The following is a 72,089-nucleotide window of genomic DNA, read 5'->3' as shown; positions in this document are numbered from 1 at the left end:
TGGCTGGGCTTGCCGTGTCCTGAGCTGAGCTGGGCTGCACTGGGCTGACCAGGCGCCTCGTGGCCGAGTGCCCATTGCCCAGCCTGTCTGAGCTGCAGCTCGGTGAGTGCCGCCGGGGAAGGGTCTGACAGCCCCAGGCAGCCCCTGCCCTGCAAACAGAACCGGGGCCAGGGCTGCGGGGCAGCTTCACCCCTTCGCTGGCAGCAGGGGGAAGGGGCAGGCTGGGGTAGGCACACAAAAGGAAGCCAAGTGGCTCCTCTGATTGAGGAGGAAGAGGCTCCCAACATAAGCATCAAACTTCTCCCAGCAAAGAAACTGGATGCTAATGATGTGTCATGACACTCCATCATCTCTTCACTGGAGGAAGAGTGGCATCATCAACCTTAGGACCCAGAGGAACACTGGGAAAGTAAGCATGACACCAGAGAAAAGGTGGAGGCATGAGGGAGTGTTTTTGTATAGCAATTATTTTATGTATTATTGAGGCTTTCCTGTATTAATTTGGACTATGAGTGTTAGTATTATTGTTAGTATTATTGTAATATACCTGTTTGGTATATTTTGATTACACTGTTAAGATTTTATTTAGGCTAACAATAAATTCTTGGCATCATGTTTAAGCTGTATTTCAATTTAGCCCTCAACAAGATTTTGAGTGTAGTAAGTCATCAAGTATAACATATATGTCCTTATCATTATTTATGATTCCAGCAATGTTTCTGATATTTGCAGGGCTTTCTCTCTTGCAATTACTTCTAACTTTCTTCCAGATCGTGTATCTGACACCTCCAAGAACAGATCTCTAAGAGTTCCAGTACAGACACCTTAACTGTATGACATTTTCCCATTTTAAGGTTCTTTCCATGATCAGTTTGATCAATGATCAACTGTTTATCAATTTAACATAACTACCTTGATTTAGAACAGTGAATATATATTTCAATTAGAATGTCATCTGAGACTAAGTGAAATGCCATACCTAATACTAATATATAACACTTTTTATATATAACACCTAATATATAACACTTTTTCCAAGAAGCGAATGATCAGTACAAGTCATACCAAAGCCCATTAGCAGAGATCAAAAGTGGCTTGCATCCCCTTACCTCCCAGTAAAATCATTTATTATAAAGATTCTATTCCTGCTAAAATAGTCAGCAAATATAGTGCTGGAGTTTTTTTCTTAGGGACACAGGTGAGGCAATCCACAACAAATGTATAGGATGGCTTCCTGTATAGAATTGCCATACAAATATAGCATCCTAAAGCTGTGTGCCTTGGGTTTCTTTGCTAAGATCAGGCATTCACCACACAGAAAAAAGTGAAGCTAAGCATACGTCCTTTCTGACACATCATTAAAGTGTGCAATTCTTCCCTAAGACAAAGGTGATCCTGTCAGAAATCTCTTCCAAGGAACCTGAATGTGACCCATTTCTTATTCTAAAGTGATGGTTTGAGGTTACAATAATTTGGAAGGCTCTATAGCTTCAGAATGAGTCATTTTGAAAATGGAAGGAAAGCAGAGAATGATTCAGCTTTGTTTGTATAGCTAAAGTGCTCCTGAATATCACAAGCTACTTGCAAATTTTTCAGGTCTCAACGCCAGGCTGGCAACACAAACATTTCTTTTTAACAGGTCCCATTGCAATAGAACAAATAAAAATCATTTAAATAACAACCATGATAATGAGAAAGCTTGGATCTAGAACCAGAGTACAAGTCCTTCAAGGTAGGCTATTTATATCACAAAATTAATAGTAAAGCAAGGAAGATAACTAGATCCTGAAGAACCATGTTTTGTTTACCTCAGGAATTTGTGTACAAAAGAAGACGGATCTCTTGCTTAATTTTAATCATCTTAAAGTTTGCTGACTACAGTTAATAACCAAAGAGGCAACTTCAGAGGACAAATTATTCCCTCTAGCATAGACACTTATTTTAGAATGGGATGATCCATCTTTTCTTCTGTAATAACCAGAGAGGGGACCTAGTCAACCAGCTGAGATCACGTGTAGGAGGCCTACAATACCTGAAATGAAGTCCTCTCAAACTACTATAAACAAGCTTATCTATGGCAAACAGAGTCTTACGTAACCCTGGTCTCTTGTTGCAGATAAAGAGGAGGATGCTGTCACATCATGTTAGATTTTCCTAGCAGACTGCATGAACTCAAATAATGTTCAAGAACAGGGAATGAAAATAAAAGGGGTATGCCACCTTTCTATATCTCCCGCTGTGTTAATCTGGCTATGATTTGATGCATGCACAATTGACTTAGGATACGTGGGATATTGGGATCCAGAGTTTTTACTACAGCACAACTTTTAAAAAGATTCCAGTAATTCATAAACAAATATATGAATTATTTAGAGGCTATTTTCTTTTTCTGTATTACCATATGGTGACTAAAAATAAAGCTCAAGTGTGGCATTATGAATGTATAGTTTTGCATTAGCGAATTTGATTAATATAGTCTGACAACAGCATTCTTTAAGGTAGATTTTCAATCTTATGAATTTTAGAACCATCAGTGACTGGAGAAAAAAGAGAAAAACAAAACTTCAACATAAAAAAGTACCTTTAATTTCCACATTCATTATACAGAATATACATATGCAAATGTTTAGAAGTTACTAATTCAAATGCATTTTCTAGCAGAAAAGGTTATATTTAAGACTTACTGAATACAGGCTTTTTCTTTCACAGCAGAATGGTACATTTCTGATCTTGACATGCAGGTAGGTTAATATATTATAGAAAAATCATTCTCGGCTATTTTGATTTCATAAATAATTAAAAGTGCTGATTCAAAATTCCATCTTTTTACTTATAAACTGCAACTGACAGATATTTTTCTGTAATGCAACCCCCCCACACACACTTTTGACTTGCTTGTTAATATTGCTTTAATTTACAAATATCAAGAAGAAAAAAAAAAACAACTTCAGGTGGTTTCAACTGGTTGGATGCTGTTACTGTCGCGTGAAGGGAGGGAAAGGGGTAATCAACATTTGCCTGCCAGGGCCCTCCTCAAAAGGACTTGCACTGAGTTAGTTTCGCAAAGTTGATCAAAATAGACAATTTATTAAAGCGACAGATCAACAGGTTCAGGATTGCCGGTGATAAATGTACTTACTGCCACAAATTCTACTTTTTCTGAGCTCAAACTGATAATTAAGCGCTTTCAGCAATGGTATTTTTCCCAGGGTAACATCTGACATTGTCGGAGGCGCAAACCTTACCAAAAAGGCGTCCCTGTTTTGGGGAGGAGAGAGGTCCAGGCCCGTCGACCCGTCCGTAGGTTGGTGTTCTCGTCCTCGAAATGGAGGATCGTTTATGCACTGAATTTATACTCTGGGTGAGGTGGGGCTGAGTCAAACACTGTGGGATGTCTGGTCCTTGTGGAGCTCAGCAGAGGGTGTCAATGGCTGCTGGCCTGTTTTTCTTTTGCCCCTGTCAACAACACCAGGCTGCAAAACTCCCGCCTCGCCCCAGGTGTCGTTTTGCGTAGAGCAATGTCGAGTGGTGGGACCTCCGCCTCGCCCTGGGCGTTGTCTCACCTCTCACCGGCATGGGCATCAGACTGCAAATCACCCTGTATCCACTGTTTACCCCACGGCAGGGAGGATCACAGATAATCACAGACCATTATCCCACAGATGCAACTTTCAGCCATGCATAGTTGGCCATCTCCTATGCAAGTCTTTGTGAATTTCATGAGGTTTCTTATCAGTCCTTGTCAGATCAGTGGCTTTCGGATATCATCTGTGCTGTAGAGCAGAGAAATGCTGGTACGTAGGCTGCTGGGGCAGCCAAAATTTCCAGTTCTTTGGTTTTCACATTGACCAGTAAACACTTAGGGAGTTCTGTGTATTCCATTTAAAAATCACAAGGCTAGGATTTATATTTAAGTTATGATGATAAGATAATTCATCATTTATATGTACAGCAAGGTCCACAGAAATATCCACATGATAATATTTTGTCAAAATACTTTCTGATCCTTCATTCAGAACTAAACTGGTTAACTACAAGTAGATGAGGTCACTAGTATGACCCTTACCCCATCTGTTACATACGTGTCTAGGATCAATAAGTATGTCAAAATAACCATGGCAACAGAAATGATTCTGGATGCTGAATCTAAGCCTTGACATTACTACATACTCCTGAATTTGAAACAAAAAAGATGATGCAATTAAGATAAAGTCTAAAATCCTGGGGAAAATTAATGTTAGCAATATAAAATACATGTTAGTGTATGTATTTTGATAATAACAAGAAGGAACTTTTTGCTCATTACGTTAGGGCACTTGTAAAAAACACACAAAAAATTTCTTGTCGATTTAATTAGCAAGGATTTTTTCAAAAAGCTATTTCCTGCTTAATAAGTGAAGTACCATCATCATTTAAACTATGAATAGCATAATCTCTTTCTAGCTTGCTGAATTTCTCTGTCATCTGCTTTGAAAGGTGACTCCAAAGGCTACCATCTACACATGCGTGGAACTACGAGTCTGGCTGAAAATTTCCTTGAAAATGCATCTTGCAGGTTTTCTGCCCCTGTCCTCATGCCTGTCCATGTGGTAGAAAGACAGGATACAGTATTTTTTGTAAATGGGAAGTCCAATGGAAAGTACCTGCTTTTTTTTTTTTTTTTTTCACTAAAAGTCTGAGGCTTTAGTTGAAAACCTACAAGATGGAAATGTTGCACAAAACAAAACCTGAAACATTGCAGGTGGTTGTTGGTAGGTTTTGCACAACAGAAAATTTGAGCAGTCTGTTATTGGCTCACTGAATTGTAGAAAGCAAGTTGGTTGTTGACAGACCCTAAAGTAACAGGAAAGGTCTTGTCTTCATGAATTTACTTTGCAGGAAAACATTTCTTTCCAAGACAGCTCCAATCAGGAATGATACCTGCGCACTCTTCTGGGCCCTCTGGGCTTGCCAAAGCAGAGAAGTGAGAACATGCAATGGTCTTCTACCACAGGATATGCCCCTGACACTACTCAGAGAAGTGTGAATTGGTATCTTTATGATTAAACTGTTGACTGATTCTCTTTTTGCTTGCAGCTCTGTAAAATAAGAAATCCCCCAAGACTAATAGAAATACAAGACTATAACACTGAAAAAAGGGGCATTTTTATTGTGTAAACACTGAAAGATGCATGTATATCATTTCCTGTCGTTGCCTGCCTTCTGTCATGATGTAAATAATATCAATTCAGGCTTATTAACTCTATCACAATGAAAGATCCGATGAAATAAATACAGGTAAAGCCTCCAGATCTTAATGGGTGCATGTTGAATGTATAGTATTCTTTCTGTGAGTCAATCCACACCATTCTTAAGGAAGTATTTATCTCCAGAAAAGAATATTTGAAAACATGGCTGAAACTGATGTTAGCTCATCAGCGAGCTGCTTCAAATATTTCCAGATTAAGTTGCTGTGAAAATTCCCATCTCATTTGAATGGAGCACAATTTAATGGAACTGCAAAATTTTCTTTTCTGAATGGGGCCCAGGCTGTAAATATTTAGAGACTGGTGCATGAGTACATAGATGGAATCCAACCTGTTAACAAAAGTGTCTCATTCAGGACACTAAAAATACTTGATGATACCACAGAAATAAGCTGTGAGAAGAGAGAGAGAAGATAAAAGAGAAATAGACCAGAGTAGAAGATTTATGCAAGTCAAAGACAATGAATAATTAAAGCCTGAAAATTTCCTGTTTTCATATATAAAAACAAAAGACTTTGAAATTTTTTACAAAATTAACCATAGAAAATTAAATTTTTATATAGATTGATAGAAGCAAAACAAATATTAGTTTTCTACAAAACTTTCCTGAAGACAAATATATAGCAGCCATCAGCTGAGACATAAAATATAACCGAATCTTAAATAAAGTCTGAGGAGAGGAACATACCTGTCTCCAGCGTTAATGCTGTAGAGAGAAAGGGAAAAATCTCCGGTTGTAAAAAAACTCCCTTACTGGTTCTGCTACATATTTCCCTGTATAAATCTTTTTGAATTAGTATACCACAAAACTTCTAAGAACCAAAATATGATATTAGAGTGGTCAGAAAACATTTATCCAGGCAACATCAGAGTCTTTGATATTCAACATGGATGTATAAAATCAATAGGTAATTCTATTGTTCTACTTCAAGAGTTCTATTTCTTACATCTAGTGATGTTCTAGGATAACAATCCTTTGTTATTACCAAAATGCCTTGAAATTTACAGATAGAACTAGCACTATAGGAATATAGTCTACCATTATTCCTAGCACGGTTAATATTACGAAATATTTTTAAGTTGCAGATCTAAACACACATGTATGAATACATAACAATCTTGGTAAAGTAGCTGAAATGTTATCCTTGGGTTTTGGAGGAATTTTTTTACTCTTTTCAGCCATTGACAAGAGGAGATGACAACAAATATTCATTAAAGATACCTACCATAACTCTAATATTGCTACGATGCAAGGAAGTTTAGTTATCTTTTGAAATAACATGGAGAAGATAAGTTATTTTCACACATTTATAATTCTGTTAAAATCAGAAACTATCAGAAACTGTCAAAACAGAATTGAAGTCTTCCTTTAGATGAGGAAGGGATGAGGTGGTGTTGAAAGGTGATACCTTCCAGGTCTTCCTTTGCCGATGCTATGAAGAGGTCTCCAAATACTCCTTCATCATTGCCACAGAAAAACACTCTAGATCCTCCTGACTCTGGATGTCAGACATGGATATCATGGGAGCCGCGGGTTTTGTTCTTCTTACTGCAGGGATCAAGCACCAGGGTGACAAACAGGGACTCCTGATCAGCCTCGAGCCCATGATTTGCTACCTTCTTCCCTCCCCAATTCTTCCCTTTTACTACCCTCATCCCCTCCCAAATAAACAGCCCGCCCCTCTTTATTCTCACCCCTTTGACCTCAGTTTTGCTGTTTTTACACCCTTATTCAGTATTTGTGACATGGATGTCCTGGTAATTGCTATGTTGGGTCAGCAAATCTATGAAGCTACCACCCCACTTTGTTATCTATAATATTTCCCATTTCTGCCTTTTCTCGTGCTGCTGCCTTGTTAGTGCAGTCACTGGTCAAGGTTGGCCAGCTGCTGCACAGGCGTTGCTCCCCTTTGCTCTCTGTAATGCCTTGTAATTCCTCATGTTGTTATCTTGTTAGGGCAGCTACAGAAGAAGTCTTGGCCTTCTGCGCTCATTCCCTAACACTTCCAAACGTCACCATAATATGAGAAGGAGCTGTGCTGCCCCACTTCTCTGCCACAGAGCCTGCATGCACCTCCTGTGGTACATGCGATACCTCCCCCATGCTTGCTGCCCTCATAGGCGGGGAGGTGGTTCTATTGGGCATTACCTGTGGAGGTATGAGTAGCTGCAAAGTGATTTCTCTCCATCTCTGGCACCTCTGTGACCCTTAAAGACCATACAACCTGCCCACAACAAAGCACTTAAAATCAGTAACACCTCTATAGGGTATATAGTACCTGTAGAAAAGTCAGGTTCTTTGATAGCACACACAACAATTTTAGCATATCAATATTTTTTTCATTAGACATTTACTATTCTCTCCTATCCAAATCCACACAAGTGCACTACATGTGAGTCTAACAATTATTTGTGCTGAATAGGACTTAGCAAAAATCAAAGCCTAGGGCCTCATTGTGCTGTCCTGCACATATGTGGGATGAAAAGATTGCCTCTTTACCAGAGAGCTTATCATATAAATTGTTAGAAAGTATGTGCTGTTACAGAGATGATTCAGGCTATTTGATCAAAAAGCTAGGATTTTCAAATGCAGATAAGAATTTCCTGTCTGTGTTCAACAGCATAAAGCATTCATGAGATTTCTTGCATTGCTCTTATTTCATCACTCTCATAAAACACTGCCATGCAATCATATCAGACAGACTGAAAATTATACTCTTGAATAATTAATAAGTATTAAAGAAAACTTTGAAAGAACTGTCTTCATTCAACCAGGCTTCTGACTATAAATTAATACTAAAACTGAAAAACAATTTTCTGCTTCTGCAAGGCACATTACATTAGGGGATAATAAAACAAACTAGGGCCCTTTCCAAAATACCTTGTCCCTCAAAGTCATTTCCCGACTCCATAGAGACCAATGAGAAGTCTGCCATTAACTCAGTTCTGGAATTGTGTTTAAATTCGATTTACAACTACTGTAACTAGGCCAGTTTCTAACACATTTCCTGCTAAAGCACTATCTGAAATGGCTTTCGTGTTGCATGCATCTGGGGAATAGACGAAGCATGGCTGCTATTGCTGAGATATGCCATGACATCAGCACCGAAGCCATGCCTGCATACCCAAATTTCTGTCTGTGGAAGGAAATGAAGCTGGTAAAGCTCACTTTAGCAGGTTTTACTGGCAAACTGCCTTATGACTAATCAAGTCCTATCTTGGATGGGACAAATGGAACCTGTGAGGTGTCTGCGTTATCTCCAGTGTATTCTGCCCTCCACATGTTGGGCTATAGGATGTTATATGCAGGGGACAACAGATACAGAACTAACGGCATTTGGCCTGAAGTTCAGCAGAGTCAAGGCGAATAATCTGCTGTAAATGTATCTTGAATTGAACTCACTTTTGTAATCTGAATCTATCTCCAAACTTCAGCCCTGGTTCTAAAAAGACACATAAATACAATGAGGTTTGAATTAGTCAGTAAAGTTAAGGATAACTATTGTTTATCTTATTTGGGTCTGTGTACAAACCATGCTTTAAAAGTATTGTTAAAAATACATAATAAAACAACACTTATTGGTCCTTTTTGACATCTATAGTTAAAAAGAACATAAAGAAACAGCTACGTGATAAATTATTTAGGCAAAACAAAAAGTACTTACATTTTATGGCACTTCTTCAATATACTTTGAAAGTTCCAAGATACAAAAGCTTAAATCCAGGACACTATTGATTTTCAGCTGATAAGCTTCTTTCGAACTCCAGTAAATTAAAACTGTAAATTGTGGCTGCATAGATACATAGTATATTTTACTTTCTGGAATACTCTAGAGGACTTCTCTATTCTAAAAATAAAAAACTCAAGAGGAAGAGGGGAGAAAAAGAAACAGTTCTTCCAAATAAATTTTCTTCAGAGTGCCTACATGTACAGTTTTTTTCTTCATTCACTTGAAAGCAATATCTAGATTTTATTAATCAAACGGATTTTATTATTTTTTAAAAAATTTCAAGCCCCAAATATCTTTTCTTTTGTAATGCTCTCCTTTCCTTGAAGACCACTGTGAATGCAAACATTTTCTGTATATGGGTAAGTAAGTGTAATTTGACTCTAAGGGATTATTATATATGCCAAACTGTCAGACACTAAAATTGAACAATAACATCCAGAAAGAGGCCACACAGGATTTCTAAGGCAAACATAAATCGAGTCTCACATGAATACAGACATATCCTGCAGTCACTACTAGAGGGCCTATCTATACTAAAAATAGATTTATTTTAGCATGTAGGGCCTTGAATGTCAAGACAAAAGCTAAGAGTGAAGGTGAGAAAAATGTTTGCACATAGGATTTGTTTTAAGAAACTCAGAATGTTCTGAAATGTTAGTGAGAAAAGAGTCAGGTAAAATAAGGTGATTGTTCTAGAGTTAAGCACTTCTGGAGATCCTGGTCCCCTTTTCTGCAGTGACTCCCTCTACATTTCACAACACACAGCACACAGAAGTAAGCGTCCCTGCTCAACGAGAGTTTGCAACGAAGCAGGAGAGGCGCTGCCCCAGACTGAAGGAGGGAGCTGCTCAGCTGTGAACACTTTATCGGACACGTATCACATTGATCGTAATACATATGATAAGTAATAAAGAAACGCAACTGAGGCTCTCCTCCTCCTCCCAGTCGCACCGCTGAAGCAATGTCGCTGCAAAAGTGCAAATGGGCACTCGGCACTTTGCAGCACCCAGCAGGGTGGGCGTGCAGGAGCAGTGTGTCCCGCGGCTGCACACCGCTGTATTACCTGGCAGCCTGGAGGACTGCAGAAAAAGAGCGAGGTGCCTTGCTTTGGCACTGTCTGAGGTCATTATAATGACCTTGGATGATTTGGAAATACATGATTTTCTGGAACTTCCTATGGCAATAGGACTGATGGAAAAATCTGCATGGGGATTTCCCAGAGGGGCCTTGTTGAGACGACTGTATGATATCCAAAATATGAGTATGTTTGTACAACAGTGAAGAATCTGCATACTTAAGCTCTCCGTTCATGCTATAAATAAATAATAATTTTATACCTGAGTGGTATATCTTGTACTCAAGAGTGTTGTAACCTATAAAGCTCAAATGTGAATTGGCATGAAAATGTGAATCATGCTGTTTATTACATTATCTAGACATGTACATTTGCTGCAACAATCATTTAGCAGTTAATCATCTTGCCATGATTTTAATCTGTTGCTTGCTACTGACTGAGATCACTTATAAATGGATTTTCTCCCTTGTTATGCTATTAATGGATCTTTTTCCTCTTAAATTTGAAATTAAAGTTACATAGTAGAAACATTTATAAGCATCTGAAAATAAAATGCAAACTAAAAATGCAAATAAAATAAAAACAAAATAAAATGCAAACATCAACACAATACATATACTGAAGTCAGCATTAAAATGTCTTGATTTCCTCATCCTGTGTTTACTGACACTGTAGGGCTTTGGTTAATTGTGAAAAAATAATTAATAATATGTAAAAGGTTTAATAGCATAGTATAGAAGGCCAGGATATAGATGTCTTTCAGATTAACTGAAGTTTTTTCTGAACTACTTACTGTGCTATAAAATGTTACTTCAAACCATCTGCCAGCAATCCCTTCAAAGAAACCATTAAATTTATTCAAATTTATTCTAGGATACACACTGAATAACAGACAAATAAATATGGGATTTGGAATTCTGAGAACAAAACTGTGAGGAGAAGAAAGCAGAAATGATCCAAACAAATAAAAAGACAACTATCGATTAGAAAGCCAAAGCTTACGAGGTATGTGAGAGGAGAATTACTTGATATAGTCTGAAAAAATAGGGAATATGTGCTCTACTTAAAAAAAAAAAGAAAGAAAAGAAGAGAAGAGCAAAGCTAAGACAAAACAGGGCCATAATGAGAGGAAAGAAGTTAATCTATCTTCAGACAATAAAGAAGAAAAGAAATTAAGAATTTGGGAACAGCTTATGTTTGTGTTTGGAATACAGTCACAGAATTCAGCTCTGATTTGTGTTTGGAGATGACCTACAAACCATCCTTATAAATTTCATTATTGTTTGCAATTTATTATTCCATTTCAGCAACAATCATAACCATGCGTTCAGTTTTAAACACATCAGTAGACCTGTAGTTATTATTACAAGCAAACTGCTGCAATGGAACTTCTTTTGTACAGCTTGCTTTAAGTATTTTTTTATAGAATTACTGAAGAATGTACTATTTAAACTGCTAAAGATGACAGATTAGGAATTTGTAGTATTCCAGTTTATATTTTGCTCCAGTGTCTATGACATAGTATTGGATAACATATATTTAAAATGTGACACATCATATATTGTTAGAATTCAATAGTCCTTTCTGAGGTTTCAAGAAGTTCTCCAACATGCCTCTTCTCTCTGCTGTAGTTAAATTGAAAAATGTGTATTGAAAATATGCATTTTGCTCAAACTTTGAATTAATTCAATTTCCTGCAGCATCTTGTTTTATAGCTAACTGTATTTGACTGAAAAACACCCCTAGCTTACATGCACTCAGCCAAGGTTTACCTTGTTTTACTGCTCTATGCAAACACAACTGCAAACATTGGACAAGGCCTTCAAAATCTTCTTTAACAAATTTAGCTGTGTTATACTGGTTATTCACTTGACCCATCAAGTTTAAACATCTGTGGTTCCTCTGCTTGCTCTTTCTAAATTTAAGCAATCAGTGAAATCACCCTTCACAGCTACCTCTGCATTGCCTCTGCTTTAGTCTCACCGTATAGAAGGTTCATACTCCTTTGATATTCTATTATCAAGTACTTTTAGGGGTTAGCCAATACTGCAGCTGATGTGAACAAATCTTCTCTTTCGAAGCAGGACTTAAACACATCTGTTGAATCTTGGTGAACTTAGAGTGTATCAAAAATGAGAAGATGAAGGTCAGGGTGAGACCTTCTCTGATGCAAATGTATCTGCACGAGGGGTGGACATCTGCATTCTGAGTGAGAGACACTAGCACTGCTAGGAACATTCACAGTGGACTTTCTGTGGATTATCTGGAGACATTGCTATCTTTTTTTTCTTCCTCAGTGTTTATTTCTTGGAAATGAAAGACCTGTCCTGGAACTGGATCTTAAAAATGATCTTTTCCAAGGAAATTTGGGGGAAAATTTATTCTTTTTAGAATTACATGGGAAACAAGTGTTGGTCTTCAGCTTAAGACTGTATTTTATCTATCTTTTCCCATGAACTGAAATGTTTGTCTTCACCACATTAACCTTCCAAAAGAGAAAAGGACTCCAAAAAAGAGTTAGATGCTTCAAAAAGCCCATTGGGGCATTTCTTAATGATTTTACTAAGAAAAGGCTTTGAAACTTTGGCAGAGGTGACAGAAAATCGGTGGATGGATGGACAGAGGGGCAGACAGAATCCTATTATAGTCTTCATTTCTTTAACTTCAGAAAAGCTACAAACAATTTATATAATCTGAAGCTGTATCCCTGGGTCTTTTCTAGAATTATATCCTAATATATTAGATCTGTACATATTTAACATAAATAAATAGAAAATGAGAGAGAGAAATGAGAACGACTTCAGCAAAAGCAGATAAAACAAGGGACTTGTAATTCCTGCTTCTGCTGTGGCAGAAATGTTGACTGAGAGTTGATGCTGGGGCCAATACCCAAAATATATCACTGAGAACATACTGAGAGCCAATTTAAAACATTTCAGTACTATTTTTGACTCATATCTCCTCAACAGTGTCATTAGCTTTAAAGTTTCAGCCTCAGCCCTCAGCAGTGGTATCATTTACAACTGCTGCTTCTGCTATTGACTGAGGAAATTAAAATGCACTTAAATAACACTACAGAGAACAGATTTGTACAATGTTGATTGTGGATTGACATTACCAGGGCAAACAGTATTGATAGGTCATATTAATTTATGGACCTATTTCCATGACAAATAATATACTATTACTTGAGGGGAGGAGGAAGGTGAGAAGGAGAAAACCAAAGCATGATTCAGTGCAAAGACCTGGGCATGGATTTCCTATATTCTCAGCTGAGTCCAGGAAGCACAGGGCTTTCTTTTTTTTTCTTTTCTTTTTTTTTTTTTTGGATGCGTGTGTTTGGGGAAGAGTGGGAAAATCTTTTACCCTGTCTAGAAGTATAAACCTCAAATTTACGTAGAGAAATCTCCTTTTGCAAATAGCTGAGAGTAGGAGAATGCTTATTTCCTAACCTTTCTGGACATATGGAGATTAAGCATTCATTCACCTTTGCCTTACATTCAACTGTCCCTGCTTTGAGCAGACCTTTCTTTTATATTCTCCCACTACTTTCTCATCTAGTGCATAGAATGGCGAATGGAGCTAAATGATCTTGCAGCACAAACTCACTATTATGTCATTAATGTTTAAACTCCCATTAACTTTCAAGATAAAAGGTTTGGTGTGAAATTACTCAAAGTGGGCTGTCAAAAATGTCATTTTAAAAACACACTTTTCGCATAATTCTAGTATATAGCATTATTATTGCTATTATTAGACATGCAGGTAAATACAGCTTAAAGGCTGTTTAGATGTTAGTATTATAGCTTATTGTTTTAGTAGTATGGTAGCACTGAAAACCATATATACATGTTTATAAATAGCAACCATTAACTCACTTGCAATGCAGACAGTATTACCATGATGTTAAATAGGATCTTTATTAGTTCAGCCTCATTATCTTAACAATTTTGGAGAGAACAAGAATATTGATGAGACAGGATAAGCCTCCTTGTCACTTAAAGTTGAAATAGTGAAGATTTTAATTTCATCAGTAAAATAATGTTTCTAACTATGTCTCATGCAATAAAGAACTTTATTTGGGAATAGTGTTACAGGGAAACATATTCTACAGTCATCACTGCACATAAGAATTGTACATCTTAGATGTAAATGTGGGATATTTTTGGAAGTTAAGCTGATCTCACTAATTGAAGTCATGACTCCAAGCATTCCTACCAAAAAGAGCTTAAGTCTTACATCACATTTCTGCCAAATACCAGGCAGAAGAGATGAATAGCATAAAAAATTAAGATAGCTTTTTCAAAAAAATGAAAGATCTCTTTTTAGCAAGAAGAAAAGAGGCATAAAATTTCTTTATCAAATATGCCATTGCACATTAACAAAACCACTAAAAGATGTATGCAAATAAGTAACAGCATAACAGTTTTTATCTGTTATTTATTGTCCTTGGAAGTGTGGATATTCCATGACTTTTTTTTCAGGAAATATATAATTTATATTAGTTAGTGTTATAGAACAGCATTCAGAGTAAAATCTTTTCATAGAATGCTCACAGATTATTAAAAAAAAATCTTTTCAAATGTCAAAGCTTAATGTTGTCAGTGTATTTCATTTGTCTAAATCTTTTCCTTTGTAAATCAGGCTTTGGCACAACAGAATACATTTCTATTGAAGGCAATTTAGATTTGGCATATTACTTGGCTTATCTGTCTACTATATCTTCTTCATGCTTCTTCCTATGTCCTACTGAACAAAATCATCTGAGCTTGTCTTATTAGTATTTGGAAAGTTTCAAAACTTAGAGTCTGCATTGTAACATTAGCTTTATTTTTGTATATCATCAGGAGTTCTGTTGATCAGTTAAGTTGCAAAAGAAAACTGCACACAAAAATGCAACCTAAAAAAATCCATGAAATTCAATCAGCTTATATATTTGAATGTTCTTTCTTTTTCTTTTATGTTTTAAGAATTAGCACCTAAGTTTATAAAATGCTGTAAATAGCTGATGTATGAAAGAAAGTTTTAAAATAAAGACAGGATAGACTGGGAATGAATAAATTGCAAAATATTATTTTAAAAAGATGAATCTTTCTGTGTTATTGAAGAACATATTTGTGTATGTTATCTCTTGACACTCTAGAAGAATTTCAAAGAGTGTTCTTGCCAAAGATTTAAACGTATCTTATTTCATTACAGACTTTGGAATGTGACCACATGTATTTAGCACCACTTTGAATAAACACAATATCTATGGAAGCTTTTCAGTGAACAAATAGATATTTTGGTATATTAAACGAATACACTGTGAATGGATATTATTATATCTATCTTGATAAGAGGATTAAATTCACATGCCTTAAACCAAGGCAAAATGTGCCACAAAAATGTTGATCTCATAGGTGGATTTTATGTTTCGGACAAGAAATTAAAGTCAGAAGAAAGAGAAAAAGAAAATATATTCAACTGGAAATGGGTAGTAAACCACAAAATTCATGTGGCCAACTCTCTAGTCATTTCTTCCCTTTGCAGTCATAAATCTTAAAGTTACAAAAATGTTACTTGTGCTGTCCTTTACACAGCTCATTATTACAAAAAAGTTGGATAAAAAAGATTACTAGGAAAAAAAAGCACATATCTGAAGAAGTGTCTATTCTTTGATAACTATGCCATACCTCGGGTTGTTTGAGAAGTAGTTGATGATCACATTAATAAAGACTTTAATTTTATAAAGACCCAGACGGGGAGGAGAAGGCTCATTAAGATAGTGTGAGCAGATTTAGCTGACATACTTTCTTTTGCATACTTACCCTTTTACTCTTATACAATTAAGTTATGCTTTTGTGTCAAATTTTATTTTGTATGTATGAAACACATGCAAACATCTGCAACTACCTATACCCATCACTTCATAGTTTTGTGTCACAATTTTAACACGTTTGCATATAAAAGCATCACGTGGCAGCATCGATCCATTGCCTGTTGACTTCAGGCAGGTCTCATTTAATTTGTGCGATCAGCTATCAACTGAACTGGAGAGCAGCTGGAGAGCAGCTCTGCAGAGAAGGACCTGGGGGTCCTGGTGGATACCAGGTTGGCCATGAGCCAGCCATGTGCCCTTGTGGCCAAGAAGGCCAATGGTAACCTGGGGTGCATGAGGAAGAGCATTGCAGGCAGGTCGAGGGAGGCGATCCTCCCCCTCCACTCAGCCCTGGTGAGGCTGCATCTGGAGTACTGCGTCCAGTTCTGGGCTCCCCAGTACAAGAGGGATGTGGCACTACTGGAGCAAGTCCAGCGAAGGGCTACTAAGATGATTAGGGGACTGGAGCATCTCTCTTATGAGGAAAGGCTGAGAGAGTTTGGCCTGTTTAGCTTGGAGAAGAGAAGACTGAGGGGGGATCTTATCAATGTGTGTAAGTATCTGAAGGGAGGGTGTCAAGAGGATGGGACCAGACTCTTTTCAGTGGTGCCAAATGACAGGACAAGAGGCAACGGGCACAAACTGAAACACAGACAGTTCCATCTGAATGTGAGGAAAAACTTCTTCACTGTGAGGGTGACCGAGCACTGGAACAGGTTGCCCAGAGAGGTTGTGGAGTCTCCATCCTTGGAGATATTCAGAAGTGGTCTGGACACAATCCTGTGCAATGTGCTGTAGGTGACCCTGCTTGAGCAGGGGGGTTGGACTAGATGATCTCCAGAGGTCCCTTCCAACCTCAACCATTGTGTGATTCTGTCATTGCCTGTAAATTAATTTTTCTCTTGCTGGGGTCTGTTTGGTTTCCTGTCTAAAAGTAATCCATGTAAAATGCTCCTTACTTTGATAAAGAAGAGGTGTGTTTTGCTGGTTTACTTGCTTTTAATTTTGAATATTGGATGTCATATACTAGAAGAGTTTTTCTTTCTTTGGAGAGAGAAATCTGTTTGCAAGTATAACTCACATTTGTAGTAGATGTATGCCTAGAATACTACTCTAACAGGACAATTGATAATATATATATTTGTCAGCTACAAATTATTACTGGAATATAGTCCAAGTATTTCACACTAAGAAACAAACAAACAAAAAAGAATGAGAAGAATTCAACCACATAAGGATGCAATAGCCAGAAAATCAAATCAGCAAAAACAAACTGCTAGCAAATTCATACTGAGTTTCCACAGTGCGAATCCAGAGAATAGGACTTCTTAAGCTGTGTGGAATATCTCAAACTTAATATGAGTACAAACAGATATTTTGACACATGTTTAGAGGTGTTCAGGATTTGTGGGGGGAGAGGAGAATGAAAAATGTCAATTTTACATACAAGTATTCTTTTGTAGTGTTCCTAGTTTTAAAAGACAATTCACAGGGAAGCATTTCATGAGTAAATGATGAAATTACTGATCAAAAAGGCCAGACTGGCCTAGTACTAGGGTACGCATCCAATAATCTGAACTTTCTGTTTTCTGATGGCATTATGTAACCACGGAAATGCCTGCTAGGCCAGAAAAAGAACAACTCCATAAACCGAGTGGTTAGAGAACTCAGAAGTGACAGGAAGATGCAGCTCTAGTTCCTGTTTTCAAATGAGGTTTAATTATAAAAAGTGGAAAACTCTTGGCCAGGTGGTTTGGCCATGCACCTGGGATGTGAGAAAATGGCAGCATCCAGGTTTAAGTGTGCCACTACACATCATGGGGAAGGCATGTCCCCTTTAAGCTAAATAACACTATGCAAAAAAGAAGCCTGACTAATTGACTGTCCCTCACTAAACTTGCCAAAATAGAAAGAGCTGCTGTAAACAACAACTTTAAACAGTTTTGGTTTCACACCAATGCACGAAAAGGGGGAAAGCTAAAATATGAAAAAAGAGATGGATTGGGAAAAATTGCTTCCTACCTAATGTTCTAAGATCTATAACCATTCCAGCTGCAGTAAGTAGCTAGGGCAAGTTCACTTTTGGCATGCCGCCAACAGTGGCTAAAATAAGCTAGTTCAGTGCATGGATTAGGAGTGGATCAGTTACCCGTGTCAGACAAGACCGAAATCTCATCGCCTCAGGGATCCTATTTATTTTGAAAGACAGAGGCATTTTCATTGTTGTGGTTTAAACTCCAGCATGTTTTAAAGATATCAAGATACAATACAAGCTAAATGGGAGAACTGTGAACTTTCAATAGTTATTAAATATTGTGTTTAATCTTCTAAATCAAGTCATTCTTTTTGGAAAAAAAGTTATATAAAGTCTCAAATTAAAAGCAATCAAAGAAGGTATTACAGATATTACAGACTGAAAGGGAATTTCTAGCCTTTTCTCTGTGGAACCAGCTACTACTGATTCATAAATATTATGACTATAATGTATTGTTTACTTTGTTCACAAATGCAGGGCACATTTTATGTCAGTCTAGTGTTCGTTCTGTCCCTATATCTGTCAGTATAATTTTTGTCAAACATTGCTTAAGTCTTGACAATTCCTTCTCTTGAATACAACAACAGTCTTTCCCCTTCTCCTCTCTGGAGTTCCATCACAGTCCTCCATTCAGAGATTCATCTTTTGACCCAGCTCTGAATCCTGAACAATTCAGTGATGGCTTTCGTGCTTACATCATATAACATGGCATGGTGAACTTTACTGATACGGGCACTGACACTACAGAAAATCATTCAGCAGTTATCTGTGAATCCTTTCTAGAAGTCTCTCTCCCCTTCACTTTGTGCAGAATGTGATTCCTGTGGGTCTCAGTCACAGCAAGGTTTTAGAACCTTTCTTGTAGGGCCAGGTCATCTCACACAGGGACATACCTGCAAAGCAGCTTGTGGAAATTGTATGTCCACTTCTTATGGAATAAGTAAGAAAGTTTATACTTCTGTCTACACAGTCATCTCTCATTAATCAGTGAAGGCACACACTTAGCCAAAAGTTTCTTCCTTAAAGAAGGAATTGTAGCGAATGAAACTTTTAAAATCAATATAGCTACATAAAAATAGGTACTAATGTATAAAAAAAAACTTTTAAAAATAACCTCAAGAGGAATTGCATGAGTAGCTCTCATAAAACATTCCTTAAAATTCAGTAACTGATAAACACAGGTCTCGCTGCACAATATCAACCCAATTATCCCCTTTCATAAGTGAAAACTTCCATGTCCTCTTCCCTTAAATACACAGAAAACCTAAAAACCCCTTTTCATTACCTGAAATTCAGACCAATTCCACTGCATGGTTTCCATCTCAACTTATCCAATGGGCTTAGGCAAGATTGCAATTGCATTGCAGTCCTTGGCAGATGTCCACCCAGAGAAAGACCTACAGAAGGTACCTTGGCATTCTCCAAAACTGGGCAAGAATATTATGGGAAGAGCCCTGATATGTTTCAAAGGAGAAGATAGTAATCCAGAGGCAGTAATGCACTCAGCGTTTATATCTCCTGAACACCTACAGTGCACACACCACTTCTAAGTAAAGTGATTGCACTTACAGTAGAGTTACATGAGCATGAGGCTAGACCTATGAGCTGGTAAATCAGTCCCTCTAATCTCAGACATATCACAATGTTTATGCACTGTTTATCAGTACAGTACGAGATCACCTAATCAGGCAAATCTAATTTAATGGGGAATTTTATGATGGAATATAGCACTTGATAAAAATATGCAATGAAAGACAATTCATTTATCAGGATACAGTTTACTTTCAACAACAACAAAATCCAAATACAATAAATACAGTCTTTGTTTACACACATTGAGATAGATATTTTTTCTTCGCAAACTTTTGTGCATTTAATCCAAGAAATAAGTTCACAGATAGACTATCCATACAAGATGAACATTTCAAAGTACCATAATACATCTGAACACAAATTCTGAAAACGTTATGTTCCATTTGCATACTGGACTCAAATCAGAAATATGGTTTCCAACCAGAAATATGTCAAACAACAAATGTATTCAACTCAGAAAATGTTAATCATGAAAAAAAACTTAAAATCATCTTAGATGACTTTTTTTAAAATTAAAAAAATCCACCAATTTATTCACTGCAAAAGTATTTAAATTCAAGTTTAATCCCCAAAATTCATAAACTGGAGGTAAAAAAAAAAAATCTATCAACTATTCTATAAACTGTAATTACAATAGAAAGGTCCAAATATATATTGCCTTTTTGTGTGTATGTTCTACCCTTTCAATTTTTGGGAAGGGAGGGGGTATAAATATGATCTCAAAAGAATGAACTCAATGAAAAATCAAGTAGCTGTCTGGGGAAAAAAAAAACACATCAAGGCATCATATAAAATTTAAATGTTAACAACAATTTTAACAGGAGAAAATGTCGGTCAGACATGGTGCTACCAGTGTCAAGGCATTCTGAATTTAGGCTTCTGTGAGTGAAACGAGCAGGCATGGATCCTTTCACTTTAAAGGAGTTATTGCAATGTACACCAGCTGTTTTGAACAAGACACTGTTAAAGCAATAGGGTAATCCCTGCTGTCAAGTATCACTACATGAAGAATGTTAAGTTTTTGAAGTGTCCTGGTGGATACCTTCCCCACAGGAGTCTGTATGATTATCTAACTCGTCTCCATATTATAGAAACTTTCAAAGGTTACTCTGCAATGCCCCCTGCATCTTTCTGTTGCCCTGAAATGGCATCCTTTTGTGGCTAGTGGCAGGAATAATCCTCAGGATGTTTGATGCTTTACCAAGGGCATCCTTGATGGTGAATGATTTTATCAGTTTTTAACCAACAGTTGCACTCTTGTCTTGAACTAGGGATGCTCCAAGCTTCCTCGATATAGGTGAGTCAAGCTGTATAATACAAGGATGCGTCAGACAGCAGAATCAGACAAAAGGGTATTTTCATCGCAAAAATAAGAAAAGAAAAAATTGGATCAGTAATGGTTAATGGAATCTATCCAACTTCAAAAGTGTAGTTTGGTTCTAGAGATGAACAAAAGAACAAGTTGGAAAGTATTTTATTTTAGCAAAGCAGCTAACTCAGCTCTGCAGGGCAATAAGGCTTTCTGTTCAGCTATTATGAAATACTCACGGGTACAGGTCAGAACAAAATTTAACATGAATATAGTCTGGGCCTGCCAATTCCTAATGAGTCAAGGCATACCTTCACTCAAAATTGGACTTCTTAAGAGAAATGATATATAAACCTCTGACTTTTTGAACTAGACATGTGGGTGAACTAGATACGTGAGAAACATTCTGAACCATAAAAAATGAACCATAAAGAATGTAGAAAGAACCAATCCAATTTTCAAAAACCTTATAGTAGCTCTATACCAAAAGGCAGTGATATCAACATCAAAATTGTTTCCTTTAGCGCTTAGGTGTGATGTCTATTTACACGTCCTGCAGTTTCATAAGAGTGATAGTTTCCAGTGAAATGACGTGAGTTTTGTTCAACAACACCTTCTTTTTAATTATGTTTTGTCAAAAGAAAAAATAACGTCACAAAGTTTCTCTCTCAGTCATTGCCTGTTGAAGAAGGTGGGAGGTTTTCAAGTTGCCAAACTGTATAAATGAAAAATTTAGTTCTGCTGTTCAAAGTGACTTTTTGTTTAGACAATGTGGTTACTTTATGAAAAATTTATTAAAAATAAGAAATTAGAAAGACTAGTTTTGAAATACTACAGTGAAACATTTTTATGGAGCAAAAATTTTTTTCTGTGGCCGATAGTTACTTGCTTATGAACATCAGTTCAAACATGGGTGGAGGAATAAAAAAATAATCTGAGCAGTAGCTAAAATCGATTTTAGTCTGTATTTTCTTATGAAAAATATTCTGTTTCTAGTAAAATGATTCACTGCAGGTGTGTATATAAACATATATTTTCCTCTAGATATTCTTTCTTTCCTCTATGCTAATTTTCTGTCTTACAATGTTTCTTACTATTCCTTGTGTTTTACTGCTAAGTGACTTCAAACAGATTGTTATAAAAAAAATTTGCATGACAATGAGATAGTTCCTTTATCAGTTTTTTCTGGATGTTTTGTTTAGAAGATGGATGAAAAAATATTTATTAGTGAATAATAATACTACCAAATTTCTACAAGTGAGACACCGTAACTCTCTTTGAAGAGAACATTAGGTACAATGCTCTTGATGTTGATATTAAACATTTACAGAATTTTCAAGTATTGCTTTCCTAACTTTGAATTTTCTCAAACCTAGAGTTATTACCTTTTCAGTTTCATCTGCAAGGAATGCTAAGGCTATGTAAGAACCATGGTGCTATTATTAGTTATCACAGTTATCTATAATAATCAAATATTGCTATAATTAGTGTATGTTTGTCCATTTTCTCAAAATTAGACATAGAAAATTCTTAATATTTAATACTAAATTGATAAAAATGGCTTGTATAAATCTGACATAGACTGATCTGGGATTTTTGGTTGATTAAAATTAGTGTATCTCTGCTGAAGTCAATGGAGCTGAATTTCAATAGCTATTGATCTAGTCTATTATTTCTAAAACTGCAAATTTGAGGCTATAACCTTAAGGAAGCCTAAAAGTTTAGCTAAGCATGCTCAGCTAACCCATTTAGTTTAACCTGTAAGAAGTCTTGCTTAATTTAAAGTTAAGCTCAATCAAGGCGTTGTAGAACTGGGGCTACAAATTGCTATTTGGTTCATATTAACCAGGGCTAGAATCCATAAAATTTCCAAATTTAAACCTTTTTAAACCTAACTTTTTAAATGCCAGGGTACCAGATAGGAATACAAAATGAACAGCTTGGCTGTGCACTATCTGCTCACAGTTATGTATGTCAGAAATGAGGAGAAAAAATATTCTGTATGATGGATAGGAAGCATGCTAGCCGAGACAAAAATGCTAGGAAAAAGAGCTGAAAAACTACTGTTGTCAGGAGGACAGGTCCTTACGCATTACTGGCAGATGAGGCACAAGAGGGAAGGACCAAGGTTCAAGCTGATGTAGCCTACTATGATCCCAGGACTGCACATCCACATTTACCGGCAGTGAAGTTTGCACTGATGGCTGCTCCTAGGCACGTGCCATGTGTGCTTGGAGAGCTGACTGCAGAGGGGCTTTGCTTTCCTGCTGTAAGCAGGGGTCTCTGATGACCCCTCCATGCTTGACTTCAGCCTAAGTCTCCCCAGGAAGGAAGCTGTTTAAACTTCACCCATGCTGTTCTCAGAAGGATACTGCAAGATACCTAGTATAGGCATGAGACAAATTTGTGCTGAAAAAGGATCCTTCCAATGCACTGTCTCGCTGATGTAGACTCATGGTATGTCTGCTGCAAGGGAACCACACAGCCTCCAAGCATCCAAACTCCCAAACTCTTTCATAAAAAGGGATTTTTATTTATTTATTTATTTTTATTTTATTTTTTTTTTTAATATACAGATGGTAAAGGCTTGGGCAGGGTCAGAGGAGGAAATGGTGGTAGCCACATACCAGCCTCCTGGTCAGGGCAGTCACCCAAAATACAAGACATCCAAATTCTGTTCCTTTCTCAAATGAACGGGAAGTACATTCTCATCCTCTGCATTGTAGGAGAGACTATCAACTACTCTAGATTAAGAGACATGCTTCCTTAGAGCTGAATTTTGTGTTCTGTTCAAAGAAATTATTCAAGGTTTATGGGCCTGAAGAACAATCAGGCCAGTCAGAAGGCCAGTCAGAAACTGAATGCGCCTCTATGCCTTCTGGATAGGGCACTCCTGTGGGAGGGAAGATGCTTATGTCATAACCTTGTTACAAGAAATCTGTCCATTTTACTTTGTCATAATTAGAACTTTTTAAAGTGAGAAGACTTTTTTTGCATTTTATAAGAAAAGCCCAGAATGCAAATCCCTACTGCTAGCGGAGTGCCCTTTCCAGTAGCAGCAGAGCTGATTGCACCTTCTTGCTTTTTGTCCTGGGAAGGGTAAAATAGAAGCTCAATTCCTTTCAGTGTCAGGGCACCTTAAAACTAGATTTCCCCATGGATGTGCACTGATCAGTGGGATATAATGGACAGCTGACATTACAAAATCTATTATGCATACCAGGCATGTTCAACATACACCTATTGGATCAAGCCTTCAGGGGATGTTGACCCATTTCTTTCTAATTCCTGGATCCCAGTGAGGCTTGAAAAGGTATTAAATTCTTTGCTGCTTACTTGGGGAGAATTCTGACATGAACAGAAGCAGAATGCAATCAGATACTGAGTTTTAGGTGCCTGCAGGCATACACAATTGCTGAGCAGGCTCTGTCAATCCTCCTATCTGATGCATATTTGCCCCTTTTTAGGTGCTTAAGCCAATTTTTAGATCTTCCTTTACACTAAAAAATGGTTTTGTGTTCGTGTTTGAATCAGAGAATATTAAGTGGCATTTTAGTTGCTTTCATCATGACTAATTTTTGAAAAAAGAAAAGAGCTGTCATTTTTGCATTTTCAATATGTGCTTGAAATTAAAATTTAACAACTAAAAATACAGAGGAAGATGCATATTAATTTTATTCTTCACTTCTCAAGTGTTCATATCATTAAGGTTAGTTATGCAGCAGTTTTAACGGTGAGTGAAGACTGCCATCTTCTGACTTCTGAAGTACAGCTGCATGATTCAATATACAGCTTAGTTTGCCCTGCTTCTGCTTATCACAGTGTTTCCAAATGACCACATCTTGATCCTATGCTCTAAAATACTGTAGCCCAGCCAGGGCATTGCGCCCACAGTATGCTGCTCCATCTCTGAAAGAGAAACACTTTATCTGTGACAAAAGAACTAGCTCACTCCCTTATTTTCTTGCAGAGGTACCTGTCACATAAATTTGTCATTTCATCCAGATATTCATAGGTATATATTCTATCACCATCAGTTAATTGGTCAACTGATCATTTTCTAGTTATCACTAAGATTATATGATTCTGATATGAAGACATCAAAGCATATAGGTATATTAGATTTCCATCTCCTGTTACAAGTCAGTGGTATCCAGGCAACTAACACTAGTAACTTTAGAATTCCAACCCAAAAATTTCAGCTATTTAGCATGTGAATCTAAAAGTAAGTAGCAGGCATTTATCAAATGCCCCAAGCCATTCGCTAAATTAAACCATCAACAGCATAGACATTATAGAAGGCCTGAAGCAAATGGAACAGATACAAGTATATACATTCTGGCCAAGTTGTCATGCATTTATTTATGACTCAAACAATAGAGTGAGATAAAATAAATAGCCTCTTCTGGCAGCAGGAAAGCAAAAGCAGCAGCATCTAACCAGTGTTATTTACCACACCCTTTATCCAGACTTATGCCCAGGGCATGCTTTTGACAGAAAGCACAGAAGGATCATTTAAACTCAAGGTCTGGATGCTCCAACTCTAAATCTTATCATAACCCAGATATCGCATGTGGAAATACAACTCTCATAGCAAGAGTTTGGCGATCCTACCACTAACGCAGAAGAACGGCTGGTATGTACTCTGGACGAAAACATGTTCTCCACCTCCGAAGGTACTGATAACCCAGTGAGCTTCCCTCCCTGAAAGGAAACTTTCTGGGTTGTCAAAGCTCATCTAATCAACTCATCTAACCACTTTATATCTGACCTACAGTGTCTGAACCTATGTGTTTTCAATGTGTATCCTCCTATACAACACAACTAACACGGCAGATTCAGAATCCTACAGACAGGTCGAATTCCATGCTTCATCATTTGCTCAGTAATTTTGAAGAGTAAAAGAATGGAATATAAGCTATGCTTTGAGTGAATAAAGCCCGTCTGTGTTTACAACTGCTCTTTTTACCTGTGTCCTTAGGCTTCCTTCATATTCTCTCTCATGACTCTCAGAGTGTTTTTAACTCCTTTAAATAATCCAGTACTTTCAACTTTTTCCTGAGGGAAAACCTACTACTTAGAAATAATTTATGTTGTATTATACAAGCTCACCTTTTACATTAATACATTTCAGTGTAATAAAAGTGCTAATCCAAGCTCTAATCGAACATAGGAGTGTGTGTGTGTATGTATCTGTGCATTTACAGAAAGCTGGATAACTATCCTTTATGCACCGTGTTCAGTCGTACAAAAAAACCCACTGATTCGCCATCATAAGTAGGATTCCCTTCTCTTCTTCCTCCCCCCAATTTTAATGTGCTACCACTTCAACCATCAGATATCTGTTTGGTCCTTTGGGTGGAGAAACAAAAGAACAGCTGAGTCTGAGACCATGTCTGTAGTCCAGCTGTGTCCAGTTCTGGGCTCCCCAGTACAAGAGAGACAGGGATATACTGGAGCAAGTCCAGTGAAGGGCCACAAAGACAATGAGGGGGCTGGAGCGTCTCTCATATGAGGAGAGGCTGTGAGAGCTGGGACTGTTCTGCCTGGAGAAGAGAAGGCTCAGGGGAAGCTGATCAATGTGTGTAAATATCTGATGGGGAGAGCAAAGAGGACAGGGCCAGACTCTTCTCAGTGGTGCCCACTGGCTGGTCAAGAGGCAAAGGGCACAAACTGAAGTAAAATAAATTCTGTTTAAATGTAAGAAGAAACTTTTTTTTACTGTGAGGGTGACTGAGCACTGGAACAGGTTGCCCAGGGAGGCTGTGGAGTCTCCATGCTTGGAGATATTCAACAGCCATCTGGGCACGACCCTAAGCAACTTTCTCTAGGTGACTCTGCTTGAGCAGGGGGTTGGATGAGGTGATGCCCAGAGGTGCCTCCCAGCCTCAACTATTCTGTGTGACTGTCATTTTTTAGTGTGCTCTGAATGTTGACACAACTGGCTGCATCATTACATGGTCACCATAAAGACCTGTGTATGGCAAAAAGACAAGTAGATGAACCTCCCCATCTAGATAAAATACTGAAATCTCTGCTAATAACTTCTGGCTCCTATGTGACAAGGCTAGGAGCTGACCACCTAATCATTTTTCCTCTCATGTCCATTTGAGCAAGAGAGGATTCTCATTGAAAATGTATAGTTTTCTGATCAATATTTCATTATCAGAATGCATATTGTTTTTACTTATCTTCCAAGAGATACATGCAACTGTGGGAAGATGTCTGTCTATCAGAAGGGCTCTGTAAATAATTGATTTTTCAGTTCAGCGTAAGCCAAGTGCCACTGCAGAAAATCCCATATTTAAGTGGTAAGGATGCTTGCCACAAACCAGCCAACCAAGGAGACCTGCATCTTGCTGGTTAGGAGAAAAAAAGAGAAGCGAAATGTCCCATCTAGAAGTTGCATTGCAACCTGTACTGGTTATATTCTGCTGACCTATTTTTTCACATTGTACAAAACATGAAATACAATTATATCCAGTGAGGCATTTAAAGTTCCCCAGCATCATATTGTTAATTTTATAGATTCAGAATTAAAATGATTATGAATTGGGTCACAATCCCAATTCAGTGCATGTTTAATGATTTACACAAGATAAAATAATCCCAGCAGAACATCCAGCACAGGGCAGGTAGATTCAGTTTCAAATCCCACCAGGCAGAAGAGGGACTTTCACTTCATTTCTGCCTCCTGAGAGTAGGAACATCGTGCTACATTTAAAGACACTTAAAGAAAAAAAAGAGAGAGAGAAAAAAATTTATTATAAGATAACTGGACAAAAGAAACCTGCTTGCTTATTTTGACACAGCTGAGAGATGGGTCAGTACCAACTTTATTTTTGTAAAGATTTTCTTTTTCTTAGCTGAAACTGTTCTTCTAATAAATTCCAGTTCAACAAAAGCTAATAGATAACCCAGACCTATTTTCACTGACTTCACTTCTCACTACAAGAATAAATGTTACTGAACACTAGGCAGTCGGCAGTTCATAACAGACACAACACACATTCCACTTCAGTCCACCGATAGAATTAGAAAATTAGTTTTTGTTTGTTTGTTTGTTTTTTAACCAAAAGCAACCAATTTGATCTGTATGGTTGTTCAGTTATCACTGAAAAAGTTTCTCAGCTCGGTTAACTTCCAATTCTTTCTTTGAAGATAGAGAGGAGAATGACCAGCATCCACAGTCCTTCTGGCCATGACATGTCTGACTACAAGAATATAAATCAATGAAAAATAATATAATATTTAAATTTCTTCTGTTGCAACATTTGCAAGCAGCAAGGATGGCACCTCTCATTTCTCACACCATACACACAAACTGTTTTTGGATTTAAGGGATTCTGCAGAAGATCTTGGGCAATTTCATTCTTATAGAATGAATAAACATTATACCTGTGTTCTATGAGACCATATTTCAGCATTTCAGGGTCCAGGAGATGTCTTAACAGCCATGAGTATTTCATAATTTAGTTTTCTTCTTAAAGTATTACTTTTTCTACTTAAAAGAATATATTTATGATAATTCAGTACAGCTGTTACTTTGAGCTATAAGGAAGATCCAGACTAAATGAGAGCCAAAAAGAAATGCAGTCTTTCCAGAAAATAATCATGTCCTGAAGTCACATATTACACCTGTTTGTACTTAACACCACATCATTCAAATACACTCTCCTACTGATTCTGATTTCACTTTGAATGCTCACTTGCATGCTAACATAGACATTGCTAAAAAAAAAAAAAAAAGTGATCCTGAATTGCCTGCAGACATTAGACTGCAGCAGCATGAATTACATCCAAATTCTTTAGGACTTCATTTTGATATTTTTTTAGCGATTACACAGGAGATTGGGGACTTTAGCATTCAAGGCTTTATATGAATACAGATTTCTGTTACTATCCCCTGTTCCCTTTGTCCCCCTTATTGCTCCTTTGCCCAAAATAAACACGGATATTCTTCAGAAAATGAATATTAATAAATATTAACATAGGAATCACTTTATTTTTGAGTTGAGGGGCACCAAAGTTACTTTGCAATTCATTTAATGTCATGGACATATTCCTTCTGTTTCGTAAAATGGAGGATAATATCTTGCTGTTGAAAAACATTCTGAAAGCTATCAACAAAAAAGATAATAAGGGATCAATCAACTCTTTTTCATATTCACATACGTGTAGTCGCATATTCACCATATTGCTCACAGTCCTTTCACTGTTGTCACAGTCATACTTACAATTTGTCTAGCTAGGATCCTGAATTGATCAACTACATTATATTAAAGAGAATAGCCTCCAGGAATGAAAAGATGAGCTTCTGCAGATATAAACAGACAGTTTATTTTTGTCCAGGTATCTTGTTAATGGATTGCACTTTTTTTCTTCTTTTTTTTTTCCTTTTTTTTTAGGTATCTTTAAATGTAAGCAGCATTGGAGTAAACTCCAATAAGTGATTTGCATCCTGTGCAACATTCAAATCCTTGATGAACACATTGAATTACCAAGTAGCTTACTCTGAACTGTGTTTGATACAGCTGTCTCCAACTACCTAATGGTTGGTTCTAGGACAACCAGGCCAGACTCCTCTCAGAGGTGCACAGTGAAAGGATGAGGTCACAGCAAGGGAAATTCCAGTTAGATGTAAGGGAAAAAAATCACTGTGAGAGCTCACCAGAGCTGAACACAGGCACCCAGGGAGATCGTGGAGCCTCCGTCTTTGGAGATTTTCAGGGTTGAACTGGAGGAGGCCCTGAGCAACTGCATCTGACTTTGATGTTAGCCCTGCTTGGGACAGGGGGTTGCATCGGTTGGCCTCCAGAGGTCCCTTCCAGACTAAGTTGCTCTATATTTCTATATCATATGTCATCTAAAAATTGGAGTTTGTCCTTTTACAGCATTGTTTCTCAGTTAGTCCAACAACTCATTGTAGTAGAAGAGGTCTTAATCTCATATCAGTAACACTTCGGACTCATTTTGTGCCAAACTGGTTGAAAACAGCATACTGGAACTGGCTATTATCACTTGTCTACAAAATGCACCTTCCCCTCCCATTTACAAAAATAACCATGGTTAGTAAGTTTGGGTACTTCCCTCTCAGTGGGACTAATGCGGATATAGGCAGGTATGCCTTTGTGCTCTTTTAGGACCATATTGATTTCTTCAGAATTCTGTTCAGTTATGTGGTTCCCAATATTTGAATTAGCTTTTATTATTTCAATTTTAATTACATGGATCTTTGCAAAGAGGACTCTACTGTGTATGAAAAGAATAGGAAAACACAGAAATTACATGAAAACAGAAAAGTCTTAGGCTTTATGTAGCATCCTGTCTTTAGGCCCTAGTAACCTTCTAGATCAGCTCTGGAGATTTACCTAGCAGAAATATGTTTTTGAATTCATCATTTGTCCTTCTTATATCACAGGCAAAACTGAGATTGCTGTTGGTGCAATGGGTTCAAGCAATTATTCTCACATTATTGTAAAGGCCATCTGAAACTGAGAATCTTTTCTGTTGTTTCTTGTATCTGTTCTCTAGGAGTGTTCTCACAGAGGGAACATTACACACTAAAAATATTCAAGTCCTCAAATTTTAGGACATTCACATACATATGTGATATTTGATTCTGAAGTTTGTCAATAATAAGTGAGAAAACAGGTACTGTAGCTGAAAAGATCACAACTTCAGTGTAAACTACATAGATTATTCTTTTTTAGAAACAATATCTTACTAGAATTCATTATATATAATACTGTATGTACATAATGGAATATTGAATGCATACAGAGAAGAACTTTCTCGAATTCAGCTCATTTTAGAAGGATTATTATGCACCTAGATTCAACACAACTTTAATTGAATATAAATAAATTGAAATGGAGATGTCTTAAATAGAGACACATAGTCTGAAGATACATTTTCATCTCATGTGCAGGGCCTGAATGCAACGCTTGTGGAGTTTGCTTTTATTAAAAGCTTAATGCAGGTTTAATAATGTAGGTTTAAACATGGCCTAATTCTTAATCAAATATATTTCAGCAGCAGGAAGGCCAGTGTTCAAATAATGGTTAATTGAAAACTTAATTAAATACTTCAAAATACACATGAAAGCTTTACAATGAAGTTTGAGGTCATGTAGTTTGCATCTGAATCCAAGTAATGAAGATGAAGAGCCTGATCCAAAAACCATTAAAGTCAGTTATTGAAATTGCCCCAAAGCTGATGAAGAGCATCTAGCTTTGAATATATGCAGCTATAGTTTGTGGGGTAATTTTGTAAGATACGGAAAGTGTAACCAAAGAGTTGGCTTCACCTGCCTGCTCCGAATTCCTGAGCTTCTCTATTTGCCACGCTGAGAAATGCCTTTTTACAAAACTTTATCAGAAATTGCCAGCAAAATATTTTCCCAGTGTAAGTTGGAATTGAAGCTAAAAGATGGAAAGATTATTGTTTACAAGTAAATAAAGTTCTATGGCTTATGTGCTTTATTCTGCATGATCAGTCACAACATACTGATGGGGAGCAACTCATGCACTTATGGAAAACTTAGAGATTGTAAAAATACTGCAATCCATTCACAATGGAAAACATTTGTTTAGTTATTCTCAATTTACACCACATTTTTCCCCACCCATAGATGACTTCCAGAGACTAATTTTATGGCATATAACTTTGGTTTAGCACTGTTTATAGCCATCCTGGTGAAGAATCCTGCTGATGGCTCACTAACTCATTTTAAAATCTGTTATGGAGGGATACATTAACATCAAAAGTCCTGTCTACAATTATGGGGATGCGTGATCTTCACTGTATAAAAGACTCAGGACAAAGATTCATTTTGGACATATAAAATAACTCCAGAGACATATAGGGCAGAAGGGGAAAATACAGCAAGAACACTTTGACAAAAGACTTGTTAGCAACTAAAAAAAAAATCCGTAGTCCTTTGCAAATTTGAGTAAAGAAATACTTCCTCAACAATTGGAGATGCACTGATCATAAGGTAGATTGTTTGTGTGTGTGTGTGTGTGTGTGTGTGTGTGTGTGTGTGAGAGAGAGAGAGAGAGAGAGAGAGAGTATGCATGTATGTGCTTGCATGTGCACACCTGTGTTTGCACACATGCCTCTATTTGTATTAGGACGAAAGGAATTAAACATGCAGGTCTAGGGAAAGATGAAGGAATAGTTATCCTTCGTATTTGCAAGTTTATGATTTTCACTTCTGAGAAGAATATTTGGGACTGACAATAAGGGCTGTGGACTGTGAGCTGCTTCTGCCTGCCTAGGTAGCAGAACTGGTAATAGTCAATTCTCTTAAGAGTCAATTCTCTTACGTATGCTGGGACGTGCGAGTGAACCATGGAGTGGTGACACAGCTCAGAGACAGGACACAGCTGACTCAGAGGAACACCACTCTGGGCTAACCACTGGTAAGAGAAGAGCCATAAAGAAATTCTGTCACTTTTGGATTGCAGAGCTAGCTTACTGGAGAGCACTGCAGGGATCTCTGCACTGCACTATGCTGCACACTGCAAATGTGATCTGGAATTGTTTGCTGCTAGCAGCATGGCTTCAGCAAGAAAAATAAGGAGCATCTTCCCTATGCCCAGATGGGAAAAAAACAACTATCATCATGGAAATCCAGCGATTAAGATGAGCTTAACAAGAGTTATTTAAAGGAGGTCATGCTTTTTGTCTCAGCTGACCTTTTTTTATGTGAAAGAGTAGCTAAAATGCATCTTTCATTCCTCCTTCAACTAGTTCAGTCCACCATTGCCAGGTTCTGTGCTAACATCTACATCAGTGCAAAGGAAATCTAAAATGCTTTATCAGGTAGCAAATTGTGCTCACTTTGTGCTAATGCAAACAACACAGGCCAATAGTGAACAGCTATCACAAGAATTATTTCCCATAAGAATTTGTGTTAGATGAGAAAAAGATTTTGTAAACAAAATTGTCACAGTGCAGATAGAAGCAGCTAAAGCCCAAGAAAAAAGAAAAAAAGCTTAAGACCTAAAGGGATAACCTAATTTGGGTTGTGGGAGCCAGGACCTCAGGGAACAGCAGAAGCCAGTTTAAATAAATTACTCAAAAAAAGAAAAGATTTCAGTTCTTTTTTTGTATCTGTGTATAAGAAGACTCTTACACAAAGTTTTGATGTCCCCATTTCCTTTTTTCCCTTGGATTATTATTAAATCTTATCTACTTTACAGAAACCTGGCAGGGAAAGCCTATTCATTCCTCTCTGCAGAGGGCCATGCAGGTATGCGTGCTACCCACCAGCGCAGCGGGGACGGAGCCAGCATCCCAATGCCCAGCCGTTACCTGTGGTAGGGAACCTGTCGATGGTGCCCTGCCTGGCTTGGAGGCAAACTCGACTGCTGGCAGGTTTTGTGGTCAGACCCCTGGTCAGCTTGCCTGACCCCTGTTAGCAGCAGGGACAACCTTCTGCCAGCCTCGCCGGAGCTAGCCTGGGCACCGAAGCAGGTACTGCTACACTACTGATAACTTGTGCAGAGGAATGAAAGACAGCTAGATGGATCTTGCCATCACAGCTGAACTTCAACAGCTGCATGCTGCTTTTTAAAGGGTAACAGCTCCTTGGGTAGGAGCTGAGAGGGGAAGGTGGGAGGGAGTTAGTGCAACATGATATTTACTTTGAAACAGCAATTATCTTCTTATTAAGTGTGTGTAAGAGCCACAGCCATTTTTCATGCAGGATCACACAGAAAAAGATTTTCCTCCCAAACTGTTTTCTTGGTGTTCATTCTAGACTAATATTAAATAAAAACACATAGGTAAAATGTCACCTCTTCACTGTCACTGTGTAGGCTGTGTCTGCCGTACAGAGAGGCTGGCTGGCTGGACCAGCTTCCTGAGCGCTCACCTCTTCCCCACCCCAGCTCACTTGTGTGTGACATGCAGAGGGCAGTCCCCATTAACTCACTTCAGAGCCTACCTCCCTTCAGTGCAGACACCTTCCCAAAGTAGAACTGTAGTCAATTTATTATTTGTCCTATTTGTTAGCACACATCAATCATGCCAGGCAGTGTGAAACAATATATGGCACAGAGTAATCACAGAACAGACGCTTTACCAGACTGCTGGAGATATACATGGTCTGTGCCCCAAGGGGCTTACAGTGCCTCGTTAATGTGCATATAAATATGGCATATGTCTCCATGGTGGCTGTTACTAAGGTCAATTTCCTAAGCATCTATGGATTTTATTTTTCCAGCTCCGCTAAGTATTTCATTAAATTGTTTGATCGATTTCCCCCTTCTGTCTGGTTGTTGCTCCTGGATGCTTTGCTGTCTTTCTCTGAAGTATAGAAAGGAAATTATGTGATTAAATACGGAAAAGAGGAATCCCACAGCTTGATTTCCACTGTCAGCAGCAACAGCAACACATTACAGAGCTACATATATCTGACCCACATTTATTAAAATAAAGAAATCTATACTTAATACAAAGCAAAGCTCCTGAATGATATATCCTGCCCTTCAACAGAGATATATCACATTCTGGTTACTATCAAAAAAAGCGAAAATGAAAAGGAAGGCCAAAGATACATTTCTGAGCTAAAGCTTACAGCTAAACAACATCCTTGAGCCGTATACAAGAGTGCCTAAATATTTGAGACAATGCATCCTAGCTTGCTTTCTATGTCCTTAGCTATACTAAAGCTCTAATTTAACCTTCCCTATTTTAATGATAACAAAACTAAGCACAGTACCGATTTAAAATAAACAAAAGCATAGAAAATCTGAAGGCTGTTATTTTCACCATTGTCTATTCACTGAAACTATTCCATTTTTTAGCTTTCGTTGTAGTTCTTTTTAAAAGCCACCACCAACACACGCTTCTCTTAATATTACTGACCGGATAATGGAGCAATTATCTCCCTGAATTTAATGTTTCCGTACCCTGCCCCATTCATATTGTGTGTGTTTAGAAGTGCAGACTCTATGGCTTGACCTTCAACTATAAATCTGGTAAAAAAAAGCAGCCGCATATTAGATTGGGTTCTGCCTAGAGAGAGCCCTGTTCCAGCAATCCCATTGCTTTTTAAAAGCAAACTGAAACAAAGCACAAGTTTAGAGAACCAGAATGACATTGCCTTGACAACCATCCAAACCAGCCCCTGTGCAGTTGTTCTTCAAGTCATTTCCTCCCTAAACTGCCAGGTTGCTCAAATTTCTGAAGCAGATGTTCTAATAGGCTGTGCCTATGCCTGTTCCTCTCCTTAGCTGGCGCAAACTGAGCATTTATACACAAATGATTGTTATGATGGATTAGGAAATGATCATTTGGTATAAGACAGGTTTCATACAGATGTTTTATCCCCTCCTTTTGCATCGTCTCCTATGAAACCATGAAAAACTGGAAAACGGGGGTGGACAGAAGCATCCATTTGTGTCCACCTCTGAGCAAATTCTGCCCGCCCCAATGGTAGGTGTTTGAGGTGGGCCACCCTCTGTTTCATTTTCTTCTCCGTTCATTCAGTAGCAGAGAGCACATGTCATGCTGCCATCCTCCCTTAAATAGCCTGACAGACAGACTTGACCAGTCACTTTATTGTTTCGACTCTTGCATTTTGAACAAGGATAGGAGTAGTCACACAGGACACACCTTGGCATTTTGCTCTACGTGGAGCTGATTTCCTTACAGGCAGCCTGCTGCCCCACAGCCCTGATCCCCCTCAGCTTAATCAGCGTGCACAGATGTTCGGTGCATGTGTACCATAGGTTGCCAGCAGGTTGATCACGCCAGGACTCTCAAACATCAAATAACCCTGATCATTGATTTTCCTGACTCCCCAGGGAACTTCGAGAAACATTTGCCTTACATGTGTTTGTCAGGTACGTCATCTCACGTCAGTTTGACTCTGAACTTTCTCCCGTCTCCTTCACTCTGTCTTATTGTCTATCAGTGCACGGGACTGTGCAATACAAAAGCACACTTCATTTTTCTTGAATCGTTTCCCCTTGTCTTAGTGACACATTTGTATGCAGCATTCAACACAGGGGAGAGGCAGTGAGATTCAGGGTATTTTCGCATTTTTCCTTTTGTTTCTATTCATAGCAAGCTGGTCTTTGGCACATAAACTATTTGTTTCATGAAATTCTAGGATGTTACATGAAAGGCATAAAATACTGCACAGGTAACAAAAATAGCAAACATGAAGGAAGCTTGTATTTTTCTACTAATGCCTCACCCACTCCCTCTCTTATCCCTCTTCCTAACATTCAAAATTATCTTCTATGTCTTCTGCTGCTTGTCCAAACAGCCTGTCAAAAATTCTTGTACCCAATCCCTTTTAGAAAATCCTTTGCCTTGATCCACACCTGCTTTTCAAAGATTCAGTCTATTCATTTCTAAAATTGAGTCACTTTATTGGTCTGATTCTTTCCAGAGTATTTTCCATCTTTTGCAGTCAATCCAAACTCGCTTCAGCAAGACACTCAAAAAAAAGCCACTGTGCTGTCTTCCATTTATCATTTTCTAGCCATTTCACCAGGGTCTTGTTTAGCTTATCATCAAAGATCTGGACACTGTCATAAACTTCCTTTTCTTTTGTTTCTTCTTTTTATCTTAGCCACTGCTGTAGTTTTAATGAACAAGTCTTTAGGCTAAATACCTTGCTGCTACAAATAGCTGTTTTCCAACTGAATTGTTTTCCAACTCCTTGCTTTCCCTTTCTGAATGATATGCAGTCTCACAGTTCTTACATCCTTGCTTTTTTTTTTTCCCTCCCTCTCCTACTCTTCACTGCCTTCAGTCCCAAGAGAGCTTTGACTGTCAGGACAGAGACATTGAAATACATTCTCTTGCATGGGGAGGTAGTGCAGAGAGAGGAGTATAAGGCTGTGTTTCCACAGACAGCAATATTCCTAACCAAGCAAGTTAGTAAGTTTTACATTTAATTGCTTCTCATATTTTTGCATATGCATATGCAACATTTTCAGATTCCCCGTTATCCCTCCTTTTTCATCTTTGACCTTTCTCATGCACAGAGTAATAAGTTAGGAGATTTCACTGTGTATTTTATTGGAATCCAATTAAAAATTGAATATTGTCAATTTTAGACAACAGAATCCTAAGATTCTCAAAGCAGTTTTGCCAATGAATTCTGGTTTCATTCACATAGCAATAGTCTCTTGGAAATGGGGTTTCAATGCTTATTTCTGTAAAATAAGTAGCTCATCTTCAAATCAAGCCTGGAACAACTTAATTTGCTTGCTCTTTCAACTCTCTAGGGTACAGAGCAAAGCTGGCAGCTTCCCAGTGAGTGTAGCTGCCATGCAATTCTCTTTGCAATTTGCAGCAAACATGCCACTCTTAAAGTTTTAATTTGTCACTGCTTATAAAGCAATATGTAAGTGGTAAGGATTATTCTCATTTGCGGGCATTAGCTGGTTTCTCTGAACAAGACAGATTCAGCCCTCATCTTTTGACTTCAGATCAGAGCACTTTTCCTGTGTTCTGGAATACTGATGCTTATTTCTCTGTTTATTTTTTCTGTGGTAATTCTAACATATTCTTGAGATGTTATTAGTATTGTAGAAAAATAAACAAAAGAAAATAAGAATTGGCCATATATATATATATATTTTTTAATAGTTGTTTCAAAGTCCCTGCCACACAAACATCAAACAGTGGGTGAAGTAAAGATAATGAGGCTCAAGTTTTATCCTCATTTTACAGAAAAGACTTTGAGCAACGGCAGAAATGCAAGATGGAAAGTATAAAAACAGTGTGTGAGAATTCTGCTGTGTACAGACTGATATAGACAACCTAGTTTCAAAGTATGATGGTCAAGATCAGCCATGAATATGACCTCCATCTCCAGATGGAAGATAACATTAGCCAATTGATTTACACTCAGCTTGGGTACCTTTTCCACTAGTCTGAAATTGCAAAGGGAATTGTATTGCAGATGTACTTAGGCAGCTAGTGACAAGAAAAATCCTCTACAGAGCTAGGAACTGATCTTCCAAGCCTTGCGAGAGTACTCTAAGGACTCAGTACTTTTCCTCTGAAAATTGACCTTCTGCATGCATGTTTCAGGAACTGCTGAAGCCAACAGAATCTCACACTAAAATCAAATCAAATCAAATCAAATCAAATCAAATCAAAACAAAACAAAACAAAACAAAACAAAACCAGGCCACTTCAAAAAAAATATGTATGAAGGCAAACTTTGTCATCATTTCGAAAAGTTTGACAATCTATATAATATAGTGAAATATCTACTTTAACATATCGCATTTCCTCATAACCAGTTAGCTCCTCTGAGTACTAGCAAGTGGAACAAAAATCAAAATGATTACTATATTTATTTCCATGGCCAGCTTCACCATGGTAAATTTATAATTGACTTTAACATTTAAGCAGCAGGATATGATTAAAGTAAAAGACAAATCTGCGTGCATCTGTCCACTGTGGGAAGATATTATTTTGGGAACAGATGCACAGAACTTCCTACATTATTTCTTAATGATTTTATATGTAAAACTTTTCAAGGGAAACTAATGGAAAGTTGTTCAATTTCCTTTCCATTTTAAGCTTCAGGACTTTATCCTGTAATATGTTTATTCAGATCATTACTATTTTATTTTTTCACTCCATCATATTTTTTGGAAAAAGCAAGCCCATCTAGGTCCATGCAAATTAACTTGTCTTTGCCCTTCTGTTTTTGATTTGGAAATGAACCCTAATTTTTTGCTGGTAAAATTTGTTTTTAAAAAATAACAATTCTTTTGATTTCGGTGAACATTTTTCTTTTCTTTTTTTCAAAAGCGGCTGACCCAAAAATTTTACGTGAATTCCTGACAAGCTGATGGATTCCACCGTCCAAAACACATGCTTTGCTTACGGTTTCTAACAGCTAGTCTTAGGTGGATTTCCTTGTAGTTGTCCAGAAATTAAAGGGCAAAATACTTCCTACTGTAGTGGCTAATTTATCTAGCTTTACCTTTTTTGTCCTGTTGCATATAACTTTGTTTCTGTTCCTTCTAAAAATTTTTTTTAGAATTTCCTTCAAAGAACAAGCATAGCTAGAGTTTGTTCTTTTTTTTTCCTCCAGTGCTACCTACTTTATTCATTTGTATTTGCCTTAAACTGATTCCAACTGTAGCTAATCTAGAATAGCCACACTCAGAATGATTTGTAATTCTTTCAGTGTGAACATTAACCATTTTTTCCCACTTGATATGTTACATATGTAACAAGAAAAATGCAGACAATTCTCATCTTTAACTCATGTTTGCATATGCCCTTTATTAGTATTTATAATGCAAGATGGCTTTAATAGATAATGCCATCAGAGAAGTCAAACATGGAACTTGATGGATATATTTTTATTTGTAAAAATTTCCTATTGTATTCCAAAGCAAAAGTGTGGATAAAGCTTTCAACAACTTATTTGTTTATATAATAGCTTTGTATCTATATTAGAAGTAATTTTGCAGTGAAATATGAATAGGCAATCACAGTGTCATGCTGAGGAAATGACCACCACTGAACCTCATGCCAAGATATTCCTGGCAGCTCTTAATATTAATGCTATAATGAAGAAGGAGAAATTTAGTTTTAAGCGCTTCGACCAACACAGTGAAGACATATATACATATATATATATACACATATATAAAAATATATAGTTTTACCACAGGTAGAAATATATAGTGTGCCTGTAACTGACATTCATCCCTCACATCTAGAAACAAACAGGTATCTTTACATGCTTTTGCATCTCACTATGAAACTATAAAAACAAAAATTATGCATATTTATTCTTAGAGATCAGGATGAACCATCAATTCAATGGTGATAAATCATCAGTTCAGCTATGACTATGTTAAAATGTGGTGTTCTATTTTAGATTCATCATTAAATATGTATATAAATTTCATATGTAAAATAGAATGTATATTACAGGTTAAATGGAGAATAGTTACAACAACTTATATTCACAGATATGTAAACCTAATCTTAGCTATAGACTATAGTCTTAGCACTTTGTGGGCTAAAATGTTTCAGACATGCCTATTTTGGTGATTTTACTTTGAAAGATTAAATTATACGAATTTTAAAAATATCATTCAGAATAAACATGAAAACGTGTTTGTGTACATAAAAACACAAGCGAACTTTTGAATTTGAAATACTAACCATGAGGACTAAGTTCTTTAATGGCTGAAATAGTTTTGTCCTTATATTATTTGACAGCAAAGAAAAAACATACCAAAAATTAAACAATCTACCACTTCATATAATTTATTGCACATATTATTGTGTGTAGTGATATTTATGATATTTGTATGAGAAGGAGCTGACTGACTGAGAATCTTCACGGAGAGCATTCCTGGAAATTTTCAGAACCTTTCCATTAAAATTACAAGCCCTGTGTCTTGTCTCATTTCTGGCATAAATCTGAAGGATCTGGACAAAGCCAAGACTATCTAAATGGACTGAGTCTTGTGACTTCATTTCGGTTCTTCTATCTCCTGGTTTTCATGTAGTCCACCTCCAATAAATCTTTATCAACAATATCTTTCTCGACAGCCAAAGGAACCTCAAGGTATGTTGCAGGAAAGTCTCCAGTCAGCGAAATCATCACCTCAGCACCAGAGGGTCTCTTGGTACTGTTAGTTTTGGTGGTTAGTGTTGCAGAAATACCTGAACTCTGAATAGAATAGGAATATCTGTCTGATATCCTCTTGCAAAGATAAACTTGCCTTTTGTTCTGCTGGCTTGGAGAGATAAAATAAACAAGTGAAAATGACCTGCTTGTGTCATGGCATCTTTCATAGTCAAGAAGAAGGAAGTCAAGTAGCAATACAACAGGTGTTAAAAAAAAAAAACACATTTGCTGTTGATTAACAGTTAAATAAGCAGAAGTTCTTCTATTTCATGAGTACCTATTACATACAATGGCAATAATTCTGTTATTCATCTTTAGTTAGAGTACCTGTCATCTAGGGGCACCAGATTTACCTGCACTAACAGGCCTATATATTAGAAAACTAACATGTGCACACACAGTATTTAAAAACTCTGCTTTGTCCTGCGTATGAAAGAAAAGGAGAACGATATGTGATGTCTTTTAAACATGGAAGGTACACAAATACGAAGAAGATAGAGCTTGGTTACATAAATAGAAGGTTAGGCAGATGGCTAGTTAAAATATGAATGCATCTTTTTAAAGTTAACCCAAAGACAGTCACTGCAGAAGACAGACCTTCCTCCCTGTTTCTGACTGAAAGGAATTTGCAGATGAACTAAAGACTATTGTTTTTTTCATTCTAGACATGAGACAGATTTCTTTAATCGTTTTTTCTAACACAAGGGAAAAAGTGGGGTGTGGGGGGGAAAAATGGCATGTACAACCACTTCTTCCCCTGACGAGAGACCGAAAGAGAATGAAAACCACACGTGTCTATGTTAAGCACATTGCTTAATGTATGTCTGGAAGATACTTTCCTCTAATAGTGTTAAAGGTGATATAAGAACTCATATAGAAAGTAATTTCTTGTGCATTAACACTTGGTCCTTTCTTCTATAATCTTATCCATAATATTCTTGACTGCTTTGTAACATTAACGAGTATGAGAAACTACACAGTATTTTTCATGAATTAAAAGCATACCTTACACTTGCTGTCTGTAGTATACCACACTAAACTGAATGCAGTCATTTGCTCTTCCTTAGGGCTCCAGAGGTGTTACACAGACACATTTTTCAAAATCCTGTGTTTCTTTCAATCACCACATAGATCTTTCCCACTAAAGAGAGAACCAAGAACATGGCACCACCTGTCTCATCACCCTGAGCACTCTGAGTTCTCGCTACAGGTAGCACTTTTAAATGCAGAATCGTGCCTTTTCATTCAAAATGTCAGCCTATCATTTTGCATTGTTTTCCCAGTTAATATCTTTACCTGTCCTTTATTAAAAATGACTTAGTGATTGTGTTTCTTAGACAGGATTCATATTCCATAAGAGAAAATCTCCTGGTGCATCCCATTCTAAATTTTGCAGCTTGTTCTTACCGCTTTATTCCAGGTCTCAGAAGTACGACAAATTTAAAGACTGTTTACTTCATTTTTCTGCTTCAAGGTCAGAAAAAATGGCTAGTTTCAAGTCTGCATTTTAGGACTGGTGGATGCAAAAGGATCTATCAGCCTCCTGCACAAAAAAAATCCCAGTGTAGTCTTGGTTGCATGCAAACCCACCCCTGTCCCTAATGAAGTTGTGGGAGTCTTGGTAATAACTTTAAAGTTGGAAGAATCAGAGAGTGAAAGCTCTTCTCATGAAGTGCTTGCAGGATTGGGCTAAAGTTCTGCCTAGTTGATCATTAATATCATCTTGATTTTTTATTGTAAGACTTCCTGAATAGCATGGGAGCTACATCTGCAAATTATAAAATCTAACTATTATGAAGTCATTAACTTTAATCCTCCTAGAAAGGAGTGATTACTCTAAAGTTAAATCACTGAGCCTAGCCTTCGGTTTGGTAAAATTAAATCTCCAATAAATATCTCTCTTGTGGTTTAACCTTACTTTAAATAACTTTAATTCAGACTGATAATACTCTGAAAATAAGCAATGTACATGAACTGGGGCAGCACTTAAAGCACAGAATGAAGCCACTGGCATGAGGATGGCGTAGCGCTGTAACTCCCCATTAGCCACAAGCACTGGAACATGTACATCTGAAAAAGGAGCAGGGGGAGCAGCAAGGACTGCCGTCACTACTGCCATAGTCATGAGACATTACAGAACCTGCAGGCAGCACCGTTCACCTCTGGCAGTGGAATCGTTCCCTGCACAGCTGCAGTCACCGGTGGCTCTGCATCACCTGCTGTCCCTCCGCGCCCGACACTCGCCCGGATCAGAGATGTCGGCTTGCTGTCCGGGGGCGTCATCTCCCTCTCTCCCCGCAACGGAGAGGATGTCAGAGAAAGAGTCCAGGCTTCTCTGTCGTGAACGTGAAAAGTGCTTCCTCTACAGTACTAATCACGGATTTTGTGCATCTCTCCAGAATGTCTTCTCCTCTTCTTAGATTCTAGGCACAAAGCAAATCCGGATTCCTTCTGTACTTCAGAGTCTCAGCTCTAAGCTCTTAGCAAACCGCTTTGCGATCTGCAAGCGCAGCTCAGTGACCCCTTCCTTAACCCTAGGAAAGCCTGCCACTTACTCTATCTTTTTCCACCACACAGTTCAGACAAGCAGTTTTGTCTTCCTTGGTCCTAATGCTTTGGGGAACTGACTGAGACCGGAGAGTCTATCTGGACACAGGGAAGGAAAAGCAAAGGGAGAAGAGAGAGTCAGGCTTACTTTCTATTATTTCTCTTCATCTCAAACTATAATAATGCATTTTGGCAGTTTTTAAATTTTTTTTTTTCTTATCTGTGCTTCAACAAATTAACTTGTTTTCCCCCCTAGCTGCCCTCCCGGCTCCCATATTTGCTTATGCTTTCAAAATCATTCCATAAAAATAAAAACTGTTATAAATTAAGGTATTGTTTTCCAATAGTTTCCCAAAGCATACAGTAGCAGGTCACAAAAAGGTACAATATGCCCATTAAAAAGGTAAAATAAAATTAGTTCCAATTTACTCATTTTTCGTTAGTAAGACAGTGAGAAAGTCCTTCTTAAACTATATGGCAAGGTCCAAAGGAATGTTAATTCATTAATATCCTAATATATGTAGTGTAACTTTGCTAATTCAAACTAAGTGCCTAAAGTTTAGTTGCAGATTAAGGAAGGTTCTCAGTATTTCTACATATAAGCAAGATTTCAAGTTTTATAGATTAGCACATGATGAAAGGCATGTCATTCATGCAGAACATTCATGCAGTTTTGTGCTAATTTTCTAAATCACTGTCTGTACCTGTATTGATATTCTCTGAAATCTTACCAGAAGAAAACTTATAAAATTACTCTGCTCCTAAGTCTATGTGAAGAACTGAACATCTGTGTTGTCAGTCTAAAAACTGGTGAAATCTATATTTTGGGATTTTTCAAAGCTAATAGGAATGTACTTCCACAAAAGCCTGAATTTCAGTAGTGAGCTGAGTAGCTACCTACTCTAACAGGCTTGGTAAACACCAGCCATAATGTATAACATTTACGCTTAGCTCCATTTTGGAACTCAGCTCTATTCTAACTCTATTTCTGAAATATCGCTACAGTTAGTTTCCATGCAGAATTTAAAGACTGATTTCAGGAAATAAAGTAATATGTAAATTGCACCACTCAAATGAGAACAAGTTATTTACTTCCTGTCCTATTTACAGACAGGTGCCCAGAAAACCTACACTGAGTTATGCTATCAAAAATGCACAAAAAATACCCTCCAACCGTATCACACATGAGCAGAATTTCTCCACACTCGACTAAGCCTAATGTGTTCCAGACTCCACATTTACATATGTTGATTTCAATATAATGCATTTAATGTTCCCAGCAGGTAAAAGGAAATTCCGAAATTGTTATATACTCTTTTAATTTTTTTCCTTGCCACATTTGCACAGCTTTAACTCAGGCTAGAACAACTGATTGGTGATTAGAAGGCAGTGACCCAAGACTGCACTTACCTTGGCTACATTAGCAGTAATACATGAAAATTATTTTCACAGGGATGAAGTGTTCCTAACCAATTTCAACAATGCATTAGGCTCAGACAGGTTTTTCTTCAATATCAGGCATCTTTTTGCCCCTATTTCTCTGCAGAGGCGAGACAAATTCTGATTTCAGTTAGAAAACTCAAATATTGCTTCACTGAAAAAGGGAAAGCTACAATAGCTTAATGGAAAGATGAATTATGGCTAACATATTCAAAGCCAGAAAGGTGATCTGAAATGAAAGAATCGTAATTGCCTGCATTGCTTCAGGGACATATGTATGTGTTACTTCATACCTTATGCAACTGTTTTGTTAAATGCATTCATAGCATTATACTGACCAAAACAGAAAGCTTAGAATTTGAAATATACTGCATGTTTTAGTACAATTGCCTATAAATTCTTGCATAGTAGCTTCTTCTTTCAGACACTTAAACTGCAATTTGTACTGATCCGTGTTGTCCCATTGACACCAGCATCGGAGATTATGTTCTGGTAGGACCTGAAGCCAGTTCAGAAGTAGTTTTCCTAAATTCTGTGTTTTAATCAGCATTAAAATTATTACCAGTGAAACCAGAATATGTTGGTGTAAGAGAACATCTCATCTATTGGCTGCAATAATTGCAGTTTACATGAAACCTTTTGCTTTCATACATTATTCAGAATTCACTAAGGTTCACTGAGGTTATCAGACAATTGTCTTACAATTATCAAGTTAGAAAGGCATTTAAGAATCCAGACAAAGATCGAGCTATAGGTAATGAACAAACACAAAGAAGTAAAGAATTCTGCACCAATGAACTTACAATCTATAAATAAACAATAGAAAAAGGGAATGGAAAGGCAATAATACAGCAAGACATGGGCAAATGCTCATAGCAGGGCAGACCCAGGAATAACACCAGGACCCAACTCACTACGTTAAATTTGCTTTTGTCAAAAAATCCACCCTCAACTGCAACCAGCAAAACCACATCCATCCTGCTAATACATAGAAAAAACATACACATTTAGGAAAGAGAATACTGTTTACACATTTATTTATATTGTTTATGGCCTTTTATTATGCACCTTTATACTTAGTCTGGCTTTCTTTTTATCGTACCCAGCCCTTGACATTTTGTAATGCAGAATTGGTGATGGTGAAAAATATGAAATCTTTTTGCCTATAATGATCTAACTCTCTATAACCTCAAAAACTCAACTTAGATCAGGAATGTCAAGGTTCCTCAAAAGATTTGTTGATGATAATATGGCATACATCTGTATAACTGCACTCCAATCAAGCTCCTCTTTGAAAGACACCTGTACCAAATAGTCCTTTCAGTTGTCATAAAAATAAAAACTTGACTACGTCTCTCACCTAGCATTCTACTGCAAGTAGAGGTAATAAAAATGAGAATTTCCATCTTTTAGAAAATTCCGATATTTTGAATAACATTTCATAAAAGAAAAAAATTGAGACAATATTTCAGAAACTTCCTATTGTGTAAAACACTTCAGTGAAAGAGCGTATTTCAAAGCAAAACAGTGTCAAAACATTTTCAGGAACATTAGTTATGTTTTTCTAGAAAATAAATCTCTGGAACATACTTTTCATTGTTCTGGAACTTTCCGGACATATACATTATGTACAGGTTTATGTCAAACACAAATATCTTATTTCTTTTCTCATGATGTAACAAGGATTTATTATTTTGGATTTTAGAAGACTTAGAAAAAATTTTTTAGCTTTGAAAAAAATCCTCATGGATTTATAGACACTAACTGACAGCACAGATCAGGTTTATCTTCATCAGTTTCATAAATTGATAGGTTTACTTTACTCATAAAACAAGTTTCCACATTGGCACAGAGAAGGCAGCAAATTCAATATTCTTCAGAACATTTTCTCATTTCCAGGTGATGGGGGCAATCTTGCCTTTCCTTTTCCAGTCATAACTTTCAATAATGTTGTTGTTAGGCTTTGCCTGCTATGCAACCTTCCTAAATACAATGGACCTGAAGTTGTTAGAAACAGGCAGAATCTTTTCCACTTCGCCAAAACAACATCTGCTAATACCACTCCATGATCTGTTAATTCATTTCTTCTTCATAAATGGAGACACTTAGAACTTTTAGGAATCTTTTCAGGAGCGATAATTTTAGATTTCTTGTACTGTCTCATATGACCATTATCTTCTCATTACTCAAAGCCTAACGTTAAAACAGAGATAACTGTAAAAGGACAATATATTAAGCTAATGTCTGTACAGCAGATGTTGTAATATATATTCCTTAAAAAACTAATGTAAGAACATTCGTTTCAGTTTAATATATATTATTTACACAGGAAATTGAACTATCTTGATCTTTCTGGTCACAAATGCAAAATTTAATGGATTTCAGGATTTCTTTTGTATTTTTTTATGTATTGTTTTTTATATAGAAACAGACCAAGGGAGAAATGTGAAATTTTAGACCTATTTAATATTATGAATATTCACAGTGGATTTACACTATGTTATTTAGCACAGATGTTTCTGCAATTGTGATATAGCTGGGGGATTTTGTGTTAAATTGGCCTCAAATTTTCTAATTTTTTACCTATAGAGAGGTAGATACAAACTGGCCCAAGAGGCAAAGCATTTGGGAAACTATTCAATCTTTCTTAAATGTTGACTTCACTCAGCTCAGCTATCTAGCTCCTCAACTGCCTTAAGCTATCAAGATAGGGGGTTGTATAGTGTAAATTATATATGTAAATCTCATATACATGCTTAAATAGCTAGACACACACAGACACATAGAAAATTTACAGAGCAGAAGCAATCAACCAAAATATCTTTGATTTTAATGGTTCTGCCACTTCAGATCAGAGGTACATAGCATCAGTCTGCCTGGTGCTTCACAGGTGCCTATAATAACAGCACAAAGAAGGGAAAGTCTGATTGTAGCTCTGTTTTGGAAGAACACATAGCTCTTACAACTTGTATGATAAATGGTGTAAGATTACCTTTAGAGTTAGGACCTTCCCAAAATGCAAAGAATATATGACAAGCCACTTACTTTTATATTTTATTTGTAGAGATAATAGGAAGTGGTTTAGTCATATTAAATCACACACTTTTGGACAAACTTGCAAACTTTATCACCCTTGACCCCTTCACTTCTTTTACTCATGATGCTTCCTCTCCTCATTTCATATGACATTGGTGACAATTCTTCATGTCATTTAGTAGCTCTGGACTCTTTTGTTCCAGGTCCTCCAGTTGTGGATCTCCTAAATGGGGTCCACGAAAGAGGCCAAGTCAATTCGCCAAAAAGAGACAATAAGTGTCCCTTAAAACTCTGAAAATCATAGACCTGGCACTGTCACTGACCTAACACATTTCGTGCTGACAAATTGATAAGGGAACCTCTGAGATTACAGTTTTCACTTTAAGCCAAGTACCTACACATATAAAACACTAATTAACCTGGGGTGAGATTCTGAAACCTTTAAAGTCACAAGATGTTCTCACACCTTATTAGGTTATTACATAAAGGAGTCAAAATCTGGTTCTTTAGCAACCAATAACATTTAATTATTACTACCCCAATTATTAGTATCAAAGCTCAAACTTGTGAAGCTATCAGCTATTTGTTGTGGTAACTGATCCACAGTTTAAGATGAGTGCCAACACATAAATGTTTCCAAAAGACTGCTCAGCAATTTCTTCAGGAAAAAAAAGTAAAAATTGTTGGAGCAATAATTGCATATCAATGGGATTAATTAATATTTGCCAAGTATTACTTACATATTGTGTTATTATTCCAATTCTATCTACCAAAATAATTATTCTGTTCAGTCACTCCAATGACTAAGTAGGATTACTTTATACTGTATAGACTAAATTGCAGCGTTTCATTTGACAGAGCCTGAAAAGCTCCATTTTCAAAAATAATTATTACTTAACTGTTATTACAGTTAAATAACAACCATTACATTTATCTATTCAACCACCAGTGTAAATATAAGCACTGCTGTTCAAATTATGTTCCGTTGTCTTAAAAAAACAGAAAACATTTGCATCAGTCTTCATAAATGAAGACAGACCATGGTTACTACAGGACGGCAGACAGTAACTTCATTAAAGACTGCTTCTGCTGAAGTCAGTTTATATTTAAACCTTCTCAGTCAAATGTGATCAATTTTATAAACTATTTGTAGTTTAAAACTCAGTTATGGTAGGAACTCAAGCAAAGTTAAAATACTGCTGTCATTCTGTATACCGGACTGATATTGATGGATAACTGCAATATGAACACTAAAGTAGTATTATACGTTCATGGTATTGAAGAAACCGTATTCCTCTCCAATGGAAATTTTAAAACAGTTCCTGTTTGTAAAGAAGATTGTATTGAAATTATAGGAAAAAGTCTTCATCTTAATTTATATTCCTGGCCATGCTTACAAACTGGTAAGCACAGAACAAATATAAGAATTATATACTCTGACATTTTTATTGTCTAAACAGGAGAAGCAAAACATAAAGGAAAAAAACAGACAAGGATTGAGTGGATTAGGCAATGAATGTGCTTGTAATAAAGCTTTCTCATCGCTAATGTTGCCTTCCTGACATTGGCATTTTTAGTCAGGTTTTTCAGGGGGGTGCCTTGAGTAGAAAGACCTTTTCAAATGCATGGGCAATACAAATACCAACCTAACATGGGACAGTACACCAAACTCCTCTGCTGCAGCTATTACACCTGTGGCAGGCATCCATGTATAATTTTAGCAGCATGTTGACTTTGCTCCTTCTGAAATCAATAGCACAATTCACACAGAAGTATAAACTACAGTGAGACTTTCGGAATTTAGCTCATTAAAGTTAATAAATAAAACACCTTTATCCCATCTTTCTGCCCTTGAATCTTGTAGGAGGATTCCCTGCCAGGACTCTTGCAAGAGGAAACTCTGTCTGCCTGTTAGTTATAGAATTAGGAGTTGTGCAAAATATATCCTTTCCATGGCTTTTGAGCATAATTCTAGTCCCAAGCAGATGAGAATTAGTGCAATTAATCTATTTATTGCTTCTTCCAGTAAAAATGTATAAACTGACAAAAAAAAAAAAGAAAAAAAAACCTTCTAAGAGCAAATCTTTCCTTCTCTGTCTTTCATGAAATGCTAGGAAAGTGCAAGGAGGCAGTAACTAACTTCCACATCCCAGTCAGTGTCTTTGGCCCTGTGCAGCTTCAAGGACACAGAAATTTGTGGAGATGTAGCTAGTATGCAGTAGCTAGGCACATCCACAGGCATCTAAGGGCCCAGCACCATTTGATTACCTTACCTCTCTTCTGCATTTAGCAAATGATAGTCACTGCAGAGTATCTCTTCCAAATTCATTAAAGACGTCACTTAGACTTTGTGAATTAACAGGAATTTTGCAGTAACCTTCAACAGAGACAGGATTTCAATAAACATTTGTGCTTCAACAGTAATGCACAAGTTAAAAAAACCCTGTAAAATGACTACAGCTACAGGACCTAAGAGAACTTTGATTATGGCTAATTTGACAGAGGAGCTGTGACAGAATATGGATTGTGTGAGAGGCAGTCTGGTTTTTGCTCTTTGTGAAATTGGTATGTTATAAATTGCCTTGCCTGACTATTATCAAATTTTTCTTTCAGTTTATTAACTTGGCAGAAGTTTTCAAGAACTAATGGACCTGTCTAAGACAAACAAATAACAGGCAGGACTGCTACTTCTCATGTACCGCAGGTCAGAAGGACCAAATTACAGCATCTTTCTGCCAGATGCCATTGAAGATTCACAGTTCTGAGAAAATAAGCTCCACACTGGGAGTCTTGGAAAAACCTCCTATACGCTCTTCTCAAAGACATGCTACTCATGGCAGAAAAAACAGTGGACAGTACTACTACAAAGTAAATTCCTACAGGAAATTCAAGTCAGTTAAAGTATTAGTCACAAAGTATTGGCAATTGCTGCAAAATAACTAACAAGCAGACCTTAAAAGAAGGCAGTACAGAGGGAAACAGCTTTAAAAGCACAATTGTTAGATAGGACCTTTCTTCCCCCCCAACCCCAGTGGGAGTTTATCACCTTTCTGCCATTCGTATTTCAGGAAATTTTCACCATAACCTACAGTTAGGAAAGACAGTTAGGAAACAAGAGAGACTAGTTACCAAGTTCTTTAAACAGCCTGTGACAGGAATTTGGATCAGCAGGTTTCTTCTTTCCCTCTCTCTTACTACCCTGTCCCTCCCACTGGAGAGAATATAGTTCATGAAATTGGAGCTCATATTTCTTCCATGGTCCCATCCCATAGATTTTCCCACCGGAAAAGATCTACAGAACTGTTGCCATTTTTTTATCATGACCAAATTACCAAACAGACTGAGTTGGATGGGAATTACTAACAGTAATGACAAGTTTTTTGTCTGTAAGACCAGCGGGTATCACCCCAGTTACACATGGAAGCTGTTTGCACACCTGCAGTTGTTGGTAGGATGCCTACGGCAGCAACAGCGCTCTGCATCTTTCCCCTCTTGCAACATGCAGTCCCCTGGCTTGTCTTTGCTGCATATGGAACTTTTTGGATCAGATGTCAAAGCTAAATAACTTTTTACTCTTCCTTTATTTGCAACTTTTCCAAAAAATTTTTTTCCTTCTTTTTCTGAGGGAATGGTTCAGTGTCTGCACAGATTGCTGGAAGATGAAACAGTCAGAAGTAGACAACCACACAAAAGGAAAAGCCAAGTAACTAAATCTTCCCAGTTGGGGAATACATATTGTAAGGAAAATTAACAAATAAAATAGCAAAGAAGAGGAGATAAAATGCTACTAAAATTCTTTCTTCTGGTTTTCTGTAGTTCAAAGATGATTTTCAATGCAACCCCGAAGTAAAGCTTTTATTTCTTGGTGATTGTCCAGGGAAAACAATTTCATTCTGAGTACAAAAATCTGGCTATTAGGGCTTCAGAGATGTTTTGATCTGAATCCATAACATTACTGAAAGAGGACAAAAAATGCATCCAGAGAGATAACAGTGTTCAAAATATCTTTGGATTTATTTGCAAGCTAAGAAACAATGCAAAAGAGTAAACTGGTGTTCAGTTTTATGCTTGCTGGAAAATCAGAAGTAATTATATTTCCCATTGCAGTTTAAACTCTGGGAAAGATTTTTCAGTAAAAAAAACAGCAGTCAGAACATATATATCCAGAAAAAAAAAAAAAAAATTAAAGGAACAGAATATGTTTAAAAATATTACAGACTTTTGAAAAACAAAACCAAAAAACCCCCAAACCACACATTCCTTTTCGATGAACAAATTGTTTCTCTTAATATGAATGTCAAAGCTCATGTAGGTAGGAACAGTTTAATTATTAACAAGGAATAAGTCCTCTATATTAACAAAGTACTCAGAAGCATGTATTTATTTTGGGGCTCAAAACCTGTCAGTATGCATATAACTTGGACAGGGACGAAGAAACTTCTGTAGACAGTAAGCAAAAAAATATATATATAAACATTTGTCCAGCTTTGGTCAAACACAACTTAACTTACTTATTTTGGGAAGAAACCATAAAGAAAATAAAATGGTCAGACTGAACTTATAGTCTAGGAAGATAAGGAAAGACCCAGAGCAATGAAGGATTCTGACACTGTCCTGCTAACACATGGCACACTCTTGGCCCAGAGAGACCATCAGAGGTTAAGCGATCAACTTTAATACTTGTATTAATCCACTCATATCCTTTTAGGCACTGCCAGGAAAAATATAAGACAGGGTATTCACAGTAAGTCACATGTTACAGACAGCTGTTTTTAAGAACTGGAATGAAAACACTTAACTTCTATGTTCCCTGTTGCTGAACAAATTCAGGCCCCAGTCTTGCATGTGGCATTAAACAGGTCTCCCCAGCTCATTAGTTTCAGGATATTCTGTACATAATAAGATTAAATCCATAAAAAAAAGTTAATAAATGAATATTAGTAAAACACATTTCACCTGTGTCTTAGTCAATAATGTTAAAATGTAGAGTGCTACATAAATAGGAACTCAAAAAGCACCAAATAATTTGGAAAATTCTAAAAATAAATAATGCTACAGTTATTGTGCTATCATTGATACTTATAAGCACCCCATATGGTCCAGTGTATGAGCTTCTATACTCATAACAGGGCATATACATAAAAGACTCTGCAGTCATAATTCTGTGTGATGTATCTGCACAAAAACATGGAAAATTTACATAAATGTGTCTGCCCATGGCAAAGACATGCTAATGTATGGAACTTGTCAATTTATTTTAAAACACTGGGATAATTAGGAAAAAGGCTTCCCCCTCCCCCCCCTCCAGTAAATATATAAAAAAATCTTTATTCATCTGCAGTGTCTACCCAGAAACATGAGAATATTTCAGCCACATCAGTTACTTGGGTGGTTTTGAAAGTGCCATGTTTCCATGGAATGCAGTCTTTCAAAATGGATTGGACCAGTGTCATTAGAATGGGTGACAGTACTTATTAAATCCGTTGTGTTGGATGAAATCCAGACTGTTCTGCCAGCTTGTTATACAATGATGTCCTCACTTGTAGGGCACTGATAAAAAGTCTTAGCTACTGAGTGTGTTATGAAGCATTTTGATATTAGAATGTATTTCTGGGCATCTTTTTTCTATCTTACAATAGAAACTAATTCAAGTGTTTCAGTTTCCTTTATCTTTTAGATATAATTGTAGATCTAAAATGCTGTTTCTTTTATTTGGCAGATAATATTATATGGACACAATAAAGGTTACTAACATTTCAGTGAAAATTTGAACAACTTTGAATACAGAAGTTATGTTCTGAATCAGTATTTAATCTATTTATTTATTCAGGAAGGAAAGAAGATTGGTTGATTCAGAGAAACCAGAATGGAAAATTCACAAAATATGTGAAAAAGAATAATAATTAGGACAAGATATTCAACAAAGACATCATTTACTATTTGTTAGTTTAGATATTTTTCTTAATTAATATTTTCTTCTTGAGGAAACAGGGAGAATCTGACAGTACACAAATGCTTTTATTAAATATTTAAAATAGCCGTGACTGAAAGCAGATTTACTGTTTGCTCCTGAACTTTGTTGTTTACCACACTCCACAGGGGAAATCCCTTAGAAGGACCTCAATGTCAGCCCTTGCACAGAACTGTGAAAATGAAGTGTTACTCTTCAGATGTTTCCCTCTGCACAAGCCCAATATTGCAGGCTTTGGAAAGCTGAGCGTCTGAAGGCATGTCTACATCTGAGCCTAACTGGGATCCAGAAGGCAGCCTCTGAAGGACTCAGTCTTGTTGGTATTCCAGGCCATGACTTGCACACAGAAACAAAATCAAGGCTAATTCTCCTACTGAGAGGGAGAGTAGTAATTATCTTATTGAGACAGAAATGTTTCATTCAAACATCTCTGGTTTATGAAACATTGCCAAGTGCAATGCATTTTTTTGATAGATTAAGACTGTGAGCCAAATGTCCTCTTTCTGAGGTGACCAAACCATCAGAATTCAAAAATCTTACTGACTCTGGATGACTCCTTCTGGCTCAGGATACTCTGTGTGCCTCAGTTGTATCATTTTGGTAGAGATGTATAAAAAAAAGTCTTCAGTATCACCCTGGGTGGTCTAAAGATGAAAGGAACTGAAAAAAATGTCTCTTTCTTCCTTGCTCTTGTACAAAAGGCAGGACAATTGCACCTTCTCCAAGACAGGGGATTCCTGAGGATTTTGATTCTTGAATAAAATGAGTCCTGTTTCATTCTCAGAAGAATGTTTATAGATATTTATTACCAGAAGAGAGTCCTACCATCTTCTCCTTGTAAGCCTGATAGGCAGAACAGCCACCGCAAGCCCTGAGCGCCCACTGGGTCTGCCTGGCTAGCACTGCAGAAGCGCAGGCTCCCGATCAGTGGATGCTTTAGACCTTGTTTGACTGCCCCCAACTCCCTCCCATAAAAATGCAGAAGAAGCCTAAGTATCTCGTTAATAACTATGGTATTCAGAGCTCAGAGAGTTGTGATCAGCGGCGCAGAGTCTAGTTGGAGGCCTGTAGCTAGCAGTGTCCCCCAGGGGTCAGTACTGGGTCCAGTCTTGTTCAACTTCTTCATCAATGACCTGGATGAAGGGACAGAGTGCACCCTCAGCAAGTTTGCTGATGATACAAAACTGGGAGGAGTGGCAGATACCCCAGAGGGCTGTGCTGCCATTCAAAGAGACTTGGACAGGCTGGAGAGGTGGGCGGAGAGGAACCTCATGAAGTTCAACAAAGGCAAGTGCAGGGTCCTGCACCTGGGGAGGAATAACCCCATGCACCAGTACAGGTTGGGGGTTGACCTGCTGGAAAGCAGCTCTGCGGAGAAGGACCTGGGAGTGCTGGTGGACACCAGGTTAAGCATGAGGCAGCAATGCGCCCTTGTGGCCAAGAAGGCCAATGGTATCCTGGGGTGCATCAGGAAGAGTGCTGCCAGCAGGTCGAGGGAGGTTATTCTCCCCCTCTACTCAGCCCTGGTGAGGCCCCATCTGGAGTACTGCGTCCAGTTCTGGGCTCCCCAGTACAAGAGGGATGTGGCACTACTGGAGCAAGTCCAGCGAAGGGCTACAAAGATGATTAGGGGACTGGAGCATCTCTCTTATGAGGAAAGGCTGAGAGAGCTGGGTCTGTTCAGCCTAGAGAAGAGAAGGCTGAGAGGAGATCTTATCAACGCGTACAAGTATCTGAAGGGAGGGTGTCGAGAGGATGGGACCAGACTCTTTTCAGTGGTGCCGAGCGACAGGACGCGAGGCAATGGGCACAAACTGAAACACAGACACTTCCATCTGAACATGAGGAAAAACTTTTTCACTGTGAGGGTGACAGAGCACTGGAACAGGTTGCCCCGAGAGGTGGTGGAGTCTCCTTCTCTGGAGATATTCAAAACGCGCCTGGATGCAATCCTGTGCAATGTGCTCTAGGTGAGCCTGCTTGAGCAGGGGGGTTGGACTAGATGATCTCTAGAGGTCCCTTCCAACCTCAGCGATTCTGTGATTCTGTGATTGGATCTAGCCTCAAGTTTCTCTCTAGCCAGTTCCTGTAATGGTAACATCAGAACTTCCCAAATGATGCTGCTTGTTTCTGAATGTTATCGTTGCCCTGGCTCCCCCTGCCTTCACATGTTTTGAAGGGCAGGAAATAACAAAATGGGCCCTGCAGTCTACAGAGTAGGTCTTTTGATCTACAAATACCAATTAAGAACAAGTGTCATCATCAAAACCATGTCTCACCTCTGGAAACTGGCAAACTGCAATGAGCCAAAATTTTTCCTAATACTAAGCTTTCAAATCCTGTTGCTTTTCCAAGTGCTTCAGTACCTTCAAGATGATTCTCACTAGTGAAAGTATGCATGACTGAATATTAAAGTGGATGCATTGAGGACATTAATCATTTTTTTAACCAATGCTTCAAAAGGGCAAATTTAAATAGACAAACAAATGAAATCAATGCACAAATCTGACCCAGAAAACTGGCCAAATAAAAATTTCTTCATTGACCCCAAAGAGCTTCAGTTATACCTCAAGTGCATTGAACGACAGAGATGTCTTCACAGGCAGATCTGAAAGAATATATATTCTCTGGCACAAATTTAAGGTGGCCAAATGCAAGCAATTTCTGATCTGAAAACTATACAGCACAGTGCTGCATCCGCACAAACAAGTGGCACTGACAGAACAAGTGCTTGAACAGTGCTCAGCACTGAAGGTGCTATAGCTGGTCATCTCAGAACAGCAGCAGGGTGAGCGAACTTCTGCAGACATCTGTTTGTATAGACAGACACAGGTCCCTGTGCCACCCGGGAAGGGTGGCTCATGGGGGGAGCAGGGCAGCTGTGGTGGAAAGAGTGAAGGAGAAATGGCCGAAAAAAGCGGGGAAAGAACTTGAAGGAAAAGAAAGAAGGGATCTCATATATAAGTCAGGAAGGATATTACTAACATGGAAAGTAACCTCAGCTGTCTGAAATAAAGAGGTTCTTTTGAAATAGGGAGGAATATGGCTGTCACTAACAAGCAGCTCTGAAGCAGAATGTTTTTAGTTTTAGTGCAGCTAAAAGTACTTTCAGTCAAAACGACAAATTTCCACATCTCATCAGAAAGTATTTAGCATTGCCAATGCTTCTATCATACTGCCTTGATTTATAATGCAAACCTGAAATATTTTATCAGTACTTTATGGAAGGAAGAAATATAAGTTATGGAAACACTTTTGTATATACTGGGAGCTGTTATGCAAATATCTCAGGTAGTCACAGCACATAAAATCTGGTGTACAAAGCAACTAAAAATTGCTGCTTACAATACTTACAGCTCCAGGGGAGAGTGGGGGGAAGTGAATCCCTGCTATACAATTTCCCTTTAAGTCTTGGTATTACATGTTATTTAGAGAAGTGCTTAAGTCTTCGGAGTAAGAGGCTGGTCTTGGATTCAAAAGGTAGCATTACATTTATAGGATTTCTACAGCCTTGTTCAGATCACTTAGCCACTTCTATATTTTTCTATCATTTTTACTTTTCTTCCAAGTTAGGCATGTCTTTTCTGTTTATGTTATAATCTCTGCAGGACAGATGACACATTTGTTCACTCTGAAGGGTCTGGCACAATGGGGCTGTAATCTCTTCTGCATTACACATAATACGAATCATAATTTCAACCCTATATTTTCTGTTTACTTTTTGCAGTATAATCACACTGGATTGAAATCCTGCTAGCAAAAATATTGACTCAGACTTTAATGTCGTCATTCTATGTCACTTCCTCTTTTTCTCTCACTGTTCTAGGTTGGCTGCACGACATTTAAACAAAAAACTCAACCCCCCCCCCCCAATACAAACAACTATAAGCAGATGCCAGGCTGCTTTGACGTCTTTTGTTTTCTTTTCCTTTCTTCCCTTGTTAGCAGTAGTCACTCCTCTGATATATGCAAATGTGAGGCAATTCATGCCCTCATCTCACTCTGAAGACACAGCTCTTCTAATTTCAGATTTCCTCCTCTTCCTTCACTGAGACCAATCAATGCCGTCTATCATCCTACCTGCTCTTTCACTAAATGGACACGCTACCCAAGAGCTTTCAAGGCTGCAGTCAATGTTACCCTATAAATGGCCTGTCTAAGAGCTCTGGTACTCCAGTTATCTGGCTATTTCCCTTTCCACACTTTCTTGTGATAAGGCATATCATATGTACTTGTTCTTGTTCATTTTTCCTCCTGGAACTTTGTTATTGATTTTTTTTTTCTTGTTTAACTGGCTTGTGCCTCCATTTTATATTAAATTTGTTTCAACACAGAAACAGATTAAATGAATCAAACTATCTTTCTACTCTCAACTGGAATATACGGCCCAGTGCAGTTCACAGATATAAGATCAGAAAAGAGGGTAAAATAAACTGAGGAAACGTTGTACTTCTAGACATAAAAAAAAAAAAGAAACCCTCATGCAGATTTCAGTTTTTTTCCTGTTCTCCTTTCTTGTCTCTGCTGATGTTTAAATATCAGAAGTTACAGGTTTCCCTGCAGTCCTGATGCTATAAAGTAATCTCTCTTCAAGACCCAAGAATGAAGAGAAAAAAAGTCAGAGACATTGCTAACACTCCTGTCCTCTGGGAGAGGCAGGCTGGGAATGGAAAGTCACTATCCTAATTCCCTTTAGTTACATTTTTGTTTCTTTGAAAGTAATCATCTTCAGTCCAGCTGTTACTACTTTTTTCACTCTACTTATGTTTTCCTGTGCCAAGTTTCAGAATTCAAACTCTGAACTAGGGAGAAGAGGATTGAACCACTTTGTTATATTGCCTCCTACTACACCCATCTCTGTAATTTCAGAGTACTTTGAGAACTGCACATAAAGCAATAGGCACAACATATTTAATGAAAGAATCCTGACTTGTTTGTTTCCCCAGGGAAAATTTCCTATTTGTTTGATGGTTTTCTTATTTTCTTTTAAACAACCTTTAAACCAAAAAATTCTCTCTCAGCCTGAACGATTGGTCTGTAGAATATCTCAGTTTATGTTTTTCTGAACTTGTAGCATTTTTAGTCAATACTTGTTTTCATGAAATTGCAAAACCCACTAAAAATGTAGCATAAAAAGAAAAAAAAAAAGAAAGAACCTTCAATGAACTGCTGAAGGGAAGAAATGTGCTTTTCACTGTCACACAGTAAAACCACTTTGTGATAGCCTTCAATCTCAGGTGGCTTATTTGAAACGTGTGGTTGCCCTGAAGTAGAAAGTTTGCTAACATTTATTTGCACCATTTCTATAAGTTCATTTAAAATTTAAATCTTAGCCATACTACATTTTTTAAGAGTGGAGATTACAACTGTGTGAATGTTGCAAGAGAATGAACACTGCTTATCTTTGCTGGAATTACCCGATTCTTGTATTCATACTAAGAAATAATAGTGCAAGGATTGATTATTGTGAACTGATGTCTTATTCTCAGCCAAAAATTAACTTTTCATTATTGTGTTCATGCTCTTCACGGTAAATACAGTTACAGATGTAATGTTAAACAAAAGAAAGGCTCTGGAAGACCTAAATAATTACAATTTCTTTATTCAAAGTATCAGTTCCAAGTCTGGTTAAAGGTTTTAAAAAATAAATGTATTAAATTCTGGCTATTTTGAAGCCAATTGCAAAGCCTCCATTTGACTTCACTAGGGCCAGGATTTTACCCTTTGTGTTCTGTAGGCAAATTTACAGAAGTGCATTTCATGTAATTAACAACTATAGTTTATTGTGCATGATGGTGCAGGTACGCAGCTATATTCATATTGAATTGATTCAATTTTAAAAGAATGCAGACTAAGTATATTAACTTTCCCCTCAACCTTGTACTACTTTTAATTTTTGGTTGTATTCCTAGGGACCAGATATTTTGAGTGTGACGGAGTCCTGGCGAAGAAAACTAGCTTAATTAGAAGCTAGAGTAATACCTGGCAAAAATAACTGCCATGAATGTACCAACTACATTATTAGATTTATTATTATTAATTCAACTTCTCAAGTCTTGTTCTTATTAGACTAACAATCAGACAATGTCCTCTTTGATTAAATTTCATTTATAACATCCTAACCAGAGGTTACAAAAATAGGAGACTAATACTTCTCTCCTAATCTGTATCTAAAAATTCTTACTGATTTTCAACAATGAAGCACTTTGAGAGTCTATGCTGATTAAGGTAGGCGGTACAGGCTGCTCAGCAATTCTGAGACTCAGGCATTTCAAGGAGATGTCTAACGTTTTCAGGAAATCTATGTTAGACAAAATGGGGAAAAGATGGTGTCCTTGTTTTCTCATGGTGATAACTTAGTCATAAACAATGGAAAGATCTCAACTACCTTAAAGCAACATTTTCTCTGAAAATTTTCACAGTCATTTTCTTCTATCCTGATACTTAATCCTTCTGGGGGGGAAAGTTACATTTTTATGTCAAAAAGGGATGAAATTACAAAGTAGTTTAACAAAAAATCTTACTTGTGTATATGTAGTCCTTTTTTTTTCGTCACCCAAACACTTGCCATATTTCAAAGACTGTATCACTTTGTGGAAACACAAGCAGGTTAACACTGACAATGCTATCTTAAATCAGACATTTCTTAAGCTTGAAAAAACTCTTTCTGCCCAGCATGCATTTAATATTTTTGCATTAGACTCAAAATGAGACATAGCAAAACTTAAAGTTAGAAACCATAGAAATAAACAGTATTCTTGACACCCTGAAAAAAATCCCCACATTTTTACTTGGAAAACAAACACTTGCCATTGTAAAAATGTAAAAGGAATGATCTTATAAAAAGTCACATTCTTAGCAGTCTTGAATGGACTTAAATAATGAAAGTCAGTATTAACCTTCTATAAACTTGCAGCAGAGGGAAATTATCTCATGGAAAGTAAATAAAGAAGATGGATTTTTAAATTTAAATATCAAAAGAGAGAAGGTGTGACATTCAAAGGGTGATTTCATTTTATACTGACTCTGAGAGTGCAATATTATTTGGTGAGGAAGAGTTTATTATATTTAGTTCTTGAAAAATTGGAAAGAAGAAATATATGATAGCAAATTTTGAAAAACTGACTACTCATTTATTCAGAAGTTTGAAATACGTAATCAAGTTATGTGAAAAAAAGTCTTATGAATGCAAGATTATAATTCTCCTTAACAGATATACATTGTTAATTACTGTGAAAAATATGAGAGAGTGGACTTACAGTTTGACCCTCCATGAACTCTTGTGGTTGACAAACTCAGCTACGTAATGCTTCTAAAAGCAGTAAGATAGGAGCAAAAGCCCATCTCAGAGAAAGCAATTGAAGAAATGACTTGGATGTTAATTGAACTTTCTCTACTTGTAAAAAATAGTCAAATTAAAGGTTGGCATTTGTTTCAAATTCACAAACTTCTCTATACATTCTCATTGCCCTGTTTTAGAGCAAAGACAATTTATGAAAAGCTGAATTCCTGCAGCTGAATTCCTGTAGAAGCTCAGCAACATTTTTCAGCTTATATACCTGAAATTTTCATGCATGCAAACAGCATTCACTGAAGGAAATGAATGTGAAACACTGCTTTTCATGACATGCAAAATCTAGTCATGCCTTGAAAAACTGTAATTAGAAACACTGCTGAGTTCAACAGCCTTGCAACTAAATGAAATTAATAGCAACTCTTCAAATCATTATCATGACAAAGTCTTTTGTATGAATTAATTTCTTCATCTCTACATTCTATCAAAAAGAAAAAAAAGTCAAGGATAGAAAACTTGAGCTCATGATAGAGCATTTTACTATTAATATGAGTTAAGCTTCCTCCTCAGGTAGGCCTGGCAAGTTCTTAGTGCAGGAACCATGGCAGTGGAATAACCTTTGCTTAACACTATCCTTTTGCTCCTTGAAATCCGAATTCAGTAATTCGTGAGTACTGTATTGTAAGATACAGTAAAGTCCAACATGAGCATTAAGTGTTTTTTTATGAGTTCATTTTTTCTTTTTTCCTTAAAAATACCTGAGCATAAATCAAGTAAATCTGGAAACTGAGCTAAAGACTTCCTTTGAATCCAAAACAGCACACAAATATTAGGGCTTTAAATGCATCTTTTCTTTCTTGTAGTCATAACAAATCTTTCCTCCCTATATTTGCTCATACCAGCCACAAGTTGCATAAAATGTACTGGTTTCAAAATTACAGTCTAGTCTTGCTTAATCCTGCAACGCTGCCTTCATTGATATAAATTGTGAATACCTATTTGTTCATCTGTTTCTGGCAATTAGCTAGCTTCCAAAGCAAAAACACCACTGGAACTTTCTATCATTGCTGTCTGTATAAGATTGCTTTATAATGATAAAATTTTCTGTTTATTACATCTGCATGCATCTATTAGTTTTTTCTTATTGTTCCCCAAGCATTGTCCTGGGAAAGTAAAATAAGCCGTCTACCAGAGTCAAAATTTACAAGACACGACAGTTGCCTAAATCCTGTAGTGACAGCCTGTGAGGAGTGAGGAAAGCAGTGAAACTCTATACAGACCAAATTGTGAATAAGAATGCCTCTATTAGTATAGCCTGACTAAAATTAGATAGAAGGAAAAGATCTGACATTTCTGTATGTATTCAGCTGGCTTCCTTCAGGATAACTACAAGCAGTTCTTACAGGCTATGCCCATACAGACTGCCATTTGGAGCAAATCCCTTTATTAGCAAGAATATGGGGATACAAGCAATGTATTACCAAGGTTAGTGAGGTTGGCTTTGTCTTCAGCAGCCCTTCATTGGTGATGTAAGATCTAAACCGAGTGTACATGCTGGCTGCGTGCAGTAGACAGTGAAAATGGCCAGTGGGAATGTATAGCTAGATATAACGCTGTCCTTGTCTTCACCCAGTCTCTGTACCCATTGCTCTCTCTACCATAAAACATTCCTTCCCTTCCCGGACATTGTTGCAGCAGTGATGGGCTCACAGTCACTTGCTCTGCCTGTGAGAACTGTACTACTTCCAGTGTGAGCAGGGAACTGGGTGGCTCCAAATTTACTGCTAATGTAAAAACAGAACAAACACGGTTCACCACATAATCACACAGAGAAAGGTAAATGTTAACACTTCAGAATAGTGGGAAAACAGACAAACAAACAAACAAACAATTGTTTTTTGCCTAGCTCTGATTACTTCAGGAACCTCAGGCAGAGGAGTATAGTCATGGTTGCTGTCATTGCTTTTTAATTCTAATGTACCCATATGCACAAGCATTTCACCCACAGGGTGAACTTATTTTTTAAATCTTTCTTGTGAGCTTGTTTACCACAGTATTTGTTGCTTATTTGTCTAAATCCATTTTATCTGTCCTTGTCCAGTTTTGTCCCAAGCAAGAATCCCATTACCCACATCCCCCAAAAGATTAAGAATCAGAGATGATGTTTTACCCTTTTTATATAAATAAAGGGGGAAAACCGCGTAGTTATCTACATTAATGCTTACAATTTCTCATTTTAAAATGTGTGGGAACCCAGAAATGAGAGGATAGCATATGCCATGTTGAACTTTCAGTTTTAAATTGTTAAATAACAATTAGCTTCTGTGGTTTAGGTGCTAACAGCTCATTTGCAAAGTATAAGCTTGAAGTTATCAAAATCAAATACAGAAAATTGATTTCTCCCCACAAACCCTAAATCCAATATGACAAGAACAGCTACCTTGAGTTTTGGGGGAAACAATCAAATCCACCAGAATTATAGCTGTGTGGAGACAGAATATACAGCAGCAAAACACTTAGAAAAAAATTAAAATCAACCACAATCATCTTTAACCATTTTATATAAAAAACATTTTGTCTTCTCAAAATGAAATAAAGGAGAATAATACTTCATCAAAACAGCTATAACAAAAGTTATCAAAACTTCCATTTCTTCAAATGAAGAAAAATAACAATATAGTTAAGCAAAAAATACACAAGAGCAGAAATATGGAGAAAAAGTTATTTCATCAAAAAATAAGCAAATATAATTTAGTAGGAACAAAAATGTATATTGCAGCATCAGTGAAAAGCACTGCAAAAAAGAAAATGCAATTGTTAAGACTGTACAGATACATGAAATTTGAAAAAGAGACAGAAATAGAATCTTGAGAAATAAGCAGATCATAACAAGCTAATAATTCTGACTATGGTCTCATTTAAAAGAGAGACTGCATTAGATATTCTCTCTTCCATTATAAATTCTTCAGGCTGAAACTCCCTGCTCCGTTGTTCAACAGCTTTCTCACCAATCTCATATAGTCATGAACTTTTCTATGAAATAGCAAAGTATTTCTGTATGTGTTAATCTTTAATCACATGGGAATAGTCCAAGATCCAGTTATTGTTCTTCCTCTGTTCTTACTATTCAGATTCTTTGAAGTCTTTTGCTGACTGATGACATCATCTTCTCTTTACAAAGTAACTCTGTGAAATGAAAATAATAGCATATGCAAATATATTGCAAATAGGTCAAAGCATTTTCTCTATTGCTTCTCTAATTCCCATGTCTCATAATAAAATTGTTCACAACCTATAAGACCATGCTCCCATGAAAAAGATTAGCTATTTGTTAAGCATTGTTTCCAAAGTCAGATAGATGATCTCTCATTAATTTCTTTCTTTTCAGGATTATCTCTTTCCCCAGGTATGTGGAACCTGAATCTCAAGGACTGGTTAAAACCAGGATGTCACTTCATTCAGCTTACAGATGCAAGATCTCTTTTCATGGTATTTTTGTATAACACTAACATTTTGTTAGCATACGGCCTGCCAAAAGTCTTTGAATGGTTATTTGAATCCAGAAAAGTTACCCCGCTCTGCATAACAAAAAAAAAGGGTAGGGATTTCCAAGTTCAGAATTTTTAGATTGATGTAATGATATTTCTACACTCTATCCCCCCACCATTACTTTTTTTTTAGGAATGAAAAACGTCTCTTAACATTTCATTTTGGTTTAGTCTCCCAGAAGATTCAAACAGGATTGTAAATGGAAATTAAGCATTAGTATAGCACTTTAACTTTTTCTTTTTGAACTGCAATGTATCCTTACTAATTTGAACTACCTTAGCATTCTAATCAGCATTAGAAACTGTTGTACCCACAAATATTCATGCTCCTCTCCTTTTAACACTTCATAACAATTTTTTCTTTTCACCAAACAGTACATGTAACTACATTATCTAAAGATCGCTTACAGTGTGAAAAAAAAAGTAATTAGAAACACCAAATGCAAACCACTGATCTTTCCTTACCTTCATATGTTTATTCTGGACATATTTCTAATTGATTATGCTCAACAGTTACTTAGCCACTATCATGCAGTTGTGAGTTTACTACTTAACGGCACATTAAAAATCTTCTCTGTCTGGTGCTCCTAGACTCGGTATAATATTTCCCAATGTTAAATCATTACTACAGTGTATTCTTATAGGCTCACTAAAAAGTTTCATGGTAAGACATATAGATAAAACATTTTGGCAGAAAATCATACATTTATCTTGCAGAGAAACAGAATAATATGTACATGTTCCTACAAATCAATGAAAAATAGTTATAAGAAGACTACTAGCTATTTGTAATTGTGAAGAATTGATTAGAGACTTTCTGAGGAAACTTCAGAGAAAAAAAAATTATGTGAGTTGTTTTAATACTTAGTTGTCACATGCATTTTTGAATGCAAAAATAACAAACAGTCCAAAAATATGTTTGAAATTGTATAGCTATATTAACTTTTTCTTCTAGTCAATAACAGTTAATTTCTCTGCTTCCCAGCAATGATGGCATATCTCAAGATCATTCCACTTACTGAGGTCAGACAAGTAAATACCACAAGGATATTGACAAAGTCATTATCCTCTACCAGTCCTCCCTTCCTCTCAAAAGAACCCGAGAATTAACTGGTATGAACCACAAGGATTGCACCTTTAATTTTCCCTGTCAGGGGAACTGTGAACCAAGGAACTCTGAAAACTGCCAGGTCCAACAGCCCTGAGTATGATGCACCAGCCCTGTACCTAAATGTCTCTTGTTGTAGGTGAAATCAAACAGTGCCACAAACCCAGAACAACTCTTTTCATATAGGTAGGATATAAAGTTTTGGCCGGAGGAAAAATTTTCACAAAATTAATCTCTGATTTCTGCATCCTGATCTACAAGAAAAACCAACAGCATGCCTTCAAAAAACAGATTGAAACCTTCAAAAACAAATTGAAAAAAAAAATTAACTTATGCACTAGATAAAAAAATCAGGGATTAAGAAAGAATCTGATTCCATAGCACATCACAATTGTTTACAACTTGCCACCAGCCTACCCTTCTATTGAAGGGTGGCACAAGTGATATTTACCTATATCTTCTATTTACTGGGAAGGATAACTTTTCTACTTTTTTCTATTTTCCCCAGATATATCAATTGGTCTAAATAAAATGTATTGCCATTCTTTACAAACCTTTGCTTACTTATATCCTTATGCCTGCTCTTAGCTACCACAACATTTCTACTACTGTTTTCCCCTACTCAGACACTGGAAAGTAAAAAACAGAAAACTCTTTGCTAATTGTACCCATTTTATGGCTTAATTATGACCAACGGCAGTGATGAAACTTTGCGGTCATATGTCTTATGAGGCTATTGATGTTGTTCTCTTGATATTCAGTTCTCCATTCTCAGCAACAAGCATTGTAAACAAAATATTTTGCAATATAGATAGATATTTCTAATCAAGTCTTTCCACATTCATAACAGCATATATTATGATCTCTGACATGTATTTTTTCAGAACTATAAGGAACTTATAAGATCCTTTTCAATAACTTTATGTTTACTTATGTGGTCATTTCTAAAACCCATTTTTAGAATGGACTCAACTCATTGGTCATTTTGCTGGTGAGTTTTTTTTTTTTTTTTAATTGCTCCAGAGAACCTTTTGTATGCATTACCTACAATCAGATCCCCTATTCAGGTTTGGAAATTGCCATAGATACAAACTTTAGCTGGAAGAAAGGAGGGTAAAAAAATGTTGCTGTCCTAGTGATGAAAAAAATTGTCTCTAATAATAGAGCTTCCACTCCAAAGCCTTAGATGTGTTTGTTTATTTCCAGCTGTGAATCCTCAAGTGCAAATAAGATTTTTCAGTAGGACACGTAAACAGTAGTAACAAGATCTGAGTAACTTCAGTGATGTTTCCTCTCCTCAGCACTTAAACTGAAACACAAAATCATGAGACCATTAGGTGTCACAAGGTGGAACAAAATGATTAAGCATTAAGCATAATTGAATAAGAATTAATGATCATGGAGGAAGGAAGACCTACCCTCCATGGAGTTGGATCAGGTTAGGGAGCACTTAAATACTGGACATGCTCAAGCCCATGAGATCTGATGGGATGCACCCACAAGTGCTGAGGTAGCTGGCTGATATCACTCTGAGGCCCCTCAAAATTTTTTTGAACAGTCGTGGCAGTTGGGAGAAATTTCTGAGGACTGGAAGAGAGCAAATGTCACCCCTGTCTTCAAGAAGGGCAAGAAGGTAGATCCAGGGAACTGCAGGCTGGTCAGTTATCTCAATACCCTGGAAGGTGATGAAGCAACTTACCCTGGATACTACTTCCAGACACGTAAAGGTAACTGGGTGTAGTCAGCATGGATGTACAGGGAGAAAGTCATGCTTAAGCAGCCTGATGGCCTTCTGTGATGAAATGACTGGCTTGGGTGATGAGGAGAGACCAGTGGATATTGTTTGTCTTTACCTTAGCAAGGCTTTTGATGTTGTCTCCCATAACATCCTCATAGCAAGCTGATAAAGTATGGGTCAGATAAGCGGACAGTGAGGTGGACTGAAAACTGGCTGAACTGTCAGGCTCAGGAGAGGCACTGAAGTCCAGATGAACTTTTTTTCTTTTTCTGTGTGGGTGTTCAAACACTGGAAGAGGTTGCCCAGAGAGGTTTTCAGTGCTCCATCTTTGGAAATATTCAGCTACCAACTGGACACAACCCTGAGAAACCTGCTCTAGGCAACCCTGCTCCGACTGGGGGTTGAACGAGGCAATCTCCAGAGGTGCCTTCCAGCCTCAGCAATTCCCTGATTCTGTCATCCTTTAGTGTGCTTCGAACATTGACATAACTGGCTGCATCATTACATGATCACCATAAAGAACTGCAAGTGGAAAAAAACAAGTAGATGAGCCTCCCCATGCAGATAATCTGAAATCTCTGCTAATGACAGGTGTCATGACATCACCCAGTCAGAGAGATTTAATAGAGCAAATAATGTTTGCTAATACAGATCCTGCTCTGAACAGGGGGATTGAACTAGATGATCTCCAGTGGTGCCCCCCAACCCCAATTACTCCGTGATTCTGTGTATTGTGGGACTAATTTGGAAAGGACTGGAGTTAGCTATACTGCAGATCACTGATACTGGATGACTAGAAACCTGTATCTGATGACCCGAATGATAAACCAATGTAATGTGTTGTTGATAGAGCAAAAGAGCAGAGACTTCTTGTATGTTGCACATTCCTGAGACAGCTACAGAGGCTGTTGAAAGCCTTCAGATGTACAAAGCAATCACTAAATGCTGTAGTACAGTTGAGTTTTGGTTGTGTTCATGGCTGGTTGCTGCGTCTTTGTTTTACATAACAAAGATCCCTTGGTCTTCCATTTGAAGCCTTGGATGTAATGATGGAATTCAGCATGCTAAGAATATCTGTAAAAGGATTTACTAATTTTAGTCTCAGATTTCTGAGTAAGGACTCAAGTGCATTTTTTATTCTTTAAAAGTGACCACAGAAATATGATCTCAGGATTTTTTTGTCTGTCTTTACTTTTGCAAACTGATACTCATTAATACATTTTTCTTGCTATTCTGCAATGATGCTACAGCCTGCAATGATATGTTTTATTTACCTAATTTCACTCAATACCTAGCTTCTAGGAAGTATTGCTAACCCTAAGGAGCAATAATCTGGTAACTGTTAAAGATTAAAGGTCTTGTCCTGATTTTCTACCTACTAAACTGATTTCTGATGATATAGCAGTTTTAAGTGTTCTTTATATTAAAATGAAAGATCAATGGTATACAGATCAAATAAATAATAAACAGTTAGAGGTCACAGTTTCATCACAGAAACCTACCTTGTTTACTATAAAACAAATATAACCTATCCACAATTTTCAAATTTCAACCTTATTAATATTATTTCCTCTCGCTGATTCTGAAGATAGTCTCTATCTCTCAGAAGAGGCTCTGCCCAGGCAGCTCTTCTAATTCTTGTTTCCCAGTGCAAGTCAAATAGGTATGAACTAGATGGTCCCTGGAAACAGAGGCTGAATAATCCGGCTCGGTTCTGAGCTAGGTATCTTTTAGGTAGGCCATATACCTAACACCACCATATTCTGAGATTTCATGTGAGATTTGGAACATTTCAGTGCACATTATTTAATGCCAGAAGTGTCTAGCACCAAATGATTCAATACAGTGGAAAAAGTAGACCTATAGTGACTGTCACTCATTCATCAACATATGAATAAAGATGAACTACTATGGTATCACCAGTTATTTGCTCCTTTTGATTAAAGAAAGTCTTTGAAGCTCAAATCTTTTATGCAGCACAGAGTACATATTGTGGCAAACATTCAAACAATTGGTTTCCTGTCACCTTTTTGCTTACTGGGGCCTGTATGCACCAGCCTGTCAGTGGAAAGACACCTCAAGCATGTGAAAGCTAGCGATTGCTGATACAGCTGGGAAATGCTGTCTTCAGTGAAATCCTGCATATTCACCATTCAAGGAAGCGTTCTTGACCAGTGCTGACATGCTAAAAGCCTTATTCAGCTCTTAAGGCTCTACTGGCTTACGGGAATGCTAGCACTAGTCATTGCAAACAGAGTCAGGAGTGTAAATTGTACACCCCTCTACTGTAGCCATCAAAACATTGTGCTGCTACTTTGTCAAATGCTGAAGTACTTCCATTTCACACAGAAAATATCACAAGTTGGAAACTGGGTATTATGTTCACTATGTGATCTTTGAAAGGCCAAATCTAAACTAATTATTAAAGTTTGAAGGACTAAGTGATATTTTGTACTGAGTCCTTATTAGTTTACTCTGTTAGAAACTTCTTGTTGCAGTACACATATGGTACACATTGATTACAGCATATTGGTAAGGTATTCATTAAGTAGCAGGAAAAAGTGGATGCCAGCCTCACCCATGATTTTGCTCCATATTTAATTACTTGATTACTGTGTGCATTTATTTGTATAAAGTGTTTCAGACGTCCACTCTGCAAATGTATATATTTAAGAATATTACAATTACAAATCAAACTCACTTGGTCTACCCTCAGACACATATTTGTATGTCTCTTCCTGAGAGTCTTAGCAAGAAGGGAGGTGAATTAGAAACTGACTTTTCAAATCAGTAGTAGTTCATGAACACTCAACTCTTTTTATCACTAATGAAATGCCAATCCCCTATGCTGCTTCTGCCAGGAGAGCTGCTGTAAGAATACATATTGGCAGCAGGGAGTCAATGTTTTGTCAGTTAGGATCATGCCATTATTGCAGTGAGAACTGAATATTAAAAACCAACTACATCTTATTTACAAAACAGTTGCTCCCTGCTGAAATTTTAAGATGTAAGCTTAATTTTGCAGAACAAGTCATTTTCTATTCATGTTTCATACCTCAATAACAAAACATTCTGCAATGGAAAATGCAACATTCACTTTAGAAGAAATTCTATAATTGCTCTATTGGTAGCATAACAATGAACATGGGGCAACTTTTAAAAAACTAACAACGAATTATTTTTTAAATTTACATAATAGAAGTCCAACTGCTTAATTTAAGAGTGCTTAATTTGAAAAATTTGAATAATAAAGAACTTTGCTTTTTTTTTTTTTTGAAAAATTATTCACTAAGCTTCTCAGATTCAGGTGATTCTTCTATTTCATCCCATATTGTGACTAAATGTCGACAACATTCTGGTGGCTCTGAAAATAACAATTTTTCTTTACGTACAGATGTTCATTCCAGCTTTGGCGCAGTATTTTCTCATTATTCCTTCATTCCTTGTTCCTTTGTTCTCCCACTAACTCCACACTAGTTGACGTCGATAATAAATGCAGATGTTTGTATCAGGTGTAGGCCAATACACTAACAAGTAAAATGAAAGTAAAGAATGTTAAAGAATGTTAAAGCAAGCCAGAAATGGGATTTGAAGCTGAGAAGAATATCTTTCATTAAAAACAATTCCTCTTAAGAAAAGATGATATCAGAAAAAGGAAACTTTAAAATATATAGTGCCAGATATCTCAATATATCTTTTTCTTCTCCATGAAGGTGGCATTTTGGTGAGACTACATCTCTGCAACCCCGCTTTCCATGAGTGTCTTTACGGTGCATTGTTAAAGCTTCTTCTGAGGATGTCAGGAACATGAAGTACCTGAAATACAATTCTCATGGTACTCAGCCACAATTCTGATGACCAAATTCAAACTGCTAAAACAAGGAGTGTGGCATTTGCCTATCTAGGTTTAGACATTTATAGGATAGGCCTCTATGACAGAGCTATTCGATCTTGCCTCCTTGCAGTTACTAGATTCTACCTGCATGTTTTACTCTAACAAGAGCCACAGATCATAAGTCTCGACATCATCGCACAAAGTCAAAGACGCTAAATCAGAAACTCTGCATATACCTGCGGCTTGACCTCAGTCCAGGAAGACACAGAAGTCTGTGCCTGATATGCGTTGGGTTAGCTAGAAATAGGCCAATAATGATGTGTGCTCAGTCTTTTAGTACTTGAGAGCAAATTATATTACATTACATTATCTACTTGTCCTACCCTCTAGAACAATGTCTGTCACCACAGACACTGGACAAATTTTTTTTTTTCAGATTGAAAAGATGAAATTTAATCGCTTAGATTTCAATGATAGTTTTACAATTGTTGTGTTTAAATCTGCAGTTTAATGGACTTTTTTTTTTTTCTCATTCTCATTATAATATACAGAAAACTTAGCCAGAGACATTGGCAGTGCACCTAAATTTGGAACTAAACCTGATTACAGAGTGTTTTTTCTTTGTTTCTTGTTGTAAGGGGGAACAAGTAGGCTGCAACCCTATAAGACAATGTAAAATCTTGGGCTCTGAGTCTATAACTGGAGAGCGAAACAAATGAAAGATACTAAGAAATTGACCTGAAATATAGTGCTTACATCATGTAGCATGACAATGTTTTAAAATGATACAAACTCTCACATTGGAAGAGAATCCTACAAGATTAACCCAGAGATAAATTAAAACAAACTAGTCTCATGTATTGAAATCCTTCAATATTCAACCTATTTTTTCAATTCTAGTAGGGTAGTTTAGGATTTTTGAATGCTCAGGATTGCAAGTCCAGAAGTTTCATAGATTACTGTGCATCTGTGTAGCAACTACAACCGCTACCTACTGTAGATCTCAAAGTTAAAAGTGCCCCCCCCCAGGTATTCCTCACAGGTAGGGAGTAGCTACAAAGGGGCAGAAAGAAAGAGA

Source organism: Apteryx mantelli, chromosome 1 (assembly GCF_036417845.1).
Source record: "Apteryx mantelli isolate bAptMan1 chromosome 1, bAptMan1.hap1, whole genome shotgun sequence".
In the NCBI taxonomy this organism is placed as follows: Eukaryota; Metazoa; Chordata; class Aves; order Apterygiformes; family Apterygidae; genus Apteryx; species Apteryx mantelli.
Note: the sequence above shows the minus strand (reverse complement) of the source record.